A 72,089-nucleotide genomic window follows, 5' to 3' on the forward strand; every position below is an offset into this window, starting at 1 on the left:
AAAAGACGTTCCCAAAGCGCTGAATCAAGCGCAGCATTAAGTGCAGCTTTTGATAAGGGAACTACGTTTACTTTAACAAGTGGTTAAAGAAATAGACTCTTTTTATTGGCATATTTTAATACATTCTACAAATACCTCAAATAACATATAAATAACAACAATCACATCAAGTGCTACATTTTAAGTTTGTGTTCAGGAAAATCTGCCACAGCGAGTACTACATTCTCCTCCATGATGTTTTTGAATATATAAAAGCTATGCCATTTCATTAGTTGTGAAAATAATCCCCTCTGATTGGTCAATGACAAGCGGCAGCCACGGAGATACAAAATATTTTTATCTTGCGCGGTTTGCGCCACAAGCACTAGCAGTCATGAACAACAAAGTGTCAGCATTGCATAATGAAAATATAATGCATCATATTTTGTCATTATGTGAAGGTTCGCTGCACAACACCTGTCTGTCTGTTTTTCCTTCAGGCTACTGTTTTATCTTAGTAAGCATGCACCAGTGTTTTTAGTGACTGTCTGAACCGTCTATTTTCAAATCACAGTTTGCTTAATAGGAGAAGCCATATCCATTGCGTTTTTAATATGTGTGTTAAGTTGCAGTTCAGTTTTGAAGATGCTGCATTCTGTTCCATTTAGCTGTGCTCTGTCTAGTTGTTTGAAAGACTCACAACGCATTGAGTCCACTGCCACACGCCTGGTGTATGTGTGTGCGTGTGCGTGTCTCCCCAAGCTCCTGTGGCGAAAGTCTCGATGCTCCATATTGTTGTTACTGTGATGATTCATGAAGTGTTCCATTCAACACGGAGAGTCTGAATTTCCACCTTTCAATTGGGGAGAGTGCAATGGAATGACAATATGTTGAACTTGGAAACTTTCAACTTTTTTGGCCAGGCGGTGTATTTGCACATGTATTTATCTATGAGTATCTTTCAAACGAACTCCAGAACCCAACTCTTATAATGTACAGTGGAACAGAGATATAACACATGGAATAATGTACATTTCAGAATAACAGTTAACTATAAAATAGGATGTATATATTAAAAATAATATAAAAGAAAATACTTGCTCTCTGCCTTTATTTAAATGATTGCAATATTTGTTATATTATCCTTGCAATAGAAGTAGCAGTGTGGTTCTGCAATTCTTTTGTCTAAAACATTTCATGTAACAAACAAACTTTTTAAAGGTTTTAAGACAAAACACCATAAGCAGACTTTCAAAAACAGAATGGGTTTATGTTTGCAGTACCAAGGGTTCATGAACTGCAACTATTTATTTGTAAGTCTATAATTGTCGTGTGTGTATCAGCTGCATTTCCAATGCCGGTGTTTGCTAATTGATTAGCACCACCAACACCCTGGATTGAGCAGCTGCATCGATGACCTATTTCTCAGAAAAAATTGCAAATTGTGATTTACGCCACTTCATTAACATACAGTAAACCCACAGTTTGTAGGTAAAAAATTGCGCTTAGAATTAGCATTATCATGAAAATAGGATAAGACTGTTGGATTGTTTTTGCCCGTAGCATTGCCTCTAGTGTGGTCACAAAAAATAGAGCCCTTTAAATTAATGGCATGTGTTAATTTCGACAGCGTAAAACAATAAAAAAAAAAAAAATACAAAAAAATTAGTAAAGAACTATTAAAAGTAACTAATCTAAACTGAAAATTAATAAATAAATAAAAACTTGGGGAAATTTTCAACATTATAAACCTGATTTATTTATTTATTTTTTACATATTGTTCATATTATATATCTACACAGTTTTTTTACATCAGTTTTTGATTCCAGTTTTAAATTAAATGTATCTGCTGTTCAGGTCCTTTGTAGTGCATTAAAAATAATAAGGGGCTTTTGGGGGCCAATCAGTTTTACCAATGTTTTATTTACAGAGCTATGAGAGAGTCAGCCTCTCATTATACACTACTCTTTTGGTCTTTTTGGCAATTGTTGAAAGCGAAATAACGTGAGTCGGACTCAAACTCAGCATGTCTGAGTATGTGAGCTAACCACTAGGCCATGGTTCTTCTGATGATAAAAAATAGTGTTTTATATTGAATATATTTGCCTTTTAGCAGCATTGTCCTGCATCAGAAATAATAATGGTATTTAAGGGCCAATCAATTTTACTGATGCTTTATTCGCAGTCGGCTTTTAAAAGAGCCAACCTCTCATTGCATGCCACTTCTCACCACAGGATGTTTAATTAGACACCCAAACTAATGTTACTCCTGTTACTTTAAATTACTTTTAATATTAGTAAAAAATATGAAGAAAAAAAAAAAACTAATGCATTAAATAGGCTGCATAAGGGATAGTTCACCCAAAAAATTAAAACTATCTTATCATTTACTCATCTTCATGCCAACCCAGATGTGTGTGACTTTCTTCTCCTGAATACAAAGTTTTTTAGAAGAATATCTCAGCTCTGTAGGTCCATACAATGCAAGTGAATGTTGACCAGAACATTCATGTTCCAAAAATCACAAAGGCAGCATAAAAGTAATCCATACAACTCCAGTTGTTTAATCTATGTCTTCAGAAGTGATATGATAGGTGTGTGGGACCCAGATAGCAAAAAATATCCGCACGGCTTCTTTTTGCCTCCGTCCCTAAGCTGTCGGCTATAGGTGTGTCCCACTGGCGGGGATGGAACGTTTGCCGCCGAATTCGTCACTCCCATTTCTTGCGAGATGCCGCCCGCGAAAAGCTGGCGGGCCGCCCGCTTCATTTTCTCTGGCGGTTGCCTCGGGCTGATCGACCGCGGGCGGCTGGCGGCAAGCCGCTTTGAAATACAAGGATTTCTACTCTCAAAATCGACCAGCCATGTTGGCTATTATTATTTTTTGCTCCAAAGCCATTAGGGTTTATAACAGAGTCTTGACTCTTGATTCCATGATAAGGTAAGGTTTAGGAAATGACATTTAAATTACTTTGAAACTCTGAAGCGATTATACAGTAATATATGTAAAATATATTGAATTATTTTATGCACTTGAAAATTGTTTACATTTCTTTGATTGCTGCGCATTTGAGACATGCACCAATAAACCAAAAAGAATTCCTTTTGTAAAACTTACTTGGCAATAAATATCTTTATGATACTGGTTAGGTTTTAAAATAGATATTTAATTCATGGTATGAACAATTTAGCAGAATAAATTGATGAAGTTAGACTTTTCACGAATGCCTGACTATCAGTGAACAGTGAAAGACATCTGCAACATGGCCAAAATCTCGGGTATACTTTAATTTTTTTTATTAATTTGCAACCATGGTGATATCTATCATAAACATGAAAATCCCTGTTTTGACGTGAAGGATAAACTCAATGAAAAAGCAAAATTATCCTCTGGTTTCACATTTGCGCAGAAATTTCGTTTATGTCTACATTTTTTACAGGTTTTGCAATTATAACCTGTACAAATGTTTAAGAAAGTGTTAAAGTCCCTGTAAAGGCAATAAAAAAAAATCTAAACGCATTATAAATGTTAAAAATGTATTGCTAAAACACATTACAAAGACTGAACTGTGAAGTTCCACTGTCGCCAAATCTGTTTCCGGTTTACTTGCGCGTCGCCCAAAATGTCTGTTTTTACTCGATGTCTCCAGAATCTTCCGAAAATACGCGTCAGCGATGTTCATCGCATTGTTGATGCCTGGTCCCCTGCTCCGACAAGCAAGAGGGACAAGGGCTTTAAACTCTACATATCGAGTTATCAGCACAACTACAAGGGTAAGTATTTGAATCTAATGTGGTGTGCCGGCAGATAGCGGCTAAGCTAGTTCGCCACGTGTTAATTTTTTATGTAAGGTTAGTATAGAAGCTTGTTTTTTCTTAGTTTTAAAGCAGACTGTTTGTTAATTTTTGTGATAATTGTAATATAAATTATATTAACTTGCTCTCCTCTCAGTTTCTAATAAAGATCAGGGCACAGGTGAAGTCACTGTCAGGGCATTGTGCTACAGGTCCATGAGGAAAACAGATAAATCTCACAGTTTGAGTGTATGATGAAGCTAGAATTGATAAGACCGCAGTTACAGGCTTGTTACTTTAATAGCCCGATGTTCCTGGGGACTCGGCTAAGGTTATTCATGTTTAATGTAACTCAAATCAAATGAAAACAGTTATTGTAGGCAGGTAAGTTTCCCTAACTGGTCCCCTCTGTGTAAAATGCGTTCTTATTCAAGTTTTCAACTCAGTCATTCGTTTATGATGCAATCTTGTGTTATAAGTATTAGGCTATCATGATTATACAGTGAGCAAGCTATATAAATAAGTATTTAATATAATAAAAGTGTAGAGCAACAACCGAGGGTGTAAGGTAAAGGCTGAATATTGTAGATTTATTACAATATGTTGCATGTTTGAATTAAAATACCTGTGGATATGCAGGAGCACACACTCTACAAAGGCCTGACTGGAGATTTGCCTGATCTATCCGTCCTTCAGGTGAGTAGGGATACAACAATAGCAAATTTCACTGTACAGTATGATATATCAACCGAAATCTGTATACCAATATTTCATTATTTTCTTTTTCCTCCCCTTTTACAAACAAATATTCTGCTTCAAAGAAAAAAAATGAAATTGATGTTATCATAAGGGTTCTTCATTATGAACTTGTATGCCATGCATAAACATACTGTGGATAGAAATTACAGGGAAAGTTACTGGTATGATAATTGTGGTTATATTATATTACTATTGTATTTAGTGTATTGCTAATCAATATATTGTTACTTCCCAGGTGACAGCGGCTCACTTCAAGAGCAAGTGAAGCAAGTTGGGACAATGTTGAAGACATTTGCTCGCACTGGGCAATCAGGTACAACTTGCAAACAACACCTGTGGTTGTTGGTTTAATTCCCACTGGGGCCACCTGTACATGTAGTAGACCTAGATATAAATGTCATAGTTTAGTAGTTGAAGGACCAGGACTGACTACTTTGTTCTTTTATTCTGGGAACCCCTGTAGGTGCAGATCAAACCCTAATGCTGCGACGTCTTGGAGTTTGGCGATGTTGTGCGTAGCATGGACAACAAAATGCTATGCTGCAACATTTCAGTGCCAATGTGTCTGTTGGAGAGTTATCCCTGCCAGGGGATCTGTTACTCCCCCTAGACACCAGGAAGGTTTGGTGTTGCTTGACAACAGTTTGAGGCAGGAAAAAAGGGCTCCAACAACGATTTGTAAGTGTGCCGATTTCGTTTATAACGCCATAGGGTAATCTAAAAAGTAAAATTAAGATCGTACACTGCGTATTTTCAGCTTCGGTTTTTGGCAATCAAATGTGGGAGGGACCTAAAGACAACCGTGTGGCGAATGCTTCAGAGTATCTTCTCTAATCACCTTTCCATCAATACAACCTGGACTGGTGTAGGGGATAAAGCATGTTTTAGAGACATGTTCCTGAAGACCATTGTTCAAAGTAAGTTGGATATTTTTTTTATATTTAAGTAGATGTGTATGACCTTATGCCATTCAAATGGAATGACAGATCTTTATTTTCTACAGGAGCCATCCGGAAGAACCCGGCAACCCAGGATGCCACTGATGAGGCGATCCAGGTTAACGCTACGCGTTACCTGAAAGGAGCATCTGAACATGAAGGTGGAAAAAGGCGCCGCACAGCTGAGAGGGACCCACAGCCGACCCCTTAAACCTAGGCTGACTACTGACACCCCAGCATCACTGACAACTGGAACCCTTTCTTTATCCTGCAGTCAGTAACATCAAGACCCCTAAAAAAGCCTGCTAAAAGTGTCAGACTACACTCACCCAATCCACACTGTTCACTGTGGAAATTGCTTTTTTTTTTTTTTTCTTTTCTCTCGTGACCCTGCTTTGAGGGCAGCTCCTTGGATGAATATGGGATGGTTTGTCCTTTTATACAGGCACACGAGGAATCACTGAAGATATGCCAATTTGCACTGCCTCATTCTGGAGGTCGGGGAAAACCGGTGATTCTTAGCCCACTACGCCACGCAGTCCCCAACCTCTCCAGACATTCTGATTGGCTGTGTTCTCTACAGCCAGATTGTCTGCTGTTAATTATATTTATTCCAACTTGTTGTCATGTGTAAGTTGAATGTCAAAATGTATATTATACCTGTTATCCTGCACATTCCTTGATACCAAAGATCTCAATTATTTCATATACAATTTGCTGCTTATTTCATTGTTACAGTGCTTAACTATTCTATTTTTAAATATAGCTCGTAAATCCTAGATTATACATCTAATACTTGATATTTGCACAATATCTGGTATCAAATATTCTACTTACCGTGACTTTAGTATTGCTTATTTCATTCCGTCAGTGCTTAACGATTCTATTATAGTTTGTAAATCATATTTCATACCTCTGATATTTGATATTGCACATTAACTAGTACCAAAAATTCTACTTTCATTCCGTCACAGTGCTTAATTGTTATTCTATTGTTAAATATAGCTTGTAAATCCTTGTGCCACAGGTCAGCATTGCAGTTATAATGGTATATTCTACTGCAGAGCTTTACTCTAAATTATTACCACTTAACCTATTGTTAGAAATGACTTGTTATACCTGTTATACCTCAATTTATTTGGTATCCTGCACTTTATTTGGTACCAAATATCCTCATTGCTTATGTTTACTGGTAATTCTTTTCATCCCAGAGCTGACCTCTTTATATTATAAACATTTATTGTGTTACAATAGTGTTTTTTTAAAAAAAAATTTTTTTTACCAAAATTGAATTGGAAACCTGCATGTTCTTTAGTGTGTGTGTGTGTGTGTGTATATATATAATGTTTGTATTTTTCTGTTATTTATATTTCAGTGATCTGACATCTTGTTTCAATGACAGTTACTGTACTTTGAAATGTGGAATTAAAACGCCAAATGGAAATTTGTCTGGTTTGATCAATCAATATTCTTGATAAACTGCATGCTATAAATATATATATATATATATATATAAAAAATATATCTAAAAAAAAAATATATATATACAATAAGCGGCGGCAGATCGCTCGAAAAAAGCATTTGCCTCCGACGGTCCGCCTTCGATATAACGGCGGCGGAATGGCGGATACCCAGCGGGCCGGCCGCGGAACGAAGGCGGTAGGAAGGCGGCTGCCGCTTTTAAAAAGCGGCTGCCACCGGCGGTGCGCCGTCAAACGTGTTTGCGATATCGCCATTCTGCCGCTTCTACTGCCGTCGGAGCACCACCAGCGGCCCGCCGACTTATTGCTATCTGGGGAGAAGCAAATAAGTAATTTTTTCCAAAAATAAAAGATTGTTTGTAAAAAAGGACTGAAATATTTATCCTTTTCTCACCCAAAGTGATTACAGTGCTTCTGAAGATATAGATTTAACCACTGAAGTCATATGGATTATTTTTAGTCATTTTATTATTTTTCTTGCATTGAAAGGACCTACAGAGCTGATATATTCTTCTATTTTTTTGTGTTCAGCACAGTCATACACATCCAGGATGGCTTTGAAGTGAAAAATAATGCGAACATTTACATTTTTGAGTGCCCCTCTAAGGCACAGATCTGATATTTTAACACAAGTCAGTCCCTCCTATTTAGAGCATTTTGACCAATAAGTGTATTTGAATGTGTGTGCTCTATTGAAGTACTGGTACATGAAAGTTTTCATTCAGTGAATTAGTTTCTAAAGTCATCAATTCTGCAAATGTTGGGACTTGTGCAGTTTATGGCAAATGTACAGTCAATGAGTGCTATAGTTACATGATTGTGCATCAGTTCTCAGTGGGTGTTTTCACTTCTCAGATTCTGAAAGAGGTGGTTGCTAAGGCACTCACTAAACACGGGAGAGAGCACAAGTGCTTTGAAGCCTGCAGTCAAAGACTGTTTGACATCAAAAGTTTATCTGATGGTGTGTAGCAATCTTTCTGCCTCTTTCCCTCACACCCTGCTGTCCCGCCTATAGGGACATCTTTGAAACTCTTAAAAATATGCTGCCTAAACGCTGCTGAGTAATGCTATATCTTGATCATTTACCCATGAAACGAGGGCAAAACTCCAAGAACTTGGAGTCATTTAGCTTTCGTCCTAAAGCATTCAGTCTAAAAATGTACGTAGAGTGCAGAGCTGCAGGTTAAATGATTAAGTGATTACTGGAGAAGCGTTGATATATAATAGTCACCCAGTTAAGCTTCAGCAACTTGTGTTTGTTTTGCAACAGGATCTGAAAACGTCAAATGGCCTTCACGAGGAAATGAATAAAGGCAACCAGTAACAACGTCAAACAGGTATAGCACACACCTTTAGTTCATTGTTTTTGGAGTCGCCCCTACTCCTTAGTTTTTGAAAATCGTTTTGTGTGTATTGATTTGATGATACAAGTTTCCCTGAAACTTGATAAAACAACAGAAGACAAAACCTATAGGTAAGGCCATCACCTGAATAGATCATGGAGCAGATGGCTGATGAGAGTGGTTTTTGTGTAACCACATTAATACGTGTTTGTCTGCATGTGTGTTTACATAAATGACGTGTTAATGTACAGTTGAAATCAGAAGTTTACATACACCTTAGCCAAAAACATTTGAACTCAGTTTTTCACAATTCCTGACATTTAATCATAGAAAACATTCCCTGTCTTAGGTCAGTTAGGATCACTACTTAATTTTAATAATGTGAAATGTCAGAATAATAGTAGAGAGAATGATTTCAGATGTTATTTCTTTCATCACATTCCCAGTGGGTCAGAAGTTTACATACAATTTATTAGTATTTGGTAGCATTGCCTTAAATTGTTTAACTTGGGTCAAACATTTTGGGTAGCATTCCACAATCTTCTCACAATAAGTTGCTGGAATTTTGGCCCTTTCCTACTCCCAGAACTGGTGTTACCGAGTAAGGTTTGTAGGCCTCCTTGCTCACTTTTTCAGTTCTGTCCACAAATTTTCTATCGGGTTGAAGTCAGGGCTTTGTGATGGCCACTCCAGTACCTTGACTTTGTCCTCCGAGCTTTACTATCTGGCTGATGTCTTGCGATGCTTCTTCAATATATCCATATAATTTTCTTTCCTCATGATGCCATGTATTTTGCGAAGTGCACCAGTCTCTCCTGCAGCAAAGCACCCCCACAACTTGCTGCCACACCCATGCTTCATGGTTGGGATGGTGTTTTTCGGCTTGCAAGCCTCACCCTTTTTCCTTCAAATATAACGATGGTCATTATGGCCAAACTGTTAAATTTTTGTTTCATTAGACCAGAGGACATTTCTCCAAAAAGTTCAAACTTTGTCCCAAAATTCTATCTCAGCTAAAAAGAACACTCAAAGCACCCAAAGCCAAATTACATTTAGTCAGACCCAAGTCACAGAAGAACAAAGTCTGTCAGCTGAACACAACCAATCTTCAAGAGGGAAAAAGACACAAAGTAGTATAAGAATACAATTGCCAAAATTAATCAATGAAAAATATGTCAAAAGTCAGAAATGTAAAAGGATATTGAAATGAAAGAGAACATAACCTCTTGTAGTCATAGCTTATCTCCTAAATTCAGAAGTAAAGGGCATGTACCAGTTTTGCCTACTAGAGAATTAATAATCACAATATTCAGTGGAACTGCCGAGGTATTAAAGTAAACATTTCTGAACTTCAGCGTTTATCTGCTGTTGTTAATCCCGTTGCCTCTTGTCTTCAAGAGACTCACTTGGTACCAAGCAGCCCATTGACCAATGAAAGATCTTTCACAAGTTTTCCTTTTGAGTGTAGGCATGTCCATACTGTTTATACAAGATGCTGTATTGTTCATTCCAGACTTACTCATATGTTTTTATTGAAAGGGGAAGTGCCACCAACATGTGATTTTTGTCTGACACCACTGTCTATAAAACACATTTGACTGTAATTTAAAGTTTTTACACAAAGTTTTTCAGTGGATGTTTTCAAAAATATTTCCCCATGGAAATGTTTTAATTTTTTTTAGCAAATATTGAAATTAAAGATCATATATAATGTTCATTGTTTATATTACTGTATTATATATTGTGTACATTACCTTTTAAAATGACCTTGATCTTGTCATGAAAATAGCCAGTGATGCTAACATGGCAATACAAATAAATAAACAAGATCTTTGTCCCCATGTTCCTCCAGTATCCTGACAAGGTACTTTGCTGTTGTTCTTGGATTGATTTTTTAGTTTTATCGCACCAAACTACATTCATCTCTAGGAGAGAGAGAATGAGTCTCCTTCCTGAGCAGTATGATGGCTGCGTGGTCCCATGGTGTTTATACTTGTGTACTATTGTTTGTACAGATGAATGTAGTACCTTAAGGTGTTTGGAAATTGCTCCCAAGGATGATCAAGACTTGTGGAGGTCCACAGTTATTTTTCGGAGGTCTTGGCGGATTTCTTTTGATTTTCTCATGATGTCAAGCAAAGAGGTACTGAGTCTGACGGTAGACCTTAAAATACTGGTACACCTTCAATTCAGTACACCTCCTATCAGAAGCTAATTTTCTAAAGGCTTGACATCATTTTGTTCAGGCATGAGTCTGCCATATAAACTGATGAATGTGCGCAGAGAGGACCAGCCTGCCACGTCACAAACTTGTTCAGGCATGAGATTGAGAGTTTGACTCAAGGACGTAAGAGCCCGGAGTAGCATGAACATCCAAACTATAAAATCTGAATGTGTGCAGAGAGGACCAGCCTGCCACATTATAAACCTGCTGCAGAGGGACCCCTCTAGCCAAGGCTTTAGAGGCGGCGACCCCTCTGGTGGAGTGAGCCCTGACACCTACTGGCGAAGCTTGACCACGCGCCTCATAGGCCAGGGCAATAGCATCCCTAACCCAATGTGACATAGTCTGCTTGGTAGTGGCCACCCCCCTGTTGCGGCCCCCATAGCAGACAAATAATTTCCCTGACTTACGCCACTGGCTAGTGCGGTGGACATAAGTCTGAAGGGCACCGACTGGGCACCTTAGGAAGGTAGTCAGGCTGAGGATGCAGAATAGCTTTGGCCATACCTGGGGCAAATTCTAAATAGGCCGGCAAAACAGACAGAGCCTGTAGATCCCCGATCCTCTTAAGAGAGGTAATCGCCATAAGAAAGACCATCTTGAGAGTCAGAAGTCTCTGACTCTAGAGGTTCAAAGGGGGACTCAACCAGACCCTCAAGGACTATAGCTAAGTCCCACGAAGGAGTTCTGGTCCTGACAGGAGGCATCAGTCGCATGGCTCCACGAATAAAGCGAGCGAGTAGAGGATGCCTCCCCAAAGGCACCCCGTCCATCAGGGCATGGCAAGCCGAAATGGTGGCCACATAAACCCTGAGAGTAGCGGGGCATATGCCTGCTGACAATTTTTCCTGCAGAAAGTCCAGAACTGAAACGATTTGGCCGTTAACTGGATCTGCACCATGTGAACTGCACCACCTTTCGAAGACACCCCATTTATTGGTGTAGATTCTTCTGGTAGAGGGAGCCCTAGCACTAAGAATGGTCTCTATAACCTCAGGTGACAGCCCTGTGTCCCTCAGTTGGTACCCTTCAGGGGTCAAACATGAAGTTTCCACAATTCGGGCCGGGGTTGAAATATTGTCCCTTGCTCCTGAGACAGAAGGTCCCTCCTGTCCGGAATCGCCCAAGGCGAGCCGTCGAGGAGAGATATCAGCTCTGAGAACCAAATCCTGTTCGGCCAGCGATGAGCTATCAGTAAGAGGCAAGACCCTTGCTGGCGAACTCTGGCCAAGACTCCTGGGAGCAGAGAAACTGGGGAAAAATGCATACAGACACATTCAGTGCCATGTACGCGTCCAGACCCAAGGGGGCTGGGTGACTCAGGGAGAAGTAGAGGAAGTAGTCCTCTTTCTTCCCTGTAAAATCGCACCCAGATTTGTTCCACTACCTAGGGGTGGAGTTTCCACTCACCCGTCTGTATTTTCTGTCTGGACAGTAAATCTGCTCCCACATACGAGCATCCAGGGATATAAACTGCCCTGAGTGACAGGGGCTTGCCCTGGGCCCAAAGGAGAATCCGACAAACCAGAAATGTAGCTGACGTGAACGTGGACCTCCTTGATGGTTTATGTAAGAGACTACCGCTGTATTGCCCACCCACACCAAGACATGGTAGCCTCTGGAGGAAGTATTTCAGGGCCAGAAATACAGCCATCAACTCGAGACAGTTACTGTGACAACCGAGCTGACGATCTTCCCATCCCCTTGAGCTGGACGACCACTTAGGACCGCTACCCAGCCCGTCAGGGAGGCATCTGTCATTAGCAGCCTGCGACGAGACGCACCTAGAGTGGGACCCAAGTTAAGAAACCGGGGTCTGAACCACATAGCAAGGGAACGAAGCATGCGGCACATAACCGTTATTAGCCCTAGGGGACTGGCCCTTGGATGAAATCCCCTGGCTTTTAGCCACAGCTGAAACAGTCTCATATGGAGCAGGCCCAAAGGGATCACTGTGGACGCAGATGCCATGGGACCTAGTATTTGTTGATACTGGTGAACAGTGCAACCTTGACCTAGCCTTTGCTCAGGGTGTTCTGAATGGAAGTGATACGAGCGGGAGACAACTGTGCCCGCATCGTGATCGAATTCCATATAACCCCCAGATAGGTGATTCCCCGGGTGGGAGAGAGAATGCTCTTTGACATTGAGTCTCAGACCCGGAGAAACCAGATGAGCTAAGACAATATCCCTGTGCTGAACAGCCAGTTCTTGGAGCTGCGCTAAGATCAGCCAGTCGTCTATGTAATTCAGAATGCGGATGCCCCGGAGTCACGAAGGAGCCAGTGCTGCATCCATGCATTTCGAGAATGTGCGGGGTGATGGGGCTAGGCCGAATGGAAGAACCCGGTACTGAAAGGCTTCGTCCCCAAAAGCGAACCTCAGGAACTTCCTGTGCTGTGGCAGAATTCCAATATGGAAATATGCGTCCATGAGATCGATTGTGATCAGCCAATCGTAATGTTGGATCTGAGACACGACCGTCTTGACCGTTAGCATCTTGAACTTGAACACCCTGACCAAGCGGTTCAAACCTCAAAGATCTAAAATCTTTTTGAAATTAAAAAAAAAAAAAAACTGCCCGAAGGCTTCCTCGTGGCTTTTCGCCTCCTGGAATCTGGAAATAACCGTATTCATGGCGTCTCCGAAGAGACCGGAAGGCGAAACCGGGGCATCGAGTGGGGAAACTCTGTCCTTATCCTTGATGCCCGAAAGGTTAAGCCATAAATGCCTCTCCATGCTGACTAAAGCGGACATAGACCGACCAATGGCACGGGATGTCTGCTTCGTCACACGGAGAGATAAATCTGTGGCCCGACGAAGTTCAGAAAAGGCTTCTTCGTCGAGCGTTGCATCGGCACTCAGGTCTTTCAGTAGGTCAGCCTGGTACGCCTGGCATGATGTGCAGCACAGCACCAGCCTGACGTGCCGCTTGATAAGCCCTCCCCACTAGCATGGAGGTAGTCCTGCATGGCTTCGTGGGGAGAGCAGGTTTCTTGAGTGATGATGCCGAACCCGGTGAGAGATAGCCCGCAAGCGTCTCTTTGACCGTATCTCAGCACCCACGATGGTCGAATATTAAAACGTCGATGGTACGTGAACACGGGAAGTATATGGGTTCCTCCATGAGCGAGAAAGCTTGTCAGGGAGGTCATCAAAGAAAGGAAGGGACTAATATAGCGTTCCCTTTTTTTATTTATTTATTTTTGTATTTTTTTTGGCCACCAGAGAGAAATCGGTCTTATAGTTTGAAGCGTTTGGGGGTCTCTTGTTCGCGTGGCCAGTCTAGCTGTAGTCTGGCCACAGCCCGAGTAACCACCTCGAGTAATTTCTCAGCCGCTTTATTATTATGCGTGAAATGTACAGAGGGTCAGTGCCCCCCTCGTGAAACGAAGAGGCGCCGAGGCGCGCCTCAGGCTTACGAGAAGGATCAGCTGGATCTGGAGAGCAAGCGAGCGATAGGGACGGACCTGTCTCTCGCTCCTCAGCCAGATATACGTGATAGCCCCACGATGAAAGAGTGGGCGCTGACTCCCGAAAGTAGGTCGCAATGCGCACACTCGCCCTGCCCCAACGCGAGAGCAGCATGCTCTTCCTCCAAACAAACAAAACAAAACTGATGCGTGTCCCTGACAGTCATAGAACGTTGACAGGGAAACACGTATCATTTGCTTTGCTTCTCTGACATTTTTCCACCTTTTTCTTATATATATATATATATATTATATATAAAGAGGGAAAGGAGAAAAGGTTCACTGCGCACTGCCTAACAAATTCTAAATCCTAGCAGAGGAAAGAAAGTTTCTGACAGGCTTGTGAGACTGCGCCACAGGTGCATCTAATGATCTCACCAGCCGAGGCATTAAATTCCGGTCAATGTTCATTGACGTGTTACACACATATTCACAGCTGGTCATAATGCAGGATTTTCCCCAAAAGCGCTTAGCAAAGTGCAGCATCATAGTGAAGCTTTTTGTAAAGGGAACAACGTGATACTACAAAATGAAGAGGTATTAACTTCTCACAGTTAGAGTCAAAATTCCTTTTTAAGGAAATGTGTATATAAATTACTTCTCTGTTCTCTTTTCTTTCATTTAAATGTATGTGTAATAATTGTATATCTTTATGTATTAAACGTTTTTAACAAGACATCATGAACCCTAAAGCTGCCTGACTTCAAGAACAACACAAGGCGTAAATTATTTCAGAGCTCCTAAAATCATTCTCGAACTCGAACAACAGGCAAATATGGATGCACATTTTCTGAGACTGTTTAGCATCATGAAAACCAGTGAGAGTGTTTCTGGCCAAATCATCATCATATCCCATTTCAGTGATCAGAGTTCACTCAAATCAGCACTCAAGGATGAATCAAGGAACACAGCGTTTCAGCTCTAGTTTTCCAAAACCCCATAATGAGATGACCCCATCTCTCACTTTCAGTTCTCTGCTATTTTGACCAAACATAGAAGACATCAGTGCTGAAGTACTACAGATCTCAGAGTAGTTTGCCCCAAACTAGGGCAGTCACCAGAGATGTTGGGGTCCAAAGGGCACATTGGTCTGAGGTCATACGGAATAACTACTATAAATTCAATTAAGAGGTGCTATCTTGTACTCTTTGTCCCAAAGAAATTTAGGGTGTCTCATGAGTACCCAGACACATTCCAGTCCCACAAAGGGCCATTGTTCTCACTTCTGGGTGCCCAGAGGGTTGATGGGAAAAGAAGGAGGCCCTTGATGGCATCATGCAATACGAACTCACTACCTCCCTATTAACAGACCTGCTGTATTCTTGTGTAGTCTTATTGATTAATAAAACTGGTGTTTAATAGAGATTTGGTTCATTTTGATACACTGTGATGTTTTGAATTTCCCAAGCTGAAAAATTATTTTGAAACAAATTTGATCTGTGTGGGTAAAATTCTATTAACACAGTGGACAAGAAGCTCTCAACACTTTTTCAACCTGTTACTATGTCCTCCTCCACCAGGCTGTTCGGATATTAAAGTGGCCATATCATTAGAAATAAAAATGTATTTAACCTTGTGCGACCCCCTCATCCACATGCGTGGACATTGTACTTTGGCTTTGCTAGATGCAACGCATAATTTAAATTAATTTAAACTGACTGTTCACAATACTACAGACTGTCATTTATGGGTTAAACTTCAGGGCAACTGAGTCACGTGACACAACACCATGGCGTTGTTTTCCTTGAAGTGCTTCTACGGGCGCAGAGCCAACAAAAGTGCCTCTGGTAAGAAACCTATTAGTCTTTTCATTGAAACCTGTTTGGGTGTAAAGAGCAGCATCTCTACTTTTGTTTAATATCCTGCTTAAAAAAAAATGCATTTATTTTGAATAACGTTCAGCATTAACACATCTGTGGGTCATTTGACTTCATTTTTATATAACTTTTGTAATATTTTATATTTGTTCAATACGGTTCTATTCAGTAACATTAATAAATCCATTCCTATATTTACTGTGCATTTTCACATTGAAAATCACTGAGTTCAACCAAAAGCTGAACTTTGCTTTCAGAGGGGCTTTATATGGAGTTAGGGCAAAAATAAGGTGCATTTTTAACTGTTCTGAGACCAGTGAAGACAGACGGCACACTGGAGGTTAAATAATTTGCTAAATAGGGAGCATCCTGTAGTTCTCTATGCAGCTAAGTGCATTCACTCCTAAAATCCGACCATAAGTTCAGTTTCAGGCTGCAGACAGTTCGGACTCAACATGCTTGGCAGACATTTACATTTTACATTTATGCATTTGGCAGACGCTTTTATCCAAAGCGACTTACAGTGCACTTATTACAGGGACAATCCCCCTGGAGCAACCTGGAGTTAAGTGCCTTGCTCAAGGACACAATGGTGGTGGCCATGGGGTTAGTTCTGATTAACAGCCCTGTGCTTTAGCCACTACGCCACCACCACCACCACCACTCCCACAGACATAGGACAATAGTAATCAGTACACATTCAGAATTTTCATGAATCATTTTATTTGAACATGTTTGGCAGTGATTGGATGATGCTGGCCGTTACTTTGAATCAGAATTAATTATGCTAATTTCTTATGTAATATCTGTTAGATCTCTAAAACATGAATAACTAACACTTCTGGAAATATTATAAACAATAGCTTGGTATTATTTAAAATGTCACAACTTAGTCCAGTTGTTCACATATGTGGACATACATTTTTAGGAAAACTATTTGCTCTAGAAATTATTATTTGCTTGTTTTTTTAGGTGCTACTAGTTACAAATATGCACACATCAGACACGCTCTGGTCTCAGCAAGTTAATCTTTTGAGATGAGTTCATTGTACTATGAAATAATACTTTTTCCCCAGTGAAAAAAACCCCATAAACTTAGCTGCAAACTTTGCAAAGAGGCTGTTATTGAAGGGTGGAGCCATTTAAAAAAAAATACATTAGACAGACAACAAATATCCAGCTTGTGAGAAAAGCTGCAGTAGCACTCGCCTTTTCTAGCATGCAAAATTACCTCTGACCCTGGAAAGAATGATATGCTATCCTCTAGGGCTGCTGTTTTTAATAATTCATTTCAAATAACAAATATTATATTCAACATGTTAAAATATACCACCTAATCCACTTTGCTGAAACAATAAAAACATGCAACTTTAATATATGCTTTACATCTTTCAATGTTCTTTGTACTGAACCAAGTGATCAAAAGGAAACATTGATCTTCTATTGGTCACATGTCTTCTCGTCATATGATTTTGCAGGTCAGAGTTAGCCAAACTTGAACTTTGATAAGCAATGGAATGCTAAATGTATTTGCATGAGCTTGCATTTACTCTTGAACATTCAAATGCAAATGAAGAACAAACTCTAGTACGGCCACACCTTAAGTACAAAAATGCTGATCCTCATTTCACATGAAGAGGATATTTGCATAATCTTCAAGACACAGCATCTAAAAACAGCCTATATAGTTTTAGAGGTCCAAGATGGGGTGACAAATTATTATTTGCACAAAAAACTTTATAGTTGGACTGTCTCACAGGGGCTCTGCTGTACCCAAATTCATAGCCTCTACAATGGATCAGTGCTCTGGGAACACTCAGTGCCTGACAATGGACACATTAATTGCTAGCTTACTTGGAAACCCTCAAGTGCTCTAATTTATAACTTATTACTGACATTGCCTTTGTTTGTGTACAGTGAAGCTAAATATGTCCACAGGCCATGGAGTGCAAATCTGAGCCTCAACAATGGCAATGCACAACATGCAATGTGGAATCATTTAGGAGAGAAAATCTTTCAGATCATTCCAATTTTTGGGTGAACTATCTTTTAAGTTAAAAAGTTTATACACAACTCTAGATTTTGGAGGCAAGCCATTTGTAAAAGTCACAGAAGCTCCATTTGTCAGTGAAAACAGATAGAGTAGTGAAGGGGAGGACTGTCCCGGTCTCGAGTTCCATTTTTGACACAAAGGCCTTGTGAAACCAGACAGTTTGTTGACATGCCTCTTTGATGACCAGCTCTCTAGATTATCCTTTTTGATTCTGCTGAACTATCAGTGAAGCACCAGAAACAAAACAAGACAACTGTTTTCTGGCTGTTTGACTTTTATGTGCATTAACAGGGTTTAAAACTAGCCTTTCTTTAATCCACATTATCTGCAAGACAGAACTAATTACGCAGACAGCTTCCATACAGATGGGTTCCTTTCCTCTCAACATTACATTAAAGTTAGTGCTGAATACTTTGCTGTCAAAGAATTTAGCATGTATAGGATAAATAAAGAATATTTCTAGTATTACCTTTTTAGTTATAGTTTTGATCTTTTTCTTAGATAATCAGTGTGTGTGAAATGGCATTTCACTATAATTAACATTTTATCATTATTGAAATGTAATTAAAATCAGCCAAAAGTCTGATTTACTTCATCATCAGTTCTGCTTCAGTGGCCTATTTCAGACTTGCGAGTTTCACTATGTCCTGGATATCCTTTCTCCATGCTGGAATGGTCACATCACTTTTTCAGTCAATAAAAGTTTGATCTTAGGCTACCAATCCTAGTCTTGCAATCTTGGCAGATAGGAAGGAGTGAAGGATAAAAACAATTGGTTTGGGACAGGAGTGCAAGTCCAGATGCTGTGAATAGAATAAAACAAAAGGTATTAAGCATTAAAGGGAAGCATTAAAGGGAAGATCCTGATGTGACAAACACATGCTGAGAGCAACAATCATGATAGGACTGGTTTTCACAGGAAATGACACTTCCAGAGAATCTCCGTCTGTCAGTACAGACATGCATCATTTCCTGTTGTGAGGAATTCCAAGTAGGGCTGGGTGATATAGTAGCTAAAGATGGGTCAATAACGTGAAGATTATTTTTAGTTTTTTTTCCCAAATTAGATATTATTCAAAAATACATTCGCAATTCACACAAAACAGTCACTTAAATACATCATTATTAGGGGATGGGGGTCATTTAAGTTGTGTAACCATCCTAAAAAAAAAAGTCTCATTAAAAGATTACATTCTTAAAAAAAAAATGCTTTTTGGCACAAGTTGCTTGGAACAATCTTGCAACAGACACTGAAATGTATTCAAGGTGCAAGGATATTAAAAGTATTTATGGTTACACTAGTTGACATTTTTAAAGTCATTAAAGGGAAATAAAAATTAAGATTTTTAGAAAATATCCCTAAAAGCAGCATAAAAGTAATCTATAAGACTCCAGTGGTTAAATCCAGATCTTAAGAAGTGATATAAGTGTGGGCGAGAAACAGTTTAATATTTAAGTCCTTTTTCAGAATAGTGTCGTTTATGAGAATGCAGCAAATGACCTCAGACCATCTCAGGAGGTGCTCAAAGTTTAGTTCACTTTGTTTCCAAGGAGCCATTTGTGCTTAACATTCGTTGTGAACACAACTCCGCAGGATCACTATAAATATAGACTATACCTTACATGTGTGATTAAATCATAAAATAATTATTAGTTTTAGTATTAGTCATTTTACACCTGTTGTCATAGATGGATACTGGCGTGACGCAAATGGAAGGGTAGTTATATATGATTTTTTGACAACTTTGTTATTTTATTTGATTTTTTGTTTCGTTTGAAGTGCATTTTGAATTTAGAAATATCTTTGGTTTAAGTTTTTTGTGTTTCAATAAATACATATTTTAAAGCTAAATCAATAAAGCAAGAATATTCACTGATCACTCGGCCAGGGGGTTGACGATGTAATTGGATATCGCAATACATTTATTTTTTTTATATTATGAACATATTTATTGCTCATCTCCCAGCCCTAGTGCTCAATAAACCTATGGAGATGTCAGATGTCATATTTTACTCACAATTTCACCCTCTTTCCCTCCAAAGTCCAAATAGAGGATTCGCACGCCGTCGTCAGCAGACATCTTCAGCTTTTCGAATGGGTAGCTAAAAATAGTCTGGGCCAGAGTGTTGTCCTCTCCATCTACTATCACAGAAAACCCTCGCTCATAGTGAATGACCAATCGACAGTCCTGACCTTCATACATACAGCCTAAAAGTTAGCAAACACACACACACACACACAAAACATTATTAAATCCAACTCTATCTACAGCATGAATACCACAAAAATATTGTCCATCTTGTCCCTCAGTTTACAGAGTGAACTGTCTCTTTCAGGTATTTTTGCCCAGATATACAAATCTTGCAAGGTTTCAAAAGTCATTACATGAGTTGAAAGATTGGAGCTAATTTAATATTTATATAAATAAATAATAAACATACATTCTTCCATTATAAGTGCCTGTTAATTAAAATACTTTTTCACAAGTGTTTTACAAATCCAAGGGAGATACATATATAAACATATATCAAAAATTCAATATAGGTTAATCAATAATTATTCAACAACATTTACATATACAACATACATAAATATATAAATCAAGGCATATTCTACAGAGGATTAAATGAAGTGGAAGAGAAATTGAGAAAACTGTCCTCTGATCTGCTTGATAATTGGTTTGTTATTCATCACCAGTAATCTCAGCTCAATACCTCCCTAATGCCATCCAATACATCACAGGATTCCATGTATCCAGTATCACTCTTTCAATATATTCATACAGCTCATCAGGCACCATAGGATGTGTGGAAACCTACTGTTACTCTGTCTATTGTGAGCGTGCCAGTGATCCTCTTCGGCTGTTCCCTCCATTTACCCTTAATAAAGCTTTCTGAATCGCTCTTTGACCAGGTAATTGCAAGGCTACAGTGTTCTTTTCACATTGGTCTTTGAAAAACTCCTCTGCTGTTACAGTCCATTAGGATGATTAGATCATCACATCAGTGCAAAAGTATCTTCTTTTTCTGTAATTTACTTAATGAAGCTGATTAACACTGATAGATAAAGTACTCATAAACATTTTAATTTATTTGGGTGACATTAGAGGTTCTTGTGATTTGGTGGAAGTGAAAATGTGGCGATTTCAGGATATTGTTCCCATGTTTCTCTTCACAATACTGTAACTTTTTCCCCTTCAGAAAATGTCTCAATCTTCAGGCTTTCCCACTAGAGTGGCTTTTAGTCTGTAACAAAGTGCCTTCCTTTTACCAAAATCATGAGCAGCCTAGCAGAGGAATGTTCAGGTTTGATCAGTGACTGTAACAAATATTGATCATGTTTCCCATCTGTATGTGTCTACGCAAGCTTTTCAAACCAACTGGAAGTCACTACCACCCTCTAACATTGCTTCCCCAAATAACACACCATGAAATACTCTCATCAACTCTTCAGGCTGGCAATAGCAAGTTGGTGACAACAGCAATAGGGCTGTGTCTAGAAGGTAACCCCTGGCAGCCTAAGTCTCGAGAGAGTCTCAATTGCTGTTACTAAGCTTAGGTTTAGAGTTAAGGTTAGGGTTAAGTGTAGGGTTTCTGTAGGACTCTAAATAAACACAAAAAAACACAGTGTGTGAACATTCAAGGTGGCTCTCGCGAGACTTTAAGTAACTGGGGGTTACATTCTAGACATGGGGCGGCTGTGGCTTAGTTGGGTCGGCCACTAATCGCAGGGTTGGTTGTTCGAATACCGGCCCACACGACTCCACATGCCGAAGTGTCCTTGGGCAAGACACTGAACCCCAAGTTGCTCCCAATGGCAGGCTAGCACCTTACATAGCAGCTCTGCTGCCATTGGTGTATGAATGTGTGTGTGAATGGGTGAATGAATCTCAGTGTAAAGCGCTTTGAATACTGTTAAGGCTTAAAAAGGCACTATATAAGTGCAGACCATTTACCATAGACACAATCCAGTAATAGCTTTGTACTTTTCACAGACCGAAACTGTATTTTGGAATGAAAATGTATTGGTCAACAACAAAAATAGTATGGAATTTTTTCAGGACTCAAAAAAAATTGACAATATAGTCAGGTTTGTTTTGAGAGGATGCAACTGTTGCACTTCACTACAAACTGAAAGCAATGATCATGTTCTTCCAAAAGTATTAATTAGAGATTCAGGTGTGTTGTAACAAGGGTAGTTTATTTATAATGCGTTTCATTTTGTAGATCTTTTAGATGAGCTAAAGTTTTTTTCACAGCACTACTAATGTCCTTAACTCATGACAATTAAAGCAATAATCATGAAAGCAATAAGTCATGAGAGGCTGTAGGGTAAAGTGATTTTACGGGAGGTAAGGGGTGCATAACAAGAAACATAATTGTATTCACTATAACATTTTCATGACTTTTACGGTTAAGATTTTAAGCTTTTAACTGTTAATTAATCTTCTGGGCCAATCTGAAAATTCCCTGATATTCCCAAGTTTTCCATGACTAAAGGAATCCTGAAAATCTCAAATAAAAGCAACATTTTGAAGAAATATCATTAATGTGTATTATTTAAGTATAAAAAATGTAAATTAATAACAAAGGTTCTGAGGTATTTTTATGTTCCTGTTCGTTAAATGGTTAATATATAGTATGTGAGTGTTTATGGTCATTTTACATCAGCTTTGAACAAAGCTCGTCCAATCAGATTTTAGTGCCAGAAATGCCCAGTTTAAAGTTTTACAATGTTCAGTATAATCTCTGTCGACTTGCTGTTCCAGCTTTGAAGGATAAGTGGAAATTATTGTAAAGCCTGATCTCAGAACTGTGAAAATATCTGACATTTAGATAATTTGGCTGCACAAGGAAGCAGAAGGGGAAAACCACAAGATTTCCAAATAAGGAGCTGTAATCACCAGAGACTTGCATGCAGTCCAGCAAATGCAGATAATTTCCTAACAGTTGAAGCTCAGGAACTGCCTGAGAGCTTCAAATCCCATAATGCTTTGCTCGGTGCCCCTCGCCTGTTGCACTGAGACCACACAGAAACACTGCCATGGAATTCCATTCTAAAAATACACTCTCTACTTTAATGACTTCAGTAATAACACACATCTCATCCAAAACATAGAAATATTGTAACTTCTGGGAATTCGCAATACAATCTTTACAGGAGGCAGAGACTAAGGGATCAGATAGCATAGTTTCATTTATCTTTGCAAAATCTAAATTTTACCTGTATAATATCACAGAAACCACAGCAGGACCACAAATGTAAACACACAACTAAGGAAGCCAGATGTACAGTAACATTTTACTAAGAAAATACATTAGAGGTGTCCTGGGTGGGCACGGATCCACACCTATTGTGAAGTTCCAGACAGGAAACTCAAACTTATTACTCACTGAAAAGTTAACAGCTGACTTCATGGAGTATGAAAGGGCAGTATCTCTTTGAATATATGGTAATTATGAGCCTATTCACACCAAGTTTGATGCACTTAAACACAAAAGTTTAAAATATTTAAATAAAAAAACTAAACAGAATTTTTCATTCCAAGTTTGATGACAAATCTTTGTCATTTTTGGATTTGGATAAATTAATAATTTGTTCAGCATCCAAACAAAAAGTAAACTCCAACCTAATACAAAAATATGTATAATCGCAATACAATATTTCAGACTGATTGTACAGGTGCATTTGTTCATTTGAAAACTTTGTTGTGTTTTTTTGTGCAGCCATTTTTTACTCATTAACCTTCCAATTCTTTTGGAAAATTCTGACCGAAATCACTTTTTCCCGATGTAATTTTTCCATTATCTGAGCAGTACAAAACTTGGTGACTTTTCGTCCACTAGACATCTTTATGACTTGATTCAATAAGTTCACCTTTATGGCATACATGCTGTGAAAAGAATCCAAAATAGTATCCATACTCACTTGTAGTGACTTCTTTGATCATCTCGGCAGATGCATGGCAGCCAGTTACTATGTGCCTGGTCCAGAGTGACAGGTCCTTGCAGGTCTCCACCCTGAAGAGGTGCATCTCAATACCCAATCTGGTTCCTGTCCTTGTGGCAAAGGACAACTCACCACAAGGCTGCAGTGAACCCTTATCTGGGCCAGAGTGCACCAGCCTATCATCAGAAACCCAAGATGAAGGATTTAGATCAAAAACACATAAATCACTGAGGCCACAAAATAATTTTCAAACTCCCCAAAATTAATTATTTTTCAAGTAATGGACAATGCAAACCACAATTATAATGTAATTAATTTATTTAAAAAAGGTCTAATGTTTAGTTTGTAATTTCTTTCAGTGTTTTTTTTTTTTTTTATATGCAGAGACAACTATAAGTAAACCATGCAGTGATTAATTTCTGCAGAGATTGTCTATCTGTTTATCTGACCAATGAAACACGATGAGTGGGTGTTCAGGAAACATATTTGAACACAATCATTATATTTTCAATTCTGTTTGGTGCTGCTCATGAACCAATGATAACTGAAGAGTAACACTTGAGTGAAAGAGTGAAATCTGGGCTGTAGTCCACCTAAACCTAGACTGTGAATGCATTTGAAGTATATCTCTTGTGTTAATACTGTAGCTGTCGCCCCAAACAGCTTCAACAGGCATTTAATTGATGTAGAGCTTTTTGAGCAGATTCTTTCCAACTGGCTTAGAAAGACTACAGTTATGTGGATTTCAGTTCCAAATTGCTCCGAACTGCCAACTGGCAAAAAAGGTGTATGTGTGTGTGTGTGCATGCGTGCCTGCGTGTGTGTACAGAGGCATGCACAACGTTGTGCAGGTGGACTGTGGTATGTGTGGTTTTCCAAAGGTGTGTTTGCATAAAAGAAAAAAATGTAAATGGTTTGCTCAAAATGTGGGAACTTAATGTCCCCACAAGGTTAGTAAAACCTGAAATCACCTATAATGAAGGGACCAACCATCGGTTCCTACATGGAAAATTGCTTAAATTGATAGTTCATCTAAAAATGAAAATTCTCTCATAATTTACTCACTTTCATGCCATCCCAGGTGTTTATGACTTTCTTTCTTCTGCAGAACACAAACAAAGATTTTTAGAAGAATATCTCAGCTCTGTAGGTCCAAACAATGCAAGTGAATGGTGTCCAAAATTGTTGAGCTCCTCAAAGCACATAAAGTCAGCACAAAAACAATCCATTTGACTCCAGTGTTTTAATCCATGTCTTCTGAAGCAATCTAATCAGTTTTGGGTAAGAATAGAATGATCGGTTTTGGCGATCATAATTTCAAGGTCGATTACACATCCTATAGCGCCATCTAGCACTCTGTGCATACATTAAGCACTAGAAAATGTAATTAAGCTTCTAATCATGATTGTACATAGAGACTACAATGACAAGATTTACAGTAAAAAATGAATTCCATTTTATTCTGTTCTCACCCAAAACCGCTTGGATTGCTTCAGAAGACATGGATTAAACCACTAGTTTTATTGATTGATTACTTTTATGCTGAATTTATGTGCTTTTTGGAGCTTCAAAGTTTTTGTCACAATTCACTTGAATCATATGGACCAACAGAGCTGAGCTATTTAAAAAAAAAAATAACAAATTGTGTTCAGCAGAATAAAGTAAATCACATCTGGGATAGCATCGGGGAGAGCAAATGATGAGAGAATTTTCATTTTTGGGTGAACTATTCCTTTAATAAACATAGTAAATAATATCTTAATGAAAATGTAAAAATGCTGAAAAGTTTGGGGAAAGGGTAAAGTAATGTCTTTAGAGATTGTAGCCAAAGAATTGATGCAATTGCCCAGCCTTATTTTTCGGAGTACTCTGAAATCAGTAATTGAAATATTTGCCATCAGTTTAAGACACCGTGTGACTGTGGCTGCCTGTAGCCTCCTCTATGTTTCTGCTTGATTTCTGAGTACTCTGAAAAACAAGACTGGGTATAGAAATGCATCAATTCTTAAATTACAAACTCTTCAAACTGTTCTCTGTTTTGTGTGCAGCTGTGTTGTGTTCTGATTTTGCTATAGCTGTGAAGGACCTTTTTTTTTTAAATAGTTTTTGCTTGAATGCCTCAATGTCGCAAGGCGGCTGCATGAACCGTTACTCTCGTGCCCTATTATGAACGCACACAGGACATCAACGGTCAGTGAATAATTTACACTAAGTAATACATCAGATTTTGGTAACGCACTCAATAAACAAAGAGATAAGATGCACGGATTGACGTCTCAGATGCGGAGGATTCTAGGATTCGTCCTCCGCCACCCATATTGAGGCAAGTCACTTCGCCACCACGAGGATTTAGAGAGCATTGGGAATTGGGCATTCCAAATTACAGAAAAAGTGAAAAAAGAAAGAAAGTCATATAGGGTTATAACACAGGGGTGAGTAAAAAGAAAGTTCTAAAAATCCATAAGGTTTTCTCTTAGGAGTAATGTCAGACTATTACAATTAAAATTAACCATTAGCTTTATATTGAAACAATAGAAATCTATAGTATTTCCCCATTTAGATGTGAGGTAGGTGTGTGTGTGTGTGTGTGTGTGTGTGTGTGTGTGTGTGTGTGTGTGTGTGTGTGTGTGTGTGTGTGTGTGTGTGTGCGTGCATTTATATACCGTGTGGCAAGCAGAGGGTAGGTATGTGAGGGGCTGAGCCAGTGTTCTCTCATGCGTGGCAAACTGTCAAACAAGAGCAGGTCTTTCTCTGTCAACACCACGAGCACCGGCTTCCAGCACTGCCTCTCACTTTCCGTCTGGAAAACAAACACATGCACACACGTTTATGCAGGCTTAAAACATCAGCAAATAATAAACATATGACTGATTACTTGCACTGTTAATTCATTACTTGGATGCTTGTTTCCAGTGAAGTGCAAAATTAATTAGGTGATTAATTTGCTCATCTGAGAGATTTCTTAATTAAATTTGTCAAAATAGTAACCCTTTGGGTGGGCATCCTCTGAAACCACTTCCCTGCGAGTAACTAGGGTAACTCTCTGAGAACAAAGTAAAGCGTTAAAACCATCCATCTTGCCTCTTCAAGTTGTAACTGATGCATCAGCAAAATGAGCAGTGATGTCCAGAGGCAAATGTTTGTGATGTGATATGATTAGCACATTTTATTAAGATGGAATGTATAAATATCTACTTCTTGCAGATTGCTGCAATGAACAATGTTCCACATAATTCAAAATTTTTAAACCAGATGAAGGCAAATCCAAGAACCAACCATGCCAGCAACCATGTCAACACTTAAGTCAATATGAAATCAACATTGACCCCATTTACTTTCTTATTACAAGTTCCTGGTCTTATTGTGAATGGTTCATTTCAAAGAAAAAATAATCTTTAATCAAAATGTGATAACTTGCTCTACCCCTGAAACGACTTTCCTTTCCAGATGACTTCACAAATCCCTCTTACTTACAATCCCTCCCCTTCCAACCACCTGGAAACTATCTGGTATGTCATGGCCACTTTACTTGATTCAATAATTCAAACAATTTCCATTGAATATCTGGTCTCATAATACATTAGCAATACATCACACATAGTTCCCTCACCTTTTGACCAATTAATTTAAATTCAATTGGATTACTGGATAAGATGAAATATGTATACACATACACACACAGTATATATATATATATATATATATATATATATATATATATATATATATATATATATATATATATATATATATATATACGCTAATCAGCCACAAGCTTAAAACCACCTGCCTAATATTGTGTAGGTACCTCTCCTGCCACCAAAACAGCACCAACCCGAATCTCAGAATAGCATCTGAGATGATATTCTTCTCACCACAATTGTAGAGAGCAGTTATTTGAGTTACTGTAGACTTTGAACCAGTCTTGCCATTCTCCATTGACCTCTCTCATTAACAAGACATTTCCGTCCACAGAACTGCCACTCAATAGATTTTTTTTTTTATTTGGTTTGTTTTTGACACCATTCTGAGTAAATTCTAGAGATTGTTGTGTGTGAAAATCCCAGGAGATCAGCAGTTACAGAAATACTCAAACCAGCCCATCTGGCACCAACAATCATCCATGTGATTATCTAATCTGCCAATCGTGTGGCAACAGTGCAGTGCAGTGCATAAAAGCATGCAAATATGAGTCAGAAGCTTCAGTTAATGTTCACATCAACCATCACAATGGGGAAAAATGTGATCTCAGTGATTTGGTGCATGGCATGATTGTTGGTGCCAGACAGGCTGGTTTGCGTATTTCTGTAACTGCTGATCTCCTGGGATTTTCACACACAACAATCTCTAGAATTTACTCAGAATGGTGTCAAAAACAAACCAAATAAAAAAAAAATCTATTGAGTGGCAGTTCTGTGGACGGAAATGTCTTGTTAATGAGAGAGGTCAGCAGAGAACGGCCACACTAGTTCGAACTAACAAATTCTACAGTAACTCAGATAAACGCTCTGAACATTTGTGGTGTACATTTGTATACAGATCTTCAGGTTGGTGCTGTTTTGGTGGCACGAGGGGGACCTACACAATATTAGGCAGGTGGTTTTAATGCTGTGGCTGATCGGTGTAAACTCAGCAAAAAAAGAAACGTCCCTTTTTCAGGACACTGTATTTTAAAGGTCATTTTGTAAAAATCCAAATAACTTTACAGATCTTTATTGTAAAGTGTTTAAACAATGTTTTCCATGTGTGTTCAATGAACCATAAACAATTAATGAACAAGCACCTGTGGAATGGTCATTAAGACACTGACAGCTTAGGCAATTAATGTCACAATTATAAAAACTTAGGACACTAAAGAGACCTTTCTACTGACTCTGAAAAACACCAAAAGAAAGATGCCCAGGGTCCCTGCTCATCTGCGTGAACATGCCTTAGGCATGCTGCATGGAGGCATGAGGACTGCAGATGTGGCTAGAGCAATAAATTGCAATGTCCGTACTGTGAGATGGCTTGAACAGTGCTACAGGGAGACAAGAAGGAGAGCTGATCATCCTTGCAGTGGCAGACCAAGTGTAACAACACCTGCACAGGATCGGTACATCCGAATATCACACCTGCAGGACAGGTACAGGATGGCAACAACAACTACTTGAGTTACACCAGGAACGCACAATCCCTCCATCAGTGCTCAGACTGTCCGCAATGGGCTGAGAGAGGCTGGGCTGAGGGCTTGTAGGCCTGTTGTAAGTCAGGTCCTTACCAGACATCACCGGCAACAACATCGCCTATGGGCACAAACCCACCTTCGTTGGACCAGACAGGACTGGCAAAAAGTGCTCTTCACTGATGAGTCACGGTTTTATCTCACCAGCGATAATGGTCAGACACACGTTTATCATCGAAGGAATGAGCATTACACCGAGGCCTGTACTCTGGAGGGGGATTGATTTGGAGGTGGAGGGTCCGTCATGGTCTGGAGCGGTGTGTCACAGCATCATCGGACTGAGCTTGTTGTCATTGCAGGCAATCTCAACGCTGTGTGTTACAGAGAAGACATCCTCCTCCCTCATGTGGTACACTTCCTGCAGGATTATCCTGACATGACCCTCCAGCATGTCAATGCCAAAAGCCATACTGCTCGTTCGGTTTGTGATTTCCTGATATACAGGAATGTCAGTGTTTTGTCATGGCCAGCGAAGAGCCCGAATCTCAGTCCCATTGAGCACGTCCGGAACCTGTTGGATCGGAGGGTGAGAGCTAGGGCCATTCCCCCTAGAAATGTCCAGGCACTTGTCCAAGTGCCTTGGTGGAAGAGCGAGTTAACATCTCAGCAAGAACTGGCAAATCTGGTGCAGTCCACGAGGAGTAGATTCAATGCAGTACTTAATGCAGCTGGTGGCCACAACAGATACTGACTGTTACTTTTGCTGTAGGAGTGGGTGCAATTTATAAATATATATCCATTTTCTCTTGATTCTTGTTAGTTAGGGAATTTATCTATTGTATTATAGTTTTCTATCTTTTGTTAGGTAATTTAGTTTCTGTTGGGAGTTAGATTGATGTTTTGGCCTATGCTCACCCCTAATGTTATTCTTCCACTGTATTTTTTTGTAAATAAAATTGAAAAGATTATTCTTTTCTGTGTCCCAAGTTTATGTTTTGGCCTCACCCTAGACACGGTTGTAACATAATTGGAGGCTCGTCCGTAATATCCAAAACAAGATGATATCTTTGATTCTGAATTACTTTATTATTATTTTATATATAGTGATTTATAGTAAATCAAGACCAAAACTATCAAGTTAACATTTCCTCTCTTAGCAACATTTAAAACAAAATTGTTATTCCAATTTTTACAAAATTATACACAAAATTAAGCAATGTACAGTACATGTCTGTGATTTGTTAGCACTACAATGTTGCAAAAAACACTTTGTAAATACATTTCTTTTGAGCAAGAGAAGACCTACAGTAACAGCATTTTGTAATTCACAATTTCCATTAGTTAACTGTGGCAGCTTTTCTCCATTATTTATTGAAATAATTGTACAGCCCTAAAAATTGTATGGATTTTCATTCAAATTTGCTGATATTTCTAGGTTTTCCATGAGCATGGGAACCTTGGACACATTGCCTCGAGAAAGCTAAAAACAGACTCCAGCAGGGTCGAGTTCATCAGAAGCAGACTTGTAACCACAAACAGTCCTTTGTTATAAGCTCAGGCCCTCACACAAAGAAATCTGGCCACTGTCTGTGGGCACTTGGAAGACTGGAGGCATTTTCTTCATATAATTATTCATAAAGGGGTCGGCAGGTTGGTAATAGAAGATGGTACGAGGGTGCTCTCATTAAAGAGAAGGGGCTGCCCACAGCCCTGCCATCACTGCAGCTCTCTATTGCTGCCAGGCCACAGCTAATGAGACGCTGATGAAAAGATTTAATAGGGAGGAAAAACCTGCGGTCACACTGAGAGAAGTCAACCTCCATCAATCGTTACAGTACCCACTCAACACAAATTCTAAGAAAAAAAGAAGCTCTTCAGAGGAACTGTCTGTACAGTCCTGAGAATGTCCGCCATGTTTCCCACCACAGCTTATATCCTGGGACTTTCCTCGAACATGGTGAACTTTTGATAAATATGGGTAGCTGACAAATTTCAAGCAGTTTCAACAGTGTCCTGCAGTGTGACATGCTATAATTCATCAAACTATAAAAAATCCCCAATTCTTCTAGATCTATTACACATGGCATTTTTATGATTAATTGAGAGACTGCAGGGAATATTTTAACATAAATAAAATCATTTGTCACACTGCAGGTCATTTGAAATTACAATTTAAGGCAACAATAAAAATAAAAATGAAAAAGACCTAAGAAAGTAAATGTAATGTATTTTTTTACTGCCATTCTCACAGGTCCAGGAATGTAGCAGGAAGGGTCCGGTGTGAATAAAATGCGTCGACGGACCCGCACCCCTGACCTGAAGCATTTGTCGTGGCAGAAGTTGGGTTGACAGATGCTGGGCTGCCATTCCATTCATACGCCACAGCCCAGGGAAGCCAAGACACTCATAGGAAGTCATCACCCCTTGCACCCAGGACCCAGGCAAGGAAGAGCATGTGGCCGACGGACACTGACCATTATACCTGGACCTTACCCTTTCATCGCTTCACACAGTTCTTTGTTTGGACAATTATCCCAATGTTTAATTCCCCCTTTTCTGTTATTATTTCAAATAACCACCTCTCCGAGGCCTGACACCACACCCACTGTGTCTTGCTCACCCTGCCATAGTGCACTCTAAGTGAACATTTCACAAAAAAACAAAAACGCACCCTCATGTCTCTATGTCTTTCCTTCTTTTGTGGAACATGAAATTTTACTTTCTAAAACATATACATTGACAGCCATATAAAGAAAGGACTGGGGCTGTCAAGCTTTTAAAATATCTTTAAAAGTGGTCTATACGACTTGTGTGCTGTTTTCCAAGTGTAAAAGTTATTTACAGAGCTACAAGTTTCTGACATCAAAGCAAATTCCTTGAGCTAATGCTGGGTTTATGCAAGATATCTCCGTGCCTTTAGATAGGTTACTTTTAGCCATATGGAAAAAGTTGCCAAATTTGGTAAATGACCCGCAGAAAGAATGGGTTTGGCTTTATTTTAAGAGCATCTTCTTAAACATTCATTTAAGACACTGCAGATACATTCATAAGCAGGAATAACATGGAGCGGAGTTGGTGTACGTGTTTATATGTTCTCATGGTTTGCACAAAGTAACAGAAACACTTATGACTTACTCCCTCAGAGGCAAAAGTACTACTTGTACATTCGTTATATTCTATAATTTCACACTGTGTGAAGCTACTGTGTGAAGCTGAAGTGTGTGATTTCTGCACCAAACAGAATTGCTAATTGTAATGATGGTGATGTGATCTGCATTTCTCAGTCAAACAAACAGTCCTGCCCCAAACTCATATCATTGGTCAAACCAATGTTAAAATACGAACGGCTTACTAATAGTTGAATCTGCATATTAAGCTGTTTTATTTTTATCATTTTTATTACACACTTTAGCTTTAAAGGAATGTTCCGGGTTCAATACAAATTAAGCTCAACAGACAGCATTTATAGCATAATATTGATTACCACAAAAATTTATTTAGACTTGTCGCAAAAATCTGGGTTACAGTGAGGCACTTACAATGCGAGTTCAAGGCAAATTTGCCACAAACTCACCACTTAAAACTTTCACATGCAAATAAGCTTTGCGGCAAACTTGCCAAACGTTTGCTGGAGATTCACCACTACCGCTAAAGAGCTGCAAACTTCTGGGAAACATTTACGTGAATCAAAAGATAATTTGCATGTGAAAATAACAAGCAGCAAATTTGCAGCAAGTTTGCGGCTAGTTTAGAATTTTTTGTGAGGGTGGGGGCCAATTTTTTGGTGTTAAAAGACTCACTGTTTATAAAGTCAAGCCAGAAAATGTAAACAATACTCCTGTTAACATGATTTTTGTGTGATAAAATTGCTTTCTAACCATTTCTGTGTAAAGTTATAGTCAATTTTACAACTTTGTTGCCATGCCAATGTTTTCGGTACATTTGTTGCATGGTATATTTGCTGATTCATTTTTTAAAGTAGGGACAAGCCAAAATAATTTTTTGTGGTAATCAACATAGTCACAAATGCTGTCGATTGAGCTTAACTTGTATAGAACCTGGAACATTCCTTTAAGTGCATTATCAAATTCTATGTATTCATGAAGTTTTCACCTTTTCCGCAAGCCAGCCGAGGTGTCGTATCTCTCGACTCCCTACGATGCCATGGCGGCCCGCATGTTCTCGGAGTTCGCTGATGACCTTGCTGGTGAGGTTTGTGATGGTGGACTGCATGAGAGTGAACCAGGTCTGAACAGATGCTGTGTCTTTATACCGCATTACTATAGTATGCTTTGCGTCAGGGGAGTGCAGCTCCAGATGCCTGAAACACAATAAGAAAAGACAGGACACACGATTCAGCTTCTGTTTTTAATCAACGCCAGAGTATTATACATTGGACAAACAATAAATTATTACAGCTGATATAACAGTTACATAATACTAGAGGTACCATTCCATTGATTTGATGTTTGGATTAAAATACAGTTAAAGTTATAGTTCACCAAAAATGAAAACTTAATGAAATTTTTTATTTAACAGACTAAATCTCCTTTTACAACGTTTTGTGTGTGTCACATAATATTTTGCATGGATAGTATGTGAATAGATATGCAGGGCTTGTTTCCACCCTCACATGGCCTGACCTATGTTCCTGTTCAATGTATTTTCTGACTTTTTTTTACCATTGACATGAAAGTGCCAGCATTACAGGTCACATACAGAAGTTGCCCTATAAATATCGGACTAAGAAGTACATTTTCCATCATTGTCTATTTTTTATTTTTCATATTAGTTTACATTTCCAAGATACGTAGTATGTTTGATGCTGTCCATATATAATCAACTTGTTTAGTTAAAAATGACAATGCATAGTAGGCATGAGTGTGTTGAAACAGATGTTCTATTTAATAATGCGCAGAGCTAGGGCCTGGGTAGATGCTGACTACCACCCCTGGAGTCGCAAGTTTGAATCCAGGATAAGCTGAGTGACTCCAGCCAGGTCTTTTAAACAAACAAATTGACCTGGTTGCTAGGGAGGCTAGAGTCACATGGGGTAACGTCCTCGTGATTGGGGGCGCATGGCAATTTGTGCTTGGATTGTGGAGAGTAGAATGAGCCTCCACATACTGTGAGTACAATGTGTCATGCACAATGAGCCACGTGAGAAGATGGATTGACGGTCTCAGTAGTGGAGGCAACTGAGACTTGTCCTATGCTTCCACGAGGAATAGTGGGAATTGGGCATTCCAAATTGTGAGAAAAGGGGATACAATTATTATAATTTTTTTTAATGTAAAATAATTATGCTTGCGAAAATATTTTTAATCTATTCGGGTCAGAGATGAATAATAAAATATCTTCTGCATAAAGGAACAGCGGAATGGGTTCAGTGCCACCACCCAGCGTCGCTGGAGGAAGCTGTCCATAAGGTGGCGTATCGGAGGGCGGAAGATCCCTCCTCTCTACCTCTCTTTTTCTCTCTCTCCCTCTCTCCCCTCCCCCTGTATGTTCCCCCCTTCCCTCTCACTCTGCTCTCTCCCCAGAGCCCGTTCCTTCCCCCGAGAGGAGCTCCGCCTCTGAGACCAGTTACCCTTGCGAGGTGGTGGACACCGCCCCCTGCCTCTACAGTGCCCCGTCACTCTCCCCCTCAGATGAAGACAAGGCGCCTGGGCCAGCCTGCTGGGGTTTTGGGGAGTTGGGGCACTTCTGGGATCAATGCCCTGTGATGGAGCTGGGGACAGTGGACAGACTCCCCATGACCGGGTCGGAGCATACCGGATACCGATAAGAATTAAAGGGGGCTACTCACAAAGCATTGGTGGACACATGTTGTAATCAAACCACGGTCCACCAATGCTTGGTTCAGCAAGAGGCTGCGGCCCCTCCCATCCTTAGGGGATTTCCTGAAGGGGATTTCCCTCCTGAGCAGTCACAAGACGAAACCCTTAAGCATGCCTTCAACCAAGTCAGAGTGATTGATGGTCAACAACTCCAGCCGAGTGTCGCACTTTCATATCCCTATTTTAAGATTATAGTATATAATATATTATTAACGAGTGGTTGTATAGAGTGACGCAGGACGCTTAAACAAAAGAAGATACAACCCAGCTCTTAATACCATGGAGCCGCCGGGAAATTGGGTTCCAAGCGGCTCACTATAATTCGATGTCAGGTTACCTAGGGGAAAGGAAGACATTGAACCGCTTAATAGCCCATTTTGATTGGCTGGGCATTGGCGCCGATGACCGCAGGTGGTGTGAGACATGCTGTGAATGTCAGCTGGTGAATCCACCGGCCACCACAAAAGCGCCGTTGTGTCCCCTTCGAGAGAATTGGCATGGACCTCATCGGGCCATTAGAGCAGACAGCATGTGAATATCATTTTGTATTAGTCCAAGTGGATTATGCAACACGATATCTGGAAGCAGTGCCTCTGCACAGCATCTCAGCACATAGTGTTGTGGAGGCACTCTTGAAAATAATCTCCTGGGTGGGGATTCCAAAAGAAATCCTTACTGATCAGGGCACCACTTTTATGTCACAGACACTACGCAAGCTCTACGAATTATTGGGCATTAAGTCAATTTGCACCAGCGTTTACCAGCCACAGACAGATGGTATGGTGGAGCAATTTAATAAAACCCTTAAGAACATGATTCGGAAGTTCGGGCACGAGGATGCTTGAAATTGTGATAAATGGCTTGACCCCCTGTTATTTGCAGTACGAGAGGTCCCGCAAGCCTCCACTGGGTTTTCCCGTTCGAGCTGCTATATGGGCAGTGCCCATGTGGGGTGCTTGACGTCATCTGCGAAGCTTGGGAGGAGGGACCTTCAAATAGCAAGAATGAAATTCAGTAGGTTCTTAATCTTAGAGAAAAACTCCACACTTTTGGGCAACTAACACAGGAGAATTTACTCTAAGCTCAAGAACGACAGAGCCGACTGTATAACAGGGGAACTCGGCTGTGGGAATTTACACCGGGAGATAACGTACTCATATTACTATCCACATCCAGCTCCAAATTACTCACAAAGTGGTAAGGACCCTTTGAGGTCACAACGACGAGTGGGCTATCGCGATTATGAGGTAAAGCGAACTGATAGAGGGGGCATACGTCAAATACATCACCTTAACCTCCTGAAATAATGGAGGGAGGCTGTCCTTGTGATGTTGGCTACGATAGTTCCAGAGAGGGCAGAGCTCGGGCCCAGAGGTGAACACAAAACCTAATCATAACACACCGGTCACTAGCGGAGACCACCTCTCACCTTATCTGCTCAAAGGTGCGCCCCCAAATTGACAAGACTGCGTTGATTGCAACCTGCCCGAGACCAAAAAGAGGATGAGACAGTTCCTGGGGCTGCCTGGCTATTACAGAAGGTTTGTGCCTAATTATTCGGACGTCCCCAGCCGACTGACTGGTCTCACTAAAAAGTGGGCTCCAGACCCGGTCCAGTGGACGGAGCATTGCCAACCAGTGTTCGGGCAAATTAAAGCTGCATTTTGCAGGAGGGCCACTTTTACATGCACCTAATTTCTCTCACACTTTCCTATTACAGACGGACGCTTCAGACACAGGACTGGGGGTTGTACTCTCGCAGGTGGTGGAGGGGGAGGAGCGTCTGGTGCTGTACATCAGCCGTAAGCTCTCCTTGAGGGAGACCAAGTACAGCCCTCCGGTACTATCTGCTGGGGAGGGCCTTCACCCTCTGCTCGGACCACGCCCCACTCCAATGGCTCCACTGTATGAAGGATACCAATACGTGGATCACCCATTGGTATCTGGTTCTCCAGCCCTTTAAATTCAAGGTGGTCCACAGACCTGGGGCGCAGATGGCTGTCGCTGACTTCCTTTCCAGAAATGGTGGGTGGAGTGGTAGGCAGGGCGGATGGTCCCCAGCCTGAGTCGGGCAGTGGGGATATGTAGCAGCAGCAGCGTGGTCGTGCACCCGTCCTGAGAGAGAAAGCGGTAAGGGCACTTAAACCTAAGCTAAATTATGTCTAACACCTGTCTCTAATTCCAGTGGGCATGGGGAGATTGGCATATAAACAGTCACGACACCGCCAGAAGGGAGAGAGAGAGAGAACGACATGAGTGACCAGAGACTGGCATGTCTAATTTAGTGTTTTATTATATTGTGAAGCTGAAGACTCAGATAGGTTTGTTGACAAATTTGTGTGACACTGATCTGAATGAACTGAGAAAAGCACAGAGTGGAGTGCACGCAGAGTGTTGAAGGCAGATAAATAAAGAGCCATACTTGACTGCATCACTGCTCTCCATCTCCTCCCTTCCATTTCTAAACTGCTTGAACTCGTTACACTGAGGTAAATATTTCATCATCAGCAGATTTCACTGAGGGAATGGTAGAAAAAGACTCTCTCTGCTTTGTATATCTAGCCAAAAGCTTCCCTGCTTTGTCCCCAGACTCAAAGTATGCCCACAGAGGATACTGAGGGCCAGTTGGTCTCCATATAAACAATGATTTCAGCCTTTAACATTTGTTGGAAATCAGAATTTTGCAAAAGGTATACATTAAAGCGCCAACTATATGATTTATTTTTCTCCATATGTGGCAACATCTCTAAAAACACCAGGGCATGATCTGAGACTAAGATGTTTCCAATTGAGCAAATCAACTGAGCGATTTGGTTATAGAATAAATCTTATGGACTGATTTGACTACCAGATGGGTTCAAACATCTCCAAATATCTGTAAGACCTAGATTTTTAAACATCCTGAGAAGTGTCTATGTTGCTCTAGGGGGTTTACACACTTTTGCTTCACTATAATCAAGGACTGAGTCCATAAAACAAATTTAAGTCTCCTACCAATATTATATTCATGAGGGGTGCCAGCGGCTTGCAACATCCCTTCAAGGTTTATATAAAAAAGCCTTATCCAGAAAATGCCACTGATGGGGAAGAGGACCCGCTGACTTGGTGGAAAACGAACGACAAAAGGTTTCCGTTCATGGCAAGATTAGCACGGAAATATCTGTGCATATGTGCTACCAGTACTCCATCAGAGTGGGTCTTCAGCACAGCGGGTAGTGTAGTTACTCCTATCCGCAGCTTATTAAAACCAGATAAAGTGAATATGTTGGTATTTCTGGCCAGAAACATCGAAATTTAAACATGGTCTATGGTGAAAGATATAAGACTTCTTTACGCATTTTTCGCCATCCGTTGCGGAGCTATTCGATTTTGCATATTATTTTTTAAACGTTCATTTGTGTAATTCATATGACCACTTTACAATATTTCAATAACACAATTTATTTTGTAGCCTGTGCTGAAGTTAATTGTGCTGCTAATTATAAGTGAAATGTTAATGCCAAGTTTCAGTCTGAGTGTTGTACCGTTTTCTTGTTTTATTTGTTGTTCTTCTATGTTTTAATAAATGTGTGTTATTCATATTCATCTTGTTTCATTCATTTGATTTGACATTATGGATTTATGGCCAAGGAAATTTTTCTTTAAAAGTATTAACCAGACAAAAGTTATTTGACGTTCGCTGGTCTAGGTTTATCTTAAACTGCCGCTTCAGCGTAAACAAGAGCTATGTGACAATGAGCAAGATTTTATGAGACACTACAACTACTAATAATTAATTAATAAAGGCTATTTTCTTGTAGCCTACAACATAAAATATTTTTATCTAAATGTACAGTGTAAGACATGTAAAAAAAGACAAGAAGCTAACAATGTCAAGATCAATATTTGTGTAGCCTGCCTGACACGGTATTTTCACAGACTAACACGTCACATCTCTGGCATATACTACAGAATTTAAAATAGCATATGCATTAGTTATATTCTCAATTTAATTTACAGAGCAATCCCTGCAAAGTTTTTAGTTTAACTATAGAAGGGACTAGGATTAGTGAGTCAAACTAGCAAGACTCGCAAAAGGGGGCGTGGCATCACGATGGTGGCTCTACATCGTGATATTGGTCAGCCATCACGATGGACGATGATATCGTCCATCGGCACAACCCTAGCGTCCATCCCTCTAAACTTAAACAGTCCATGTATGCCCATGAGAGCCCCCTTGACAACTTTGACATCAGATTGCTCAGGTACGATGTTACAACACAAATATTGTGAGACAGAATTACATAACAGAAAAAAATACACTGTTAAACAAACTCCAGCCAATTGGCAGAATAAACACAAAGTGTAGATTAATTCACAAAACTGTTCCGAAGGTGTATTCCTCCACAAAACAAGCTCCAGCTGCTAATGGAACCAGCACAAAAAAAAATTACATTTCCTTGGACATTCAGAGTTCAATGTTCAGTGAGCCGGCTGTTCATGAGTGCAGCAGATGACCTAATCCTTCCAATGCCCTGCAAAAAATCCTCCACTAAACAATCTCCAGCCAATAGGAAGCATAAACACAAGGCATGTGCAGAATCATCCACAACTGTCCCGAAGGAGTGTTATTCCACAAAACAAACTCCAGCTGCTAGGCAGAACCAGCACAAAAAAAGAAAAAAACATGCGCCCCGTTTCCTCAGATGGTCAAGTGAATGAGTCTGTTCACTTGGGGACAACATGAAAATCACCAAATGGCTTACTCACCCCTTTGAACCTATGAAAAACAATGCTTGCTCGGGGCATGTAAATAATTTGTGGCCATCCTTAGTATATATTCTCAGTTTGTCCAGAAACATCAGTGCAAAAGCGACCTTCAGTTGATGCAAGAGTTTCTTGCATTCCTTGAATCGATCACGTTTCTCTCATCAAATTCGCAAAGTCTAGGAACAAGAAAATGCTGTGGTTCTTCCCAGAAAGCCTTCCTTTACTCCTCGCCTCACATAAATCAAGATCTTTATCAGATGATCTCAGAAATTTGGCCAGAATTTATCAGGGCCTGTCTCCCTCAACCGATTTTTGAGCTGGGACCCTGTGAGCTCGGTCGATTTCCAGCTTAAGCCTGTTATGTTGAGCAGACTTGGGAAGAGCTCATCTAGTAATTTCACCATATCTCGGCCTTCCTCATGCTCCGAATTCCAATGATTCGGACATTGTTTTGCCGATTATGATTTTATGATTTTGCCGATACAGCTTTTCCCAAACCTGTTCCAAATCTACTTTGGTTGCTAGCGGGTTAGCAACTAATTCCCTGGTCGCTAGCGGGTTAGCAACTAATTCCCTCTCCGATGACTCCAGATAATCGATCTGTTTCTTAACATCCAAAATTCTTGTAACCATCTCAGAACATTTCTTCTCCATGGACGTGATCGATCGACTTTTCCTCCAAGTCCGCTACGACCGTCGCCAGCATTACAGACATGCTGGACAGTTGATGTTGAATTTCTCTCGCAGCACCATCCAAACCAAGTCCCTCGTCTGCGGGCCAGTTTGGGGTATCAGCTTGAGCATGTAAGTGTCATTTAATATCTCCAGAGCCCAAGGATTTTTAATTCTTTCACATGTTGACTGCTTGAACAAGCAAAAAACTAGCAAAGTGCACATAGCTCACACGTCTGAACCCTGTATGGCACCACATGACTCCGTGTACATACATTATTAATGTTTCTGGATGTGAGCGGCAAGGCCCATCTGGTGATCTCTCTCCAACACACACATACATTATGCTTAGAGGGCGAGCGGGCGGGCGGGTGGGCAAGAGAGAGTGCGCAAACTGCCACTCTTAGTTAGAAAAAGACACAAAAACATGTGAAAACTGATGCACAATATAAAATACACAGAATGTATGAGTTCTAACTGTTGAGAGCACATCAACATGAAGACAAATTCAAAGTACAGAAATTTTTAGTGAATTTTAAAATCCCAACCTGACGCTTTTTTTCAGAGAACGTTTGGTCGCCTTAATGTGAGCTCAACCAAAACACTTCTGTAAAATGCTCGATGAACAGCCGCAATTCTTAAAGAGTACCGTTTTAGCTCTACAAGTACTAACATTTTACTTGTTCTACAAATCAATGTTAATACAACATTATATATAAATATAGTACAACAAACTATACATGTAATCAATAAACATGTCTATACAATTTCAAAATATCATATTTATTCATTTATTTTCATAATGTACGGAGTTAAAAGGTCCCTTGTATAATCAAAATCATTAGCAAAGTATTTATTTCATATATGGGCAAAATGGACATTATAACTGTAATACCGTATATCCAAATTAACCACAACAAACCAAACTTAATCTTGGGATAAACTACCCCTTTAAAAAAACACATTGCGAATATGGATTTGTTGTTCTGTATGCTCAACATTATAATCAAGCAACAGATGGGAAAAACGTTAATGAACAGAATACATGTGATGACATAAAAAAAATTAAAAATTCCCATCTCTGTCGAGACTTTATCAACATAATAGTCGGCAAAAACAAAGTCTCAGTATATTTAAAGCTATAAAAGAGCGCTTGAAAAGAGCTCAAGTCAACAATAACCACCAGAATATCAGATACATCCGCTTCAAACTGAACCGTATATCACTTCAGCTGAAGGGAGTTTACAGTGATAAATGCTCCACTCATACATAATCTCTGAGAAGAGTATTAATCTTGCAATTCACAATATAATTTTCAGGTGCTCAGTGTTGGTAAAAATAGACCTAATTTCATGAAGATGGAGAATTTGGAGGGGCCGAGGAGGTGGAGACAGAGGCCAGATGGAGCTGATGTGTTTGCATTACGCTGAGCTTGAAGTTGTATGAAGCTCAATGAGTTCTGCCATTGAAGGCTGTAAATGGGAGAATTTCACTACTAATAGAGATGCCTTTGCCTGATTTAGGAAGTGTAATGACCAAGTGGATGTTTCAGTGCCTTTTTGGTTAAAGGAGATCTCTCCACTAAGGAGATTAAGGGGAAGAATGTTAGAAAAAGAAATCTGATATCAAACTTCTGCAAGTGATCTTTAAAAAAACAAGATCCTCAAAGAACATTAAGATATACCTCCCCGTTTACATAGAGATATAAATGATGAGGGAAAAGCCAGATGTTCTTGGCTCGAGTGAATGCATGGAGCTCTAGAGGATGATGTGCAAACTTGTGCTTATTTAGACGACCTGCTTCTTCATTATTGAACAGTTGGAAATGATATGAATACACAAACAGATTAATAAAAATATCAATACAGGGATTTAAAGTATTGCTACAACGTTTGAAAAAGTGTAACGAAATATTGATATATGATTGTATCAACTAAGACCATCTAACCAATAAGTGGAAGCTCCAACAAAAATTTATTTATTTTCAATTAAATAGTAAAGAAAATATTAAGTTCTGACTAGGGAGGTTAATGAATAATCGATGATCGATTATTTGTCATTAATGATTTGATTGATTAAGCTTATCAATCGTCAATTAATCAATTTCAGCTCAAATGTGTTCAGTAAACATTCTGTCTATACAGTCATTTACCACAAGAAGGCGCACTGTTGTGTGTTCTGCATGTCACGAACTGTCCGCAATATAGAATAAAAAAGACACACATCCATGGGTCAGTGTAATCATGGAGCATTTCTCAAGATGATGTGTTACAGTACAACATGACAACAAGCATTCTTGTTCCGCCAGTCTCCCTGCATCATCCACACCAACAATCACGTCAGTTCCCGCAGGGAGAGCATGCAGTACATTCATCTGAATTCTCACATCACCAGGGTAGAGGCGTGTTATTAACTGTATTAACACAGTGCGTTTTTATGACTTAATTTAAGATAAAAAGTGAGGTCTGAAATATCCCACGATACAGCATGAAGTTTTAATAAACTCACATCTTTATAGTTTTTTAAAGCAGCTTTAAAGTTATTATTAACAGTAATACATTTACAGTAATGTAAATGAATTAAAACAGCCTACATTTATTATAAATACACTGAACTGAAAATATATAAAGAGGAAAATACCAATACTCACTTTTCTTAAATGTCATTTAAATTATATTTAAACAGCAGGCTACATGCACACACTTACAGTACTTTGAAAACTTCCTTACTTTAGAAGGAAACGTGAAAACACGAAACCACCAAAGATGTTTACATTTTCAAGTTTGCATTAGAACGGTTGGTCATCAAAAAATCTAAATTTGTAGAAAAGCTTTGATTGAAGAAACATATGCATCTTGTATTTTTTTAGTTTTAAGCTGTTCACCACTTACAGTTTAATATTGTTATTGTATGTACTGTATGTTATTACTAATTATATGTAGATTTATATTCATTATCGTTAATGATTGTAGAACATTTCTTAACATTTGCAACCTTAGGTCTGACTAAATGAAGTCCTGATTAACCAATGACTGTCCTACTGGTGCTTTAGCTTCCTTGAAAAAACTATTTCTTTTTACTGACTCCTTGGGTCAAAGAAGTAACAAAATTATTAATAAAGTTTAGATGGTCTCAACCACATGTGTCTAGACCAAACAAGAACAGGAGAAACACAGGACAGATGGTGAAGTCGGTGACATGGAACATCTACCCCAAACCACTAGCTACGCACATTCATCCCTACCACAGAAACACCACTTATAGTATAAATTCCCATTTTAACCATCAGAGATCCAAAGGAACCAAAACAGTGGAGGGGAGGGGGGCACATTCTATTTTTATTACAGATGGATTTTGTGGAAGAATTTGACAGGAATCCTCACACTGTGTGGCACTTGAGGTAAGCCAAGAATGTCTGCAGTGTTGATCGAGCTCTGCAGGAGCACCAAATTGATGGATGGACTATCAGACATGGGACAAAATGGTGTAAATTGAAAACAGAGCCAGAGGCTGAGAGCTGACGACCTGGAAGCCAGCCTGCAGAGAGCTTCTGATCGTCTGTCTGTCTACCTGTCAGTTTATTATATCTCTATCCATCTTGCAGTTCATCCTCCAATGCCAGAAATATATAACAATATAGCAGCTATAGTCTGGGCTGCTGGGTTTTCAGATTGAGTCTAAATTAGGATACTTTTTTTTTTATTAAAAGGAATATTCCCGGTTCGATACAAGTTAAACTCAATTGACAGGATTTGTGGCATAATATTGATTACCACAAAAATTTATTTTTACTTGCCCTTTTCTATAAAAAAGCAAAAAATCTGGGTTAGAGTGAGGCACTTAGAATGGAAGAAAATGGGGCCAACCCGTAAACATTAACTCACTATTTCAAAATATATCACTTTCTAACCTTTTCTGTGTAGTTATAAACAATTTTACAACTTCAAGAAGTTTTATAAAATTATAAGCCTCACATATTTTGCATCCAATTGTGCCATTTTTAAGTAAATTATTGAATAGAATTATAAAACATATAATTAAACATAAGCCTAACACTTAATAATAAGAGTAACAGTGTTAGTGTTCCACCACAGCAATACATTTAGCAGCAATCAAGTTGTCAATCTGCCCGAGGTAGACTTTGGGGATGTTCACAAGCGGCGTGTTCCTTTTTTCTGTATGAACAATTTTTTTTATTATTGGTGGCCTATGTACACATGCAGATGGATGTCTTTGTTTTTTCAGTGTTTCACACCATGAGTGCCACACTTTAAGATGCTGTCTCAAGAAAAAAAGAGGTTACATTTTTTAAAATCTCAAGACGCCTGCCACCATGCAGCATAAAGCTGTTTTTAAATGTGTCCTGTGTGAACGGCCCCTTACAGTATTTTGAAAGGGATGTGACAAGTAGCACAGCTCGGGTACATCACATTACTGTCAAGTAGCACAGCTCGGGTACATCATCTTTTAACGCACTTCCCGTGTAATGTTATGGTTAATCTGACAAACCACAATGTTCATTTCTCTGATGACAAATGTGTAAAAAAATATCATCAAGCAGCCTGAAAAACAGTGGTTGGTGAGAACTTTTACCACTCTAACAAAAACACTTTCAGCAATAAAGCATAACCTTGTAAATACATCACAGGATTAATATTTGTTGGCTTCATGTTTTGCTTTTAGTTTTGGGTGATTTTTGGTGATACCGAGTTCACAGGGAACATGTTTTTGGTAAGGGCCCAGCTCTAAGCACTCTTGCAACTTGGCGAACTTTGAAGTCATTGTTGAAATGGACTTTGATTTTTCCTTCATCACTTTTTAAGACATGAAGTTTCACCCACTGACAAACAGAGGACAATACCATTATTTAGACATCAAACATATGAGTAAGAGACCAGCATAAAGCATGTGTTGTGCAGGGTGAATTACCAGGGCTGTTTCTTCATGTGAATAAATAGACCACATACAGCTAATACGGAGTTAGCATTACAAAGAGATTGTCTAAAATATTTCTAATCACTTTGCCACCACTTTGAAAAGCATTACAATAGAAAACATAAACATCATCAATTAATTTCCCTAATGTTGAATTAAATTTGGTTAAAATCAATCAGGTTTTGACTATTGCTAGTTCTTATTTCAGGCTTTCCAAACATTTTGACCAAAGAATTTCCATGACTTTTCCAGTAATTTGTGTTTATGTTATTGAATTAAAGATTTATTTTTAATTTAATTATAATATATATATATATATATATATATATATATATATATTACACACCGATCAGTCACAACATTAAATCTACCTGCCTAATATTGCATAGCTCCCCCTCGTGTCACCAAAACAGCGCCAACCCCTATTCTTCTCACCACATTTGTGCCCATTCTAACCCATTCTCTGTTGACCTCTTTCATCAACAAGGCATTTCTGTCCACAGAACTGCTGCTCACTGGATGTTATTTTTTTTTTTTTGCACCATTCTGAATAAATTCTAGAGACTGTTGTGCATGAAAATCAGCAGAGATTAGCAGTTACAGAAATACTCAAACCAGCCCATCTGGCACCAACAATCATCCATGCGATTATCTAATCAGCCAATCCTGTGGCAGCAGTGCAGTGCATAAAATCATGCAGATATGGGTCAGGAGCTTCAGATAATGTTCACATCAAACATCGGACTGGAGAAAAAAAATTGATCTCAGTGATTTGGACCGTGACATGATTGTTGGTGCCAGACGGGCTGGTTTGAGTATTTCTGCAACTACTGATCTCCTGGGATTTCCACACACATCAGTCTGAAGAATTTACTCCGAATGGTGCTGTGTGTGTATATATATATTATATATTCTGTATATATTTAGCATTATTATACTGACTGCATGTCAAAAAGAAATGTTACCTGAGACTAGAAACATTTATATTGAAAAAGATTTTATTCATGTAATTGTTTTATTAATGACTTTCTAGTCATGGAAATCACCATTTTAAATTTCCTTGATATTTTCTGGTTTTTAATGACAGTGGGAACACTAAACTTTCTTTTGTATTGACTTCCCAGATAGCTGCCTGCAAGTTTAAAACTCCTGTGGTCGATATACTGATGAATGCATGAGAAGCTGTACCTGTTTTCTGGGTCAGGGGTGGTCATACTGCGAGTGATGTAGCACATATTGAGGGGGATGTATCTACGGTCGCCCTGTAAGGACAGCGAGAGGGGGCTGCGGATATCGGAGAGAGGACTGCTGAGACGAGGAGACTCAGGCGGAGGGGTCTCCCAGCCAATCTCAGACACTGGTGACCCTTTTTTCACATATGGGGTGGCTTCTCGCATGTACTTCACTAGAACAAAAAAGAAAGAGATCAGTTAAGGATCAGCATTTTGTGAGTATCTGAACTATAGGGCACAACATCCACTTGTTCAGCGGCTTTGGTACTAGAAGTTTATTTTTTTACAATTCATTAAAACGTTCTAAGCAGGGCTGTCAATTTAACGCATTAATTCAGTGTGATTAATTAAACAAACAATAACGCTTTAAAAAAAGTACGCAATAAATCATGCCCCTGGATCGTAATAAAGAATATTCCTACTATTGGGAGAAGGATATAGCAGCAGGTAGAGCTCCAAAAAGGGCCGGGAGCTCCAAACAGCCAACAAAGATATAGGGAGCTCCGAACAAACCCTTTCCCTAAACCTAACCATGTGTGGAATTGACGCCCCCTTTTGGAGTTGGTGCAACCCCCTTCTGGAATTACCCTGCCTTTGAAACTTTTGAAGTTTCAAAAGTTTAACTTGACAACTGTGTTTATGATGCGAAAAAAGATGATCCAAAAGCATCAGTGTGACTTGTGTACTTAGACGTGTCCTTACAAAAGCCCTTAAAATAAGACACTTTTTATATTGCCTAATCCAGTGCTTCTTAAAGTGTGGGGCGCGCCCCTGGAAGTATTGCAAAGGAGGCACTGAAGACTTACCCATCCTCAAATCTCGATCACTTTCACACATTCAACAAAAATAGTGAAAATGCACATAAGAATTTAATTTCTTTTCCTCTGCCTTTTATCCTGACTTGTTTAAACTTTCGCCTGGCACCACAGCATGTCCTGCATGCACAGCTCTTGACAGCCCAAAGTGTTAATGTCAGGTGGGCTCATGTAAACAAGGTCATTCTTGCATGCACGCCAGTTTCAAATGAGTGACGAAGTGAATTAACACTTAAATTTCGGTCTGTTCCTCACACAACACTATCATATGGCTTCTGAAGAATTGAAATCTAAGGCACGAGTGTTATGGATGACTTTAATGGTGCTTTTATGTGTGCTTTCAGAGCTTGGACACAAACATGATCCTCTCTTCTCTGAATCTTGTGTTTCATGGATGGAAAACGTAATACTGATTTTGAATGACGAGGGTGAGTAAATGATGGTGGAAAGGTTCGTTTTTATTAAAGTTTATCAGTATCATTAATCAGGTGCAAATTATTGTCCAGTTGTCCTAACTGCTACCGAAACAACGCACAGACGGCACTGTCACATAATACTTACTAGTTTCAGCGCTAGCTAGGATGCGACAATCACAGTCAATTATTATTACTGAAGCTTATTTCCATTCATAGATATGAATCCTTGCAATTATCAGTTTTTTATTAAAAATAACTATTCTAAAGTGAAATTGTCTCCAATGAAATATAAAATGTTCTGGTAGTTAAATGCGGATGAATTGAGGATTCGGTTTTCTGAGCGGCCAAGCACCCCCTGAAGTGAAGTGTAACTTTTCGTTTAGTTTTCATTGTATTTTTAAATAAAACATTTTTTGTCAAATGAAGATGAAAGAACATTTTGATTAATCTATTAAAAGCTTTTTTCAGTAAAAACAATTAGATTATTTGGAGAGTAATTTCTCTATGGAGACTTTTACTTCGAGATTATTGGAAATAATGCAAATGAAAAGATACTTATATAATTTAGCATAAGCCCCATACTACGGTTCAGCACTCAGATGCTGCTTGAACCATCAGATCCTGCCAGAGGCGATGACAGCAGAGAAGTGGAGCATACAAAGGAATATAACTTATTTTGAACCAAGTCCCCAAAAGAAAATCAAACCAGTTTGATTAGACTCAGGACATCAACAGAGTCTCCGGAAGGTGAGAGATGAATCTGAAAGAAAAAATAAATATAAATGATGCAACATGGCCTGTGTATAACTGTATGACATGGTACTGTTGTGCTATACCCTGCAGGAGGGTATGCTGCTTATGAGAATAGTTGAGCCCTTGCGAATGGGTGACCCTTGTTTGTACAATATCTTTGCAGGGGTAGACAATGCTGATTGGCCCCTTTGATAAGGGCAAACATTGTTTGTGCAATACCCTTTGTTAAAGGATATGAGCCCTTCCACAAGGGCGACGTTAATGGCAATAGATTTGCCTGAATGATAAACAATGTTATGTACACTCACCTAAAGGATTATTAGGAACACCTGTTCAATTTCTCATTAATGCAATTATCTAATCAACCAATCACATGCCAGTTGCTTCAATGCATTTAGGGGTGTGGTCCTGGTCAAGACAATTTCCTGAACTCCAAACTGAATGTCAGAATGGGAAAGAAAGGTGATTTAAGCAATTTTGAGCATGGCATGGTTGTTGGTGCCAGAGAGGCTGGTCTGAGTATTTCACAATCTGCTCAGTTACTGGGATTTTCACGCACAACCATTTCTAGGGTTTACAAAGAATGGTGTGAAAAGGGAAAAACATCCAGTATGCGGCAGTCCTGTGGGCGAAAATGCCTTATTGATGCTAGAGGTCAGAGGAGAATGGGCCGACTGATTCAAGCTGATAGAAGAGCAACTTTGCCTGAAATAACCACTCGTTACAAGCGAGGTATGCAGCAAAGCATTTGTGAAGCCACAACACGCACAACCTTGAGGCGGATGGGCTACAACAGCAGAAGACCCCACTGGGTACCACTCATCTCCACTACAAATAGGAAAAATAGGCTACAATTTGCAAGAGCTCACCAAAATTGGACAGTTGAAGACTGGAAAAATGTTGCCTGGTCTGATGAATCTCGATTTCTGTTGAGACATTCAGATGGTAGAGTCAGAATTTGGCGTAAACAGAATGAGAACATGGATCCATCATGCCTTGTTACCACTGTGCAGGCTGCTGGTGGTGGTGTAATGTGTGGGGGATGTTTTCTTGGCACACTTTAGGCCCCTTAGTGCCAATTGGGCATCGTTTAAATGCCACGGCCTACCTGAGCATTGTTTCTGACCATGTCCATCCCTTTATGGCCACCATGTACCCATCCTCTTATGGCTACTTCCAGCAGGATAATGCACCATGTCACAAAGCTCGAATCATTTCAAATTGGTTTCTTGAACATGACAATGAGTTCACTGTACTAAAATGGCCCCCACAGTCATCAGATCTCAACCCAATAGAGCATCTTTGGGATGTGGTGGAACGGGAGCTTCGTGCCCTGGATGTGCATCCCACAAATCTCCATCAACTGTAAGATGCTATCCTATCAATATGGGCCAACATTTCTAAAGAATGCTTTCAGCACGTTCTTGAATCAATGCCACGTAGAATTAAGGCAGTTCTGAAGGCGAAAGGGGGTCAAACACAGTATTAGTATGGTGTTCCTAATAATCCTTTAGGTGAGTGTATGAGCCTTATGATAAGGGCGACATTGTTGCACAATACCCATTGCTGAAGATGATTAACGTTTGATAAGAGCCCTCCGATGAAGCCTGCCACTGTTTGTGCAATATCTTTGCCAAAAGATAAACAACGTAATGTGAGGGTCCTACGATAAGTGCGAAATTGCAATAGGACCCTGCTTCCCTAATAGGAGGATGCTCAGGCATGAAAACACTAAGGTAAAATTTAGAATTTTGCACCCGTACTCGGATGCACGAGTGACGCAGCCGCCATGCTGCGGAACGTACAATCACCAACGTGATCGGTAAGGAACGAACACTCCAGTAAAATAAATATTGCCGCTGAAGTGGTGTTGATACATTACAGACTTAGGATGTACAGTAAATTGAGAACATTGGAAGCAGAAGGCCTGGAATCCCATCTACCACCAGCTATTTGCATGATGATTATTACAAAAGAAGAATAGAATGAGAAAGTGGATTTTCCTGATGTAGACCACCTGGTGACAAGTGTGACATCAAGGTGAGTAATAATCCGACATGAAGCAATTGTTGCTTGGAGAAGTGAGGCCTGTAGTCTGATGTATGTTTCACTTGCATGCACGAGAGTAAAAACACGAAAATATGCAAACAATGTGAGACAGCTGGCTGGCTTTTAAAGCAGAGGCTGTATTGAGATTGGATGAGAAGCTTGATAGATGAATCCCAAGATCTCCTTCTAGAACTTCACTTACGTATTGCACCATTACCCATAAGAGACAGACTGGAATAAGACGGTTGGCTATTTGGCATGGCAGCATCATGGTTAAAATATGCTTTGAAAGCCTGGGAGAAAGACATACCAAAAGCGTATTAAATAAATGTTTTTTCACATGCACATTGAGGAAACACTTGTTTCACATATTTGATGCTGTCTTTAAGGCAAACTGTAAAAAAGAACAGTTCCTTGTGAATTAAACTGCAGATACAGGTCAAAGTAATGAAAAACAAAATCAATTGATGACAGGTATAACATTCACAGCCCACTATGTTAGTAAACTCTGACATGAAAAACAGAAAAAAGAAAGGTGCTGCATCTCTCTTTTGCTATGCTTTTATAATTAAATTTTTTCATATCTGAATGGTTTTTGTGTTGTCTTTAAAAGTATCCTGGCTAGAATAAGAAATTTAGGCTTATTTGGGGTTTTTTTTAATAGTCGTTTTAATGTAAAGGTGAAGTGTGTAATTTGTGCACCATCAGCAGCACCAAACGGAATTGCAAAACAATGGCTTTTGAATCAGGAATGAGTTTTTATGACTGAACAGCCCAAAAAGATAGCCCCACCCCAAACTCATGCCATTGGTTGAGCCAATGTTGCTGCTAAACAAGACATTAAAACAAATTGAGCAATGTTTTGAAAGTCAGAGCCACAGGCTTTATAGTTTTTCTCAGTTATATCAGCCTGTGAATGGCTTACTTATAGATGTCTCTGCATTTTAAGATGGCACAGGAGAACGTATTTTAACATCCAAAAATTACACAATTCACCTTTATGTTCTACTGCTTGTGTTATAAGCAGTTTCAACCCAAATTTAAGCACACACAATCCAGACAGGATTTAACCCCTACAGATGTAGATAAAAGACCGTAACATTTACATTCTCTGTCTGCTTGTCTCTGTATACATCCTGAGACAGTCTGTGTTAGTATGACTTTCCAACACGATATTATGAGAATGTCACAATTGTACAAGGTGGGGAATCTGTACCAATTCAAAGGAGCTCATACATGCAAAATCGAAATTGAGTTTTGAGAACATTCACCAGTGAGAGGTGCTTGCCTCGTGTCCTTGTAGTTCCCGATGTGGCATTTGTTGCATGTTGATCCAAAACGTTTTTTTTATAACTTTAACCCCTATACCTAACCATAAAGTCGAAAGCCTTACACTACCCAGAACATAAACATAACCATGATAATAAAGTTAAAAGCCCTGATGAGTAATATGGAAGAAAGTGACACTTCCGTGTTCCGAGTGTGTTCATGAAGCGTATGTGATTGGTTGATGTATTTGTCGTACATTTTCGTCTGTATAAACTGGTATGAATTTGCCACCTCGAAGTACTGTGACAAGACCTCAGGAGACTATGTTGGACTTTCAGTTTACAAGAAAAAAGACACAAATTGAAATGCGTTAATAATCCCTATCTTTACAGTTTTACACTGACATGATACAGTAACAAAGACTAAAAGCAAAACAAGATTACCCAAGAAAATCCATATACTTCATCTGAATGAGGAAAAAGAAGTGATTCTGAAGTGCTGTGTCAAAGTCAGACAAATGATTGTGTTCTTTAGGGTCAAGGATTCAGGCTGCTCTTGCATAAAACATTACTACTCAGAACTTTTGAGTCTGCCACACAGCAGGTGGAATTATATTCCTTTGGCAAAGAGCTCCTGTAGATTTTATGCTCAAGGACAAGCTAAGAGGGCAGCTACAAACAAGCTTTAGAAAGTATATCCTGTGTTCAAAAAAGCAATGTGTAACTTTGTGTTAAAACGGCTAGTTATTGACAGTATCTCATCTAAGTTTGAAGTTGACTTAAAGGTTAAGTGTATAATTACTGTACAACTAGCGTTACCAAACAGAATTGCAAAAATAATGAGAGTCAAATTCACTAAACAGTTTCACCACTTTCGTGCATTCTTTCAGATCAAATAAATGCGTCTTGTTCACTAACCACCTGCAATCTAGTTTCAGCTGTAAGTAAACAAATCTGAACTCAAACCTCATCTGCCATTGATTGGTCAAAGAGAGATTAGTTGAGACAATGTTGATGTGCAGGGCTGGTCAGGGTGCTCAAACAAACAGAGCCATGTTTTAAAAGCACCATAAAGCCAGTGTTTGCACTTTTCAGGGAAATCAAACCAGTAGCTAATAGCTTCCTTAGGAATATTTTAACATTACACACATCACCTTTAATAAAACTAATTTATTGCCCATCAACAGACGCAATACACTGTGTTTTATTACAAATAGAACTTTATGAAAAAGTCCAATTAAAATTTCCATCTTCACCAAGCAATAGTATTCTCAGATATAATTATGTAAGTTAGCCTATTAAAATAATGTTAAAGTGTGTTTTTAGTACACTGCTTGGAGCATGCACAATTCATTCTATCTTCTATTGCAGAAAAAGCTGTGAGAGTAGCACTTCATAAATCTGTCTTGAACATTCAAACTCGGGTGTGGAAGTTAACAGCTCTCATCATAGTGTGCATTCTAGGGTGAACAAAAAGAGCTTAAAGGGATAGTCTACACAAAAATACAAATTCATTCATTTTCTCACTCTTTGTTGTTTACCATTACTTATATTACTCTTTGAGAAAGAGATGGAACAGGTCCCACATCCCAGAAATGATTTATTTGTTCCTTTCCCCATCGTACGTGGGTAAGATCACTAAAATTATAATGTTGTCATGTTTGGTACTAGTGATATCAAGAATTTGATTTGACTTCCAGAATACATCATTATTCCTATTTCTTTGTGAAGGCTCCTATGGAACGAGTTCACTTACTGCTGTTATTTGGTGTTTTGTAGAGAAAAGTGATTCTAGTTTAAAATATATCTATGAATCCAGATGCTCAAATCCTATTTTTTTTAAGTATTCCTTGTCAATGAGACTATTAGTTTTGAAGTAATTATTTTCTGGACAATAGAGAGTGTTGTAAAACACAGTGTGTGAATGTGTTCAATTTATCTACTTAAAACATGGTGAACACACGAGCAGTGCTTTGTGTGCCGTTTTAAACTGGTCAGCGTTATTACATGCTGCCTGGTTTGGGAAGAATGAGAATCTTTGTTCCAAGAGGAAAATCTCTTTTTGGACATCGATTGGAAAATTGCTAATTTGAAGCATGTTAAATTTGGCTGCATAGTACTGCAAAAACACAAAAGAGCGCTTTAACTGGTCCTAACTGGAGAATTTAGGTTCTCTTCTGATGCATTTACTTGTACCCCAAGACAAAGATGTTTCTCAAACACATCAAGGACATGTAGACAAAAAAGGGGAACCAGTTAAAAAATTACTGTGTTGATTGATAGAGTAGAAATACCATGTAATCTGTGAGAGCAAAAGAATATGCAAACAATTCTGGCAGGAAATGTCAAAGTGAATTATTCAAAGAACCCAAATCCCAAGGACAGTTGAAGGGATTTTCATGGCCCCTGATTTGACATGCAAAACTCTCTGACTTGAACAATTAGTGACATTTTATCATTTATGTCACTAAACTTTGTGCTTTTAAATCTACATTAGGCACTACATTGACCTAAATATTAAACACTTAATAAACAGATGTTTAAGTTTCCAATAAGAATCTCTATTTGAATATTTGCAATTAGTCTAACTGGTGATAACATTTTCAAAGCATGTGATAAAATGAGCACCCCACAAGGATTTAGCACAAAGTCATTAAATTCATATTTGCTTTATATTAAAATAAGGACAGACAAAACATAAGCAAGCCTGTGTATTTATAATGTATCTTTATATATGTAGAGGACATTAAATAATCTTTAAGATTGTATCCTGCTAGATAAAACATGGACACATATGTGACTATAGTGACTATAGGGTGATTTGAAGCAAGCAGTTCAGTCTTGAAGCTTGCATATAAGACAAAATACCACAGCACATCTGTGCACACTTAGTCACAGAAAAGTCAGGTGGGAGTTGGAATTGTGACAGAGCTGAAGGCCAAATATAGTCAATATGCAATATTGGTCTCAGATTCATGAATAAACCCTAAAGCTACTAAAGTAATCTGATAGGATCGCTCTCTGTCATGAGTGTCAGTCTTTATTAAGCCGTTTTAATGGTGCAAATTCAGAGATCAAATCTGTTGACGCACACCGTTCTGCTCCACGACTGAACGACAAGGTCCTGTTTAAATGATTTATAGAAGGTGACCTGTCTAACCTGACCCTCAGGTGGGTGTCCAGGAAAAGTCTGTGGACATCATAGAAATCTGGTACAGCGCTGGTATGCCGTTACAGTCTCTACATGCCGAGAACAGCTAATAAAGTGTCCAACAGTGATTCAACTAACTTTTGAACCACATTTAAACTGTCGCATGCCTGTGTGTATTGAGGTTGAGTTATATAGGTCACAAATACAGAGCAGAAGAACAGAATAGAGTCTTACAATACAAATGAATGTCAATAAATATCTTAACAATATTGTGTAAAGCTCAAACTAGAGATGAATGACCAACAATTAAGATGATTTAAGAATTAATCTCTTGATTTATCTGAATAAACAAGTATGCATATTGTGCATATAAATAAATAATAATTAATAATTCTATGCAATACTTATTGAGTATTACTATCTGTTTACTATGTAGATTAGGTCTAGCTGCTGTTGCAAAGCAATTTCTCACATAACTATACATTAATTCATTCTATCGATCCATTCTTCCAGCAACAGAATCTATCTATCTAGAGTATATATCCATCCATACATCTAGTATCTATCCATTCTTCCATACTGTATATATCCATCTATACATCCATCATGTCTTTCTTTCCTTCTTTCTTCCATCCATCCATCTATCTATCCATTCTTCCATCTACAGTATCCATCCATTCTATCTATCTATCTATCTATCTATCTATCTATCTATCTATCTATCTATCTATCTATCTATCTATCTATCTATCTATCCTTTCATCTACAGTATATCCATCCATTAATCCATCTATCTATCTATTCTTCAATCTACAGTATCTATCTATCTATTCTTCCATCAACAATATATATCCATCCATCCATTCTTCCATACTGTATATCCATCTATCCATCCATCATATCTTTCTTTCTTTCTTCCATCCATTTATCTATCTATTCTTCAATCTACAGTATCTATCTATCTATCTATTCTTCCATCAACATTATATATCCATCCATCCATTCTTCCATACTGTATATCCATCTATCATATCTTTCTTTCTTTCTTCCATCCATTTATCTATTCTTCAATCTACAGTAGCTATCTATCTATCTATTCTTCCATCAACCGTATATATCCATCCATCCATTCTTCCATACTTTATATCCATCTATCCATCCATCATGTCTTTCTTTTTCTTTCTTCCATCCATCTATCCATTCTTCCATCTACAGTATATCTATCCATACAGTATATCTCTATCCATCCAGTCTATCTATTCTTCCATCAACAGTATATATCAATCCATCCATTCATCCATTCTTCCATCAACAGTATATTTATATCTATCCATACAGTATATATCAATCCATCCATTCATCCATTCTTCCATCAACAGTATATTTATATCTATCCATACAGTATATATCTATCCATCCAGTCTATCCATCCATCCATCCATCCATTCTTCCATCAACAGTATATATCAATCCATCCATTCTTCCATCTACAGTATATATCCATTCTATCTATCTATCTATCTATCTCTCTCTCTCTCTCTCTCTCTCTCTCTCTCTCTCTCTCTCTATATATATATATATATATATATCCATCCATCCATCCATTCTTCCATCAACAGTATATTTATCTATCCATACAGTATATATCTATCCATCCAGTCTATCCATCCATCCATCCATCCATTCTTCCATCAACAGTATATATCAATCCATCCATCCATCCATTCTTCCATCTACAGTATATATCCATTCTATCTATCTATCTATCTATCTATCTATCTATCTATCTATCTATCTATCTATCTATCTAATTTTTTACATCTATGTTGAATGAAAACACCCTCGAGATGACCCCCTTCTGAAATCTCCAGGATGTTTTTATGATTCAGTCTCATAAAAGCACTTTCATATTTATACCTTTGCCAATCTCAAGAGTGCTTTCATCCCTACTGTAGAGCACTGGGGGGTACAGCAAACACGTCCTTCACTCCATTGGAGACCATCCCCAGGTGTAAGTGAAGGACGAGTCTGCTGTACCTTCCAGTACTGTACAGTAAACACTGTCCTTATGCATCACTACTTCAGTTCCCACCAACAGGTGCCTCCACACTTAAACTTCACAGCCAAACTACACGTTGTCTCTCCATTCTTCTGTTCTCACCTTCCAGCACAACTTCTCTGCCCGCTTTCTTCAGCACCTGCACCGCCTCGTCGTGTGTGGCGTCCCGCAGATTTATCCCGTTCACGGACAGTAACGCGTCCCCCACGTACAGCGCTTGAGTCTGATCCGCAGCAAGACCTTTGAAAATTTTACTAATAAGTATAGGCATCTTGTTCTCCTTCCCACCTTTGATGCTGATCCCCAGCCCCCCGACCTCCTGTTTGATAACTTTCACACATCTTTTGCGGTTCGCAATCGCTTCTGGCACTTGTGAATCTGTGTAAGGAGTCCTAATACCGGCTTCGGGATTGTTCGTGGGGTCTGCTAGCTCATAAGAGCCGTTGGTGGTGATGACGTTCAGGTTGACGCTCGTGTCTCCCACGGACTCCTCGCAGCTGAGCGTCAGCAACTCGTCGCTTAAACTCGCCAGCACCGCGTGCCATCGCTCCCGTACCAGCACCTCCAAACACGCACTTTTCTGCACTCTGTTACCACAAAGCGCCGATGCTACCGCCATCTTTGAAGCATTCTTAATGCCATGTGATTTCATAAATGCGCACAGGACTTTACAACCGGACAGGGAAAAAGTTGTGATTCAGGTTGTATAGTTTCAACCCCTCCACTAGCTTCCCTATTAATATCCTATTTGGGTGGAGCAAATGTCTGACTCTGAGGTGTCCTGTATGTGTAGCCATTTCAGCTGCCTTTCAGGAAATGTGTGGAGTAATCTGTGATTCAAAAAATAAGTAGGCTACATTATTGATCATGATGTTTTTGTGTAGCTTAAATGTGTTTACCACGCTTTCCTCTGATGATCGACAACACTTTAAACAGTTAAAACCAATACTGAGCCTATGATAGCTTTTATGTTTGGACTGTGAACAAATATCACAATACATTTATTTAAATTAATAGCAGTGCAGCCCCTATAGCGTACATAAAGTGTTTTAGCACATGTGTTAAGGTTGTTGCGGTTGATTATATGTAATGGGGGAAAAACGTAATTTCTGATTATAAAATTATAAATAAGGATATATTAGGAAAAAGGAATGAAAGGTACTGATTCGTAGCCTAGACTTTCAACTGCACAAAATGAAGAGTTTAGGCCCATTTAGTGGGTATTTCTGGTTACTGCGGCTTTATGCCGCTTGTGGTAAATAATGTCAAGAACACAAAAAGTGCTTCACGTTACAGATCCCTCTCAGCATTAAAGTGTACAAAGAGTGGATTTTTACCGTGTACTGGATGCCAGTGAACAGACAGTTATTCAGAAACAGAAAGTATTGTTTTTGGCTAATAGACATCATTGGCAAATGTAGTGAAAACATGAACACAAAGCCATGCCATCAATCTTTTGAACCTGTTTTTGTCTAATGAGGTGAATTTTTATTTTTGTATTTTTTTTAATGAGCAAATTAGGTCTCCACATGACTAATTATCAAAGCAAGAAATAAATGAGCAGCAGACTAAATACGTATCCCGAAAAGTACGCATGTTCAGCAGAGCAGGTTTATTTTTCAAAATGTATGATGATGGATTATTTTTATTTTGAATATCTTTGAATGTTTTATTTCTGACCAGTCTCATTATTACAAAAGCTGACTTTGAAGCAAAACAATGAAGCAAACGCTTTGATCAAAGACATTGCAGCATTAAAATGTGTGATCAGAAGTTATTTCATTTAACTATTTAAAAAGAATTTGATGAGAACAATGTTAAAGAAACCTTAGTGTTACCCTTAAAGATATTGCCTCATGTCTAGTTTACCCTCTGGGTTTGATTAGGACTAAATTAAGAATTATGACTTGCATGAAATCTACAAGTTAAACCCACTATTACTTGCTGGAATACTGTTTGTGCCAATGATTTACAAGGGCTGCTTTACCCAGGGGAACATTTCCCCCCCTCTTTTTTCTTTTTAAATTGAACAAGTGTTTTTTGGTCAGTCTCTGTGAATGTGAAACAACAGCACATACACATGCAGATCATTAGAGTTGAAATAAAAGGCCATGCTGAACAGTTAGAGCTCTCCTGTGTACGGTGAGAAGAGAGTGATTCTGGAGGTTAAGGACAGACTCCCTTTCATTATCCAATATTGCCATTAAGAGTCTCCATTTGCTGTTTTATCACAAAATGGTATGTTAGGTTAAAATACCAAATAATGCAGAAATCAGTGTGAATGGTTGGTTATTGACTGTGGAGGGGCAGGCTGTTTTTTGTGCTTTTGCATTTCATCATGGGAAGTGTGCAATGCAATAAATGTGTTTTACTAAGAAATTCAGCACAAAATGTCACGGTAATCCATTATAAGCTCCCATAGTTTGATCAAGATATATATTTTGGACCTCAACACTTTAGTCTGTGGTTTTGCTGTCACTTTCTCTGCTGACAAATTACCAAGGAATGGTAATCTTAATCAGTCCCTGCAGAAACTAGAGTAACTGCTACAGAAATAAGTAAAATATAGTGTTTAAGGCATTTAAAAGCACAATACATCAAAGCTGCAACTGACAGGCCATTTGTGGCACTGAAAAAAAAGAACAGTTTTCACTGTTCACAATGCCTATACAAATGTGCAACTGTGCCATGTGTTCTGAAACATAAACCTTATTCCTGGCATAGCTTGTTCCTGCTGTTTAAATTATTATATAGATTACCTTTAATACTTGTTCAATTTGTGAAAGCAACCCTGATGCCAAATTCTCTTGGCTGCAGAACTATATTTCTACCAAAGCCAATCATGGATTTTATTTTTATTGCTTTTTCTCCCTTCACCCAACATTTTTTTAAATTCTATTATTTCAACAAAGTACAACGAACATTGTGTAAAAACAGAAATAGAAATACATTGTCAAGGATTTATCCAGATATATCAATTTCACTTTGATCAGTCTTCAAAATATGGAAATGTGGAGGATGAGACATAATTATGAGCATACCTTGTGTAAGGTAATTAGAGAAATACCCAGATTATGCTGCTGAAGAAACTCTCAAGGGAAATGATTTGTACTCCTGAATAAAACATCAGTTCAACCTTTTTCATGGTTAAATCAACTAATAACAAAATAAGTTCACTTACAGAGCTGCAAAAGTGAACATATGGAGACAGAAGCAAAATGGCTTTTGTAATAATCAGAGATGTCCATCCATCCATCCATCGTCAACCGCTTATCCTGTGTACAGGGTCGCGGGGGGCTGGAGCCTATCCCAGCTAACATTGGGCGAAAGGCGGGGGACACCCTGGACAGGTCGCCAGTCCATCGCAGTAATCAGAGATGTAAGAGGGAAAAAATAAATAAATGTACAAGTATTTTAAATGGTAGTGTAATGTAGAAAAATTAGCTTGCTGACATGGAATGGTGCTATGGCAACACAATTGGCCTTCCAGCTGTTGTAGGGCAAGATTTCTAGATCTTTGAATTTCAAATGCGGTGAAAAAGATTATGCTAATTTTTCATCAAAGTGACTGACAGCAGGACAGAAGAATTGCAAAATTCTCTCTAGCTGTAGTTCGGCAGAACTTTTTACATTTAATTTCAATAATTACAGTTCTGTTTAGCTGCTGGACTAATAATATGTCAGAGGAATTGTGGAATAGTATAAGATGAGCTGGTGTGTAACCAGGTGTGTGGAGTAACAATCCTGCAAGCTGACCCTTAAACATATTAGTAGGTTGTGTAAAGATGCAATATTCCTTCTTCCATTGAATTTAAAACAGAACAAAGAATTATGGTAGTGCTGTGCCACGTTTGTGTATGCATGTGTAGCCTATATGTTTTTCTAGTTTTTCTTCTCTCGTAATTACATTTCTTTCTTTGTTCTTGTTTTTGTCCATGAGCTGTTTTAGTTTCATTTTTGAACGAAATACATTTTCCTCATTTAATAAAATGCTTTCCTTTATCTCAGCTGTACAAGACTTGGTGACTTTTTCTCCATTTTCTATATGAACATTAAAAAAAAAAAGAAAAAATGTGCTTGATTCGATAAGTCTAAGCAGTCCTGAAAAAAAAAGCTACTCCTTTGGTATTTGCGGTCATAACTGAATGACCATTGAAAAGGAATGGGAAAGACCAAAATACAGAGCATTTTTTTATCTATCAAATACAATTAATAAATCACAATGCAGAACAAAAACAGATCGAAATTAAAGGGTGAGACTCTAAAGCATCCTCAGTGCAAAACAGTACACTTTTTTGCCGTTCATTTCTGATTCTTGATGTACATTTTCTTGACATGATTATGTATTTACTTTAAGTTATGAAATTTTAATTTTTGAAATAATTTATTTGTAGAAAAATGCTTATTCTGTTTCTTCTCTTTGTAACACCATGGCAAGACTTGATTGCAAGCAAAGACTTTAACTGCAAAAACAAATTTTGGTCAAAACTTTGACAAATAATAGTTTTAAAATTTCTAAATATATATCCAAATTAGTGATGTCAGTCGATTAAAAATGTTAATCGCAATCAATCGCAACATTTTTTTTATTTACGATTAATCGCATTTTAAAAGTGATTACATTTGACACTAGATTCATTTTTTTCAATCTTAGAAAACAATATGTAGCAATATAATGCTTTATTAACATTTTCCAAACAAAGCCTTCCACAGTATAAAGACAATGCACTAAAATTTAAATAACATTAAATGTTTCCCAAAGTCTAATTGGGAGTTTGACTAATTGAAATAATTAATCTCCACATAGGTTGCATATTTATTGCAATGCACATTAAATCTGTTAAACTCTCATCCTCCACAATATTAATCTGATGGTAGTCTGTGGCTATCCGCTTTGTTACAGCAATCATGAAGCTGCATGATTTGCGTCAAAATGGCAACGCCAGCATCCAGAGCTGCTTTAAACTCACCATGAATAGTTCTTACAAACAAAAAATGTCTCATTCTGCTTTTCTGTGATTTAAGATTTGGTGTGCTTCTGCTGTAATTAAAACGTGGCTTACATAGGCTGAAAAACACTTGATTTCTATCAAATGTCCCATCTGTGCTTGTTTTGTACATCAAAGTGTTAAAAGGTTCTTTCTCCATTATTTTATCACTGACAGGGAAGCACTGTCAGAGATTCTTTTATTTACTGAGCTAACAACCTCTGCGCTCTATCATAGGAGAGAGTGTAAAAGTCAACCAGCGTGTTATGACAGTACAGCCTATAGAATGTCTATGGCACCGCCGCAGTATGCTGTTTACGCTAAGCTTGTAGACTATATCCTTGGTAGAAGGGATCTGGCGCTGTGGCGTGTGAGTCAGTGTAATGACTCCGGGCAGACACATTACAAAGGTTCCGCCCTTCACACCAGTGTTTATGCTGTAGATTAAGAAATATGAATGTGTTAAACTTTAATTAATCGCATGCGTTAATGGCTACAGCCATCTACTGGCTGTTACTGGCATGATATGGTTTTCAAGTAATGTTATTTATATTTTGTTCACCAGATGGCAGCAATCTGCCTCCAACTTATAGAAGTGTATGTTCTGAATTTATATTTTTCAGAAATTAGCTCATTTGTATATGCAAATTAATGGTACAATTTAGAAATGTACATGTAAATAAGATCAAAATAGCATAAAATCCCAAAAGAAATGCATAATTTTATTTTTCTTCAGGGAAGAAGAAATGGTATCAAAATCTTCATTAAAAACAAAAGGTTACACATCTAACCCTTCCGGTCAAAAATTACCATGAATACCAAAGGGAGGTGCCTTTTTTCAATGCCACAGAAGAGTTAAAACTGAAGTGCGTAATTTCTGTGCCACTAGTGCCACCAACCTGAATTGTAAAAATTTATAAACTCCAAATTTAATAGGCTAAGTTAATGTTGCTGTGTTGAGTTGGTTGGCAGAGCAATGTTTTGATAGCGCTATATACTTATATATACTTAAGAAAATGGTTTATTCCAAGTGGTATTCCAAGTGGTATTGTGAAATGTCAAGTAAACAGGAAAGTCAATTTCCTTACGCCATTCAAGGAATTAAGAGAAAGCGGTTTAACATATCCAGGTTTCTTCCAGAGAACATGGCTTAATGTGGTCACATAAACACATAAGTGCCATTCTAACAGGTTTTTGAGAAGTGCATATGTACATATGAACAGACCGGAGAACAAATGTTATAGGATGGAGCCCATCAACAAGTCAACAAATTGGAAAGAATTCTACATTTCTCGGAGAACAGTGGGTAAAACACATTTTATAATCTGTACCATTAATACACACCAATGTAAAATATCAATGGTCCCTCATGTTGACGTATACTTGCTTGTACATTGGGGGAATCCCAGAGTTTTATGTAAGAGGGAAACCTCACTATTACAGCACAATTCTGCTGCAGGTCGCAATAGAAAGTTAAACAAACAAATACAGCAACAACTCTGGAATATCTAGAAATAAAGCAAAGCATCTAAGAATAAAACAGCGAAGTCTTTCTCGGATACCATGATTGTTATGACATTTTCCCAACCAACTTCTTGAGGTATCACCCTGGGATGCTTTGTAAACAGTATTGAAGGAGTTCCCATCTATGTTGGGCACTTATTGGCTGCTTTTCTTTATTCTTTGGTCCAAGTCATCAATTTCCAAAACTTTTTTTTATTTTTATTAAATTGTAGTTTTATTGTGAAATAAATGAATATGGTGGCACAATTATATTTTTTGTCTACAAAACTAATTTCAAATATTTAACAGATCAAAAGATTTTTAAGATCATGAGAAACATTTCAGACAAGTGTTTCAAAACTTTTGACCGGTAGTGTGTGTATGTATATATATATATGTATATATATGTATATATATATATATATATATATATATATATATATATATATATATATATATATATAATTTTCTTATTATGTATTTCTATATATTTGTAAATTTTCTATTCACTTTATTTTTATTATTTTTTTAATTATTTTATTATTTCTGTCTTGTTGTTGTATTGTTTGTGCACTGGAAGCTTCTGTCACCAAGACATATTCCTTGTATGTGTAAGCATACTTGGCAGTAAAGCTGATTCTAGATAGGGTGGTGCTATCCTCACTTAGTGTGTGCCAGATGTAATTGCAAAACCCATATGAAATCATTCGATGGCTCCTCGTTTTATTCTCACAGAGTTGACAGCAGTAATACTGGTAATGACTGGCAAAGCTATGCATGTATGCTTCTGAAAATGTAAATCTATATGTTTTTATGCATTTATGTGCATGTATAAGGAGCTGGCAGTTGTTTGGACTTGAGTTAATAAAATGCTTAGTAAAAAGTTGCAATTCTGCAAATCCAGAATAGAGTTTTACAGTCAAGGGTTCTTGTGTGTCATAATTGGAACTGAATTTAATTTAATTAACAGCAAATCCAGATATAAAATTGCATCAGGCTGCTCTGGTGTTTAAGGCTAAAATCAGTGCTGGATTAAAAACCCCTTAACTGACACCATCACATATTTGGGACGTTTTTCAGCTTTTTTGCATTTTTTTGTTTATTGGACTATATTTCCTTCAAATCCAACTTTAATATTGACAAAACTTATATCATTTAAAAGCTACAAGTCTCTAGCTTCGAACTTTTTCCACTATTTTGTGATCTGAAATACGTCATTGCAGTAATGTATTAAAATACTGAAAGAGTGGATTTTAAAACATGTGATCGGAATTTCATCCAAAACAGAAAAAATTGAAACTGGTCATCCTTGCGTCATCACGTAATATATAATGTTTATTATCAATAAAATATTGACTATAAAGCTTACTTTATCAATCAGCATCAAAGTCTCTACTATTATGGTGAAACTTCTGCATTGTTTGACCCACAGCCGGAGCTCTCCAAAATGTGCATTGGCTGTTTCAGTGAAAAGATCCAGCCAATGGATCGCTAGTCAAGATTTGAGTGACGTTTCTATGGTAACAGTGATGTCACCCTAGTGTTTGTTTGGAGAGAGAGCCAAAGGCCACCTCTATGGCTCTGCACTTTATGTTGTTTCTGATGACCGATCGGTGCCGAAAAATAACCTTTCGCTGCTTCTTTCAATGGATCTATGCAAAAACACAATATGTTTTGTTCATTCTTGCAACAATGGAGCTTTGATGTCATCTTGTAGCCTTTTTTGGTACTGCACCTAGACAATATCTGATATACAGTTGCAATAAAAATTATTCAACCCCCATTGCAATTCAGGTTTATTGTAAAAATGTACAATAAAATTTCAGCTGTTTGCAATGAACAAATCAAACAAAAGCAAATTAAATAGCGCAACACAATGAATGCTTCAAGTGGTTTCCCCAAATTCAACTGAAAATGCAACTTATAATGACTTCTCCAGTCTCAAAATTATTCAACCCCTTCATGGCAAGCATCTTTAGTAGGGCACCCTTTTGCTGTTATGACCTGCTGCAAATGAGATGCATAGCCAGAAACCAGCTTCTGGCAGCGTTCCTGAGGAATCTTAGCCCATTCCTCATGAACAATGGCCTCCAGTTCAGTAATATTCTTGGGTTTGCGTGTTGCAACCGCCTTCTTCAAATCCCACCAGAGATTTTATATGGGGTTCAAGTCAGGTGACTGCGATGGCCACTCTAGAATCTTCCAGGACTTTTTCTGTAACCAAGCCGTTGTAGAATTTGAGGTATGCTTGGGATCGTTGTCCTGTTGGAAGGTCCAATGATGCCCAAGCTTCAGCTTCCTCACAGACGGCATGATGTTTTCTCCTAGGATTTCCTGATACATCAGTGAATCCATATTGCCTTCCACACGCTGCAGGGTTCCAGTTCCAGAGGATGCAAAGCAGCCCCAGAGCATCACAGAGCCACAACCATTCTTGACTGCAGGCAGAGTGTTCTTACAGTGTATGAAAACCTGATTTGCAGTGGGGGTTGAATAATTTTGATTGCAACTGTATATGCCATTTTATGACTTATTCACTTCAAATTTGGGACACAACTTGGTTTGATGTATGGCTTTGATTTTCTATAATGTGTTTTGGTTACCACATATATTTTTTAACTATTTATTTTTTTATTTTTTAAACTTCTATAACTTTTTTTAAATTAACTTAAAAAAATGTTTCAATCTACCATGTCTTGTTTAAAAAGAGACCAAAATGTATGTCTGTAGGCCCAAGCGTTCAAGAATTACAGGCATTTAAATCTGAGTATGTCATTTTCTGGTAAATTATAAAAAGGATGGGTGCCAGTTAAGGGGTCATGGATTCTGCTCTCAATTTATTCTGATGGCTCTGTTCTTAACAAATGAAGATACAACAGTCATGTACTTACACTGGATTGTTCTTGTAAAACTCACAAATAACATAGCAAGGCAGTGTTTAACTGGTATAGGAACATGGAACATGGTGTAGTAAAAAAGGTTTGTCTGTAGATTTACTCGGCCTTTGCAACTTAAAGGAATATTCTGGTATCTATACAAGTAAAGGTCAATCGACGGCATTTGTGGCATAATGTTGATTACCACAAAAAATATTTAGACTCATCTGTCCTTTTCTTTTAAAAAAGCAAAAATAGATGTTACAGCACGTACAATGGAAGTGAATGTGGGCAATGTGTGGAGGTTTTAAAGACATTTTTAATGAAAAGAAGGGACGAGTCAAAATACATTTTTGTGGTAATCAACATTATGCCACAAATGTTGTCGATTGACCTTAACTTGTATTGAACCCGGAATATTCCTTTAAGCGCAGTGTGAAATGCCCATAGTGCTACAATGAGAAAAGTTATAGATGAAAATATTTTGTATTGTGAATAGTCTGCAATTTGTCACATTGCATTTCTCATTGTCATCCTTTGTGTGGTCACAGAAATATGACCAAACTCTCCATTAATCTCCCTGTTCAAAATAGTCCCAGAAATGTGTGTGTTTGTATAAACAGTATTTCACTCTGCTAATGGATATTGGCAGTCTCCAATCTGGCATCATTTAAATGGGCAGTTCCAGAAAACAGATGATGCGTCCTTTCAGACCAAACAAGCTTTCATTCTCTGCTTCTTTTGTTTGTAGTTATTAGAAGCAAAACTGGAAAATTAAAGTGTCAATAATATTATTTGTTTGTGCTTTGTGGATTTATGTATAACAGCATGTCAAAACAGGAACAGTTTTCCTATGGAACTTCTTGCAATTTACACATTTCCCTTCTCCACAAAACAGCTGTGAATGTCTGAATTTATTTAATCAATTAAATGTTATATCAATGAAGATGACAGTTTAATGTGAAACTGTTTAGGCATTAGAGGGACTTATTTAGTCTTTAATACACAAGTATTGCTGCACTTACTGTGGAAAAATGTGACATTGACCATGCTCCCTTGTACAAAAGTTAAGATTTTCTTGCTTCTATTAAAGTAGCACACAAGAAGCTATTTGCAACATTTAAAACTTGTTATGTATGAATGTATTTATTAATTTATTTATTTCATCAACCTGTGGAGTCCAAGCCAGCTTGAGTAGACGCTATCATCAATACCAAATACAGAAATTCAAAAATTCATGTAAAATTTTCATTCTCTTATTATGGTCGTTATCTCTATATCATTATGCTGATGATAATTATTTGTAATGGGAAAAATGTAAATTATTCACCACTGTTCTTAAATCCCTCCACTAGAGGGAGCAGCACACACATATTTTTTTTTAAGATGTTCTTATTGAGGACATTGTCAAACATGAATCTCTGTAGGCTACATCTTTTGTGACACTGTCTGGGATACATTTCCAATATATTCAGAACAAAAATTGGAAAATTACTGTTAATGATTTGTGTTTTTATGCACCAGTGTGTATGTGTGTGTGAACTGAAAAGAGAAAGAGAGAACAGAGCCTGAGAGCCGACCCTGCCAAATGATATTGGCATGACACCATTCACATGGACAGTATCCTCAGCCTTTACGAAATTGTGAGAGCATTTTCTTCAAGACGTTTTATTTCAGTTGGATTTTCCCTCTTTAATTGACCATCTTTAGGTCACTGAGTTCAATAGCCTCCCAAATGCATTGCCAGTGCTTCTGTATTCACTGTCTGAATGCCGAATGTGGGTTAGATTTATTAGAGCAGGCACACGATGTGCAGTTTTCTAATTAATAGTGCTCCTATCAAAGGATTCAACTTTTTTCATGGAAAATGTGTCCGTTCCCCCCAAGGCAAACAAATCAGTCTTACACATGTTTTGCCCTTGCTGACTGCACAGCTAATTTGAGCACAGCTTTGATTTTGTGCCTAATGACCAGAGAGGTTGACTCAGGGCTCTGTGTTTGCTAGAATGTAGAGCACGATTGTCTGTGCATTTAAAGGGATAGTGCACCATAAATGAAAATGCGGTCTTCATTTACTCACCCTCATTTTGTTCCAAACCTGTCTTTCTTCTTTTTAATACAGATGAGATAGAGATGTTAGGCAGAATAGCACCCACAGTCATCATTCATTCAAAAAAAATGCAATGAAAGTGAATGGTGACTCACACACAGCCTAACATCCCCTTTTGTGTTCCATGAAAGTAAAATGTCCTACAGGTTCAGAACAACATGAGGATAACATAAAGGATGGTGGCATTTTTGGATGAACTATCTCTTTAAGTGCGCATGCATTGAGATCACACAGCACAAGTAGCTGACACAGTGTTTGAAACAAGCCCTGAACATCTGTAAGACACCACTCTCAGGAGACACACAGCTGCAAAGGTAAACAACCAGACCAACACATACACTTACGCACACACAAACATCTGCTTTGCCATTATCTCACCACCTCTGCAAGTGCTAGAGGTGACACCTGGGGCTGAATCATGAAGGGAGGGGTTTCTGTGTAACGAGTCTTGTTTTAAGAGTCTTACTCTCAGCTTTCATTGTGGCATGAAGCAAAAAAGGCCACCTGAGTATCATCATATTAAAATGCAACACCTTGGTCAAGTTTGAATAAAATTTTTGGGTGAACTAATCCTTTACCGTTTATACAATTTGTATACAATGTAAAAAAAAAAATGTATCTAGCTGATAAGCTACGCAAGCTCTGAGATATCCTGGCTAAATACCGGCCCCAGAAGCATAGTTAAAATGGCAAGAAGCCAAAAATAGACCGGGAGTTGCCAGTTGAGGAGGCAGCCTCATGCTTGGGTTTTCCCAGGGACAGAGATATGTGTAGACTAAAATGCATAGGAGAAGTTGAGGACCGCAGCTGTAATAACATGGGGGAAGGCATAATATTAAACCATTAGTCGTGGATGATCTGTTGTTTTGTTGCATGAAGGATCCGCAATGGTGACTAGCAGTTCACAGCAGGTGAAAAGAAGCAGGTTTAGTTTGCAATGGAGTGGTATTCTTCTTATCTGCTTACAGTTAAGCACAAGCAGAAAGATGCAGGGCAAAACATTAAATTATATTTGCTGAATAAAACATTTTGATAATTTGTGTAGAAATCATGAGACATACTGTATATACTGTATGTACAAACATACACAATCTGATAGATTACCTTTTATGTGGTAATTTGTCTTTTAACACTGGGTGGTGTCTGAAACTATAAAAAATAACCACTTTGTTGAATCCAGTATCCAGAAATCAATTAAGATTAAGGGAAATGGTTTGGAGTTAAGTAGATTATTTTCCAGACATAGAGTAATACAATCAATTCTGTAATATTTTCACAGATCATGTGTTCATACTTATATAGTAATAGCGTCTTTGAAAAGGAGGAAACTTTGAAGAAAAAAAAACAAACAAAAAACAAGATTTGGTATTTTGTCCATCCAATCTGGTATGGACGCATTTATAAAGACCATATCAATCAAAAGGTATCTTGACTACTTGTCTGCATACTGCCATCCATACATTAATGTTTTAATTTTTGGAAGAACCACCTGGCTCATCCCAGAACTCAACCGGGGCACACAAGCATGCAGGGAAATTAGAGGTACATGGGGATTCACTCGGCGGTGTTACTTCCATTGAAGTCCCCAAATTGCCCCCAGCTCTAACCATCGCGGTCTTGTGCCTGCGAACATAAGAACCGAGGTGGGGAGTGGCTGGAAGGGTTTTCCCTCTGAGGAAGGAAAGTTGCGATCTCAATGTGGCCATGGTCATGTTCTCGCAGTGTGGACATGAACCATCCACGAACGCTGTCTCAGCAAGCAGCGATCATGACCGTCAGAAGTGGAGAGATAACGACCGCAACCATGAACTGCATATAACCGGAAAGGCATCTTTAAAAAGACGCTTTCCATTAGTACAGTCTCTTTTAGGGAATATACACTCTTTTTAAGGAGAAATATACTATTTTAGTGCTCAACACACGCTGCCGAAGCTTAACGATTGCTGTAGCAAAGGGGACAGCCACAGTCTACCGGCAGAATGATATTGTGGAGTGTAACAGAGATAGTTTTCTCAGGGCGAATGGAGGAGACAGGATTCAGCAAAAACAGTCAACATGACTAATTTATTACTCTTCAGCTTCGTTCACAAAACTTAAATAAAAAGGGCACACAGAGGCCAAATAATCACTCAGTCGGGTTGTACACACACACAGGAAGTGTTTCTCTCTGGACCCTCTATTTCTGCTGACTGATGCTCTTTGTCTGCCTTTTCAGGTCTCCCTCCGCCATCACTATAACGAGAAACAGGTGTTAAAGGAGTCATGACATGAGAAACCAAATTTGCCTTGATCTTTTGGTATATAAGAGGTCTTTGTATCATTAAAACGTCCTGCAAGTTTAATATTTTAAGACGTCCTCCCCATTCTAAACGAATCATTTATTTAATCAAGCTCAAAATACAGCTCGTTCTGAATTCATGGTTAAAAGTGACGTAACAGCGTTTGCATATGACCGCCTCCAGCACAAGATAACTACGCTTTAAGCGCAAGATAACTACGCTCATTTCGTATCGCCGTGCGCCTCACAAGTGTTCAGTCGATGGACAGCGAGCTCTGACAGAGACTACTTGTGCACAGGAAAATTACGATGCCACACAGATGTGCTGTTCCTGGCTGTGGTCAAACAAAACCTCTGAATAAGCTGCCGAAAGATCCAGACGTCAGGGAAAAATGGATGCAGTTTATTTTTTGCGGACGTTCCAGTCACGGCAGTGTTAACTTAAGCGTTTGTTCTGTACATTTTCAGGATGACTGTTTTGAGAACAAATCTCAATATGATGCTTTCTTTGCCAGAAAACTGTTGCTCAAAGATAAGTCCGTGCCGACTATTCTGGGAACAACGACGACGCAAACTATAAGTAGGCCTAATCTATTTTAAACTTTAAACTACTTTTTAAAGCGCAATTTCATTCATTATGAATAATCACAGTGTTTTTACTTAGTTTACTTGCATATTGTTCTGGCTGGGGGCGTCAATAATTGATACATAGGCACTGACGTTAGCCAATCATAACAGTGGGCGTTAACACTGAAGTCTTAAATGGAAAACGCCCCCAAAACAGACTGTTTGAATCCGAGGATGAGAAACAGGGTGGGAAAAGGTCATAAATCACTAGATTTTAAAAGTTTTTCTTAAAAAAAAATATATTAATACTATAATTGCACCTAAGGGAACATAATAATACAATAAAAAAAACCATGTCATGACCCCTTTAATGATAATGTCAGCCGGTCTGAGAATTTTGTTCATGAGATGCTGAAACGTGGCTAGGGCCCCAAACAAATGGAACTGAAGAGTCACAAATGAAGTAACCTAACCCTAAGCTGAACGGTGTGGAAAAAGCATTTTTTTCTCACGAGATTGGATTTAAAGGGATGTGTCAATAACCCTTTGTTAAATCAAGTGTTGAATCAAATTGAACCAAGTCAAGCATTGACTATAATTCTTCCTGAACAAGTCTTTTCTTGTTTGCAGAAAGGTGTCTACAAACCACCACCCCCGTTGATGTGGTGCTCTATGAGGTTCATGCAACTGGGGAGAGGCAAGAACATGTCCGCGAATTCCACTTGCAAATTGGCCATGTCTGTGAGCTGCAACAATGAGAGGTGGTCTCCACATGGGACTGGGGTGAATGAATTTGGTTTGAAAGCCACCTCTGACCCAAGCACTGCCCTCTTCTTAACTACCGTCACCAA

The 72,089-nt window shown here is 38.6% G+C and overlaps 1 protein-coding gene and 1 long non-coding RNA gene across 2 annotated transcripts; one reads left to right on the top strand and one right to left on the bottom strand.

Annotated features, from left to right (window-relative positions):
• Nucleotides 1-4,726: 4,726 nt before the first annotated feature.
• LOC127656045 (uncharacterized) lies at nt 4,727-6,901 on the top strand. The gene is made up of 3 exons (XR_007972134.1): nt 4,727-4,847; nt 4,998-5,212; nt 5,292-6,901. It is a non-coding gene; the product is annotated as an uncharacterized LOC127656045 (long non-coding RNA).
• Nucleotides 6,902-16,382: 9,481 nt separating this feature from the next.
• Nucleotides 16,383-57,603, bottom strand: sntb1 (syntrophin, basic 1). The gene is made up of 7 exons (XM_052144165.1): nt 57,019-57,603; nt 46,362-46,578; nt 33,091-33,298; nt 26,477-26,613; nt 23,793-23,989; nt 19,882-20,072; nt 16,383-18,666 (listed from the first exon to the last, which is right to left on the bottom strand). The coding sequence occupies exons 1-7, from the start codon at nt 57,566-57,568 to the stop codon at nt 18,574-18,576; spliced, it is 1,593 nt and encodes a 530-aa protein (XP_052000125.1). The 5' UTR covers nt 57,569-57,603; the 3' UTR covers nt 16,383-18,573.
• Between the last annotated feature and the right edge of the window lie 14,486 nt (nt 57,604-72,089).

Source organism: Xyrauchen texanus, chromosome 15 (genome assembly GCF_025860055.1).
Source record: "Xyrauchen texanus isolate HMW12.3.18 chromosome 15, RBS_HiC_50CHRs, whole genome shotgun sequence".
NCBI lineage: Eukaryota > Metazoa > Chordata > Actinopteri > Cypriniformes > Catostomidae > Xyrauchen > Xyrauchen texanus.

Coding starts and splice junctions, on each gene's coding strand:
- sntb1 (XM_052144165.1), bottom strand. CDS start 57,568: ATGAAATCACATGGCATTAAGAATGCTTCAAAGATGGCGGTAGCATCG. Junction 46,579..57,018: donor CAGAGAAGTTGTGCTGGAAG/GTGAGAACAGAA, acceptor TTTTTGTTCTAG/TGAAGTACATGCGAGAAGCC. Junction 18,667..19,881: donor GAGGGAAAGAGGGTGAAATT/GTGAGTAAAATA, acceptor TTCTATTCACAG/CATCTGGACTTGCACTCCTG.